This window comes from Mytilus edulis, chromosome 4 (genome assembly GCF_963676685.1).
Source record: "Mytilus edulis chromosome 4, xbMytEdul2.2, whole genome shotgun sequence".
Taxonomy (NCBI): Eukaryota; Metazoa; Mollusca; class Bivalvia; order Mytilida; family Mytilidae; genus Mytilus; species Mytilus edulis.
In genome coordinates this window covers 21,874,482-21,935,429 of record NC_092347.1, presented here as the reverse complement: position 1 = coordinate 21,935,429, position 60,948 = coordinate 21,874,482, and the positions used below count along the sequence as shown (strand labels likewise).

The window sequence follows — 60,948 nt, the reverse complement described above, 5'->3', positions numbered from 1 at the left end:
TACTATCAAATTGGGCAGCTCAAGGAGCACGCCATCATAGTATATGCCAGTGTTTCAACGAAAAGAAATTCGAAACTATGCGGAGATCCACAAATCATATAAAATCGAAGGGTTATACAATTTAACGAAAAAGGAAAGATGAAAAACCCATAACGGTTCGGAAAAGTGAATCATATACACCAAAAATAGAATATCATACACCAAACGATGTGTATTGGAAGGAAAAAGTTTCCACTGCATGAGATCACATTTTTAATTACACGTAAAATCAAGTGACATCTTGTTTTCGGAGATTAGTCATGGTGGGGACAGAATTATTACGACCACATGTAACATATCTTAGTCATAGGTGAAACAGAATTTCCGTAACGTACAAGAAGTCATTTGGACGACCGTACACGTACAATGTTCGACAGTTACATAGTCGCAAACGACAATACAAATTTAGAAGACTAGGTTAGTCTATCGCTGATTTTAAATATGACTAAGTCTTGAATCGAGCATATTCAGTATAGTTGGTAATCTACAATATCCGTTATTGGGTTTGGGTAATTTAATGAGAAGTTTCGTCCCCGAGGGTATCACCAGCTCAATAGTCAACACTTCGGTGTTGACATGAATATCAACAATGTGGTCATTTTTATAATTTTCCTGTTTACAAAACTTTGAATTTTTCGAAAAACTAAGGATTTTCTTATCCCAGGCATAGATTACCTTAGCCGTATTTGGCACAACTTTTTGGAACTTTGGATCCTCAATGCTCTTCAACTTTGTACTTGTTTGGCTTTATAAATATGTTGATATGAGCGTCACTGAAGAATCATATGTAGACGAAATGCGCGTCTGGCGTACTAGATTATAATCCTGGTACCTTTGATAACTTTTTAAATAGACCAGATAGTTGTTTCCTTCCCTTTATGGTCATCGTCCGGTTCTGATTGATGTCAAGTATTCTGTTTACGGTAGGTATGAAAAGACCAAAGTTAGCAAAATATTCAAACAAGAACGCACCATGGTATTTTGACAGTTTACTTATAATGTCTGTTTGTTTTGCTCAAAGATGTTGCCAATATAATGGAATTCAGTGCGAAAGTCATATATGTCATTTAATTACAAACCCATTGATGAGGTCACATTCAAGGAAAAGAGAACGTTATTTTTTTGGTTTAAACAATTCGAACATATCCATTACAGATATTTTATAACGTCCTACCAACTCGAAATGGTGTCAGGTTAGTCATGATAGGTAATAAAAGATCTAGATTATCGTATCAAATAGAAGATATGAATTTCATATGCAGGCGCTGCTGGAATGTTGCTATATAGAAATAGTAAGTTCACATTTGGAAACTGAATCAACTCTTGTTGTCAATTTCTAGACATGAGTCTTGATATGAGGTAGAATTATCTGTAATTGTTGTATCCTTTATTTCAATTTCGATGGTATAGATAAAATCAACATAGATACCAGAATTTCTTTTTTTTTTTAATTACGCCACACGCGCGTTTCGTCTACAAAAGACTCATCAGTGACAATAAGTTAAAAAGGCCAAATATAAAGTACATATTTTAAGAGCATTGAGGATCAAACATTCTTAAATATTTTGCCATATATAGCTAAGGTAATCTTTTCCTAGGGTAGAAAAGCCATACTATTTCTAAAAAGTTTTGTAAACAGTTGATTCATTGTTTCTGAGATAGAAAATCGGTATGCTTCTGATGCCTAAAAATCCATTGCTCCTTTTTACACTTGCTCATAAATTATAAATATAAGTTATTCTGAAATGAGGTATGCCTTCTTTTAAGCATCTACCCATTTAGTGGAATTTATGAACCAATTAATGTAGCTTAAACACAGAACACATTTTGATGCAACCTTACAACTATTGGAAGACCTATCCAAATTGATGATATATAAACATCCAAATCAAGCATCTGCTTAACAATTGTCGAATATAACCTGATAACTGTGATCACAACTATGTTCTCTGTAAATAAACTAAAATGTCGATTGGCTGTTCTCCATTTAATCTTTTTATTGTCATTTATGGGTTTAGCACTGATTGCATATCTATGATAGTTAAAACTATTCACAACTTCTAGACTCAGATCAAATAACATCTAAACATATTGTCTATTATGAAAGACGATATAATTGGCCTCTAAAACATGTTTCCAATGCTATTTTAATGTTCATTGTATGATGAGTACATTTCGTATTTATCTTTTGGATATCTGAACAGTTTCATAATCAACCATTGATGACGTCCGGACTTAAAACAACAACTTCTAGTTAAGAAATTGAGAAATCATTATTAAAAAACTGAGGTTTTAACTCAGACTCTGTCTCTCTTAGAAAAAGTTGACATTAGAAGAATTCGCTGTTCTTTTAAGTTCTCTGTTAGTTGATTTGGTTATAATTATAAATTTTCTGTTTACATACTTTAATTTTTAGATATACAGGTATTTCCTTTCCCAGGAAAAGGCAATACCAAGAAAATACTAACCTCTGAGGAAAATTCAAAACGGATTTCCCAAACAAATGGCAAAATCAAAAGTTCAAACACATCAAACGGATGGATGACAACTACATAGATTACTTAAGCTTTATCTGACAAAAAAATCAGAATATTTGGTTCTTAATACTCTTTACAATCGTTCTTTTTTTAAGCGTTACTGATGAGTCTTTTGTAGTCAAATCACGCGTCTGGCGGATAAATTTATTAGCCGTTTTTTGTTTGTTTGTCATACATCTCCTAAAGTTTCTATACAATTATAAATCCCTGGCTTTTAATTGTTTAAGGTTAAGGCATTCCTGATACAGGACATTTAAAAAAAAGTTCCACGAAATTTATTAGGTATTATTTTCATTTTATACTTTACCAAGTATCGTATCTTTCTCGCATGCATATCTGTTATTTTATTTCTGAGTTTTTGCCTAGTAAACGGGAGATAACCCAGTTGAATCTTATTCCTGTACATCTTGTATCATGTACATAGGTGATGTATGCTTATTTTCCGTTGAAAGTAATAGGAATAAAATATATCCACAATTTGTTCGACTATTATGCATATTTGCACTAGTATAATTTGGATACAAACTTTAACAATTGTCATTGTAAAAGGTATTCTGTTTATGATCATGTATTGCAATTCTCACACGTTGACATATATATATATACATAGGGTGGTGAAGTGTTTTTTTGTTCTGTTGAATGGATGACAAAACAATATGGATTCAGATATGGTGATATGGTATATTTTAGTTAATAGTTATTAAAGGTGCCAGGATTATAATTTAGTACGCCAGACGCGTGTTTCGTCTACTTTTGTGACATATTTTCACTTGGTAATATAACATGATATAACCTGTTGCAGAAAACTAAATGTAGAAACCTCTGATAATGTTAGTTAAGTCAGCAGCTTATGGGGAATATTTTAGCCCACAATGAAAAAAACTTGCCTGCTAAACTGATCATGATTAAGGTTATGTCAAATGTCTTGAAAATAAAGGTTTTATACAAAAAATCTATTCTAAAAACCCGTTGTTGGCATGTTGGTTATGTTCTTCTCATATACTTTATGATGGTATGATACTTAACTATAGGAGGGCTTTCATATGATGAAGGCATAATATTTCAATACTTCAATACTTTTGATTGAGGTCTGATGCCGGCATGTCAGTATATGCTAGTAGTCCTTTGTTAATTTATGTATGCTTAGTTTCTTTTGTTACCTATTTTCAAACGGAGTTTTACTGTGCAAAAAGCTATGTGTTTGTTTATTTCATATTGACTAGAGGTATAGGGGAAGGGTTGATATCTCACAAAACATGTTCAACTCAGCCGTATTTTAGCGCCTGTCTCAAGTTAGGAGCCTCTGACCTTTGACAGTCTTGTGTGTTGTTAATTCTAGTTCGTGTATATGTTTCTGAGATAAGTGTGACGTCCACTTTCATTGAACTGGTACACATTTTGTTAAGGGGTCAACTGAAGGCAGCATCTGGGTGCGGGATTTGTTCACTGTGTAGAAGACTCATTGGTCGCCTTCGGTTGCTTTTTGCCCTTTGGTCGGATTGTTCTCTCTTTGACACATTATCCATTTCCATTCTCAATTTTATTTTAACTATAATATAATTTTGATATTTTGAAAGATCTGTACAAGTGAGAGAAAAATCATATGAACCCTGCAAGAAGGACACGTTACACTAATTCAAAACTAAATACTAGTTTAGTTTACCATTGCTTCTAGTATTGGTGAAAGGTACCAATATAGTAGATCAGAAAAGGACAACACTAAACATTGACCAATGAACCATTGAAATAGGGTAAAGTTCAGGTGAACCCTGTACAATGCATGCATACCTTACAACCAATAAATTCAATAAATATAGTCGACTTATGGCCATTATCTGTGAAAATAATATGAACACGAAATTGTAACTTATCTATCCAATCAAACTTAAACCAGGATACTACATATATAGAAGTCTGCCTCATAACTGACATTAATTAACGTTCATTGCCTTAGTCGTATTTTCAATTTTTGGGGGGTTTTTGGTTTTTAAAATGCACTTCTACTTTGAATTTGATCAGGTCTGCCACTTACTTGCAGTATTTTGATTGTAGCTCCACTGGTGAGTCTAGAGTAGAAGAAATGTGTCTGACCAACCAAATTTTAATCCTGGTATCTTTGATGATTGGTGATCGCATCAAGATCCAACCAGCAGAACTTTCAATTTCCATTGTCATACTTTTAAAAAGTGAGATTTAATGCAACTTTTATGAAAGAACTACAACATGTTCAAAATTACTTCAAAATAATCTAAGTGCAAAGGGCAACAACTCAGAAAATACAAATGATTTTCACATCACCACAGACAAAGCTGTACACATATAGGGTTTCAATTCTCGAATGTTGATGCCAAAAATACATGGGAAATTGAAATCAAGTGAATGGCATACAAATGGTAGGTTTGGTATGCTGTAAAACATGGCCCAATACACCATACTTAACCAAATCAATTAAAACCAATTGTTCCTTTGAGGACCTATGAGATTTTACCTAAATGGAGGCAGTATATATGGACATTAAAAAAGAAAGTAAATATGTGCCCATTTCCTCTCAAATAGTTGTTCATGTTCATTTGACACTCTTGAAACCTTTTATTTATGTTTTAAAAGTGCAGAGGTTAGACTTATTATTTACATTTTAAAAATTAGACAACACATTTGTTCATCATTTAATGTCTTTCGACTAATTTAATATTCACAAAACAACATTTTAACAAAATACAATTATATATATTAGCAAAATAACAAAGTTCCCTTAATTTGTGAAAAATATACTTCTTAATATCTAAAGATGAAATATAAATATGCACATATGCAGGTAATTTAAACTACTATCAAAGAGCTTTTTAAAAGAGCAATGATTTAAAAATTATATAGAAACATCAAGCTAGCCAAAAGTATTCACCAATGGATCAGACACTAGAAGTAATCTATTTAACATTTTCCTGTAATGTTAATGGTTTGATAAATTAGTTAATCTTAATTTTAGTTCATCTAAGACAGTCACTAAATGTCAACCAAACAGGAATTGCAATTGTTAAAAGATGTCATAATACATAGAATATCAGAGACTTTAAATAACCTTCAGTTAAATCCTGTGTGTGAATGTAATACAGAGAAAGAGTCATCTTGTATACACTTGTTATGTAAATGATCAGCAACTCTTGATGGTGATTATTAAAATGAGTAAAAGTTCTTATTCCTTCCTGAGTAAGAATTAAAAATATGATGATAATATAAGCAAGAAAATCAAGGAAAACATTGAAATTACCAGATAAATACAAAATTATATTGCACATTAGTTATTTTCCTATCATTATTATACACTGAATTCTTAAAAAATAATGTTGTAACAACTACCATCAGGTCTGTTAATTATGAAACTGCTCATAGCCATTTGTATATAGAAAAAGATGTATATGTGCCTGTTTACAGACAGATAATGATGATGAAATATTTTACTTGTCACTTTCAACCTCATTTTTAAAATAAATTCAGAAACTTAAGAAATAAAATATAACAGTCCTCAAGGAACCACATAAGATTGAACAGAATTCAAAAGGGCATACAATTTTAATGAACATAACTTACAACAAATATGTTTTATCAACTGACTGAGATTATTTTTATGTCTCCTTAATTTGTATTTTATAGAAAATAAAAAACGTCATGAGAAAAGAGACATACAAATTTGTTGTTTTCCCTCTGTAAATTAAATGATATGAACATACCTTTGATCATGAAGTTTGCAGGCCACTGCATGCCTTTCGCAATTAAATAAATTATTTTTATTTGCACTATTAACAAAACTCATACATTTAAATCATCTGATCCATCTCCAATCACTAAATACAATGAAGCTAAAACCAACTTTCAAACCAATCTTTCTAAAAATACTTACTTCATTAGCACTTTGATTTGCCAGTAATTTTTTACTACTTTTTTTCTCTTTTATTTTTTCAATGTGACCAATCTTTATCACTCAAAGTGACATAACTCTATTCAACAACTATACAAAAAATAATACCTATTTTTGAGGATCATCAAATTCTGATTCTAATGAAATTATATGCATCAACCACACTACACTTTATGTTCATTGATAACAATGTGATCTTTACAATCAAATATTCTTCGCTGGACACATGAGACATTGGAACTGTAGAGACAGAAATGATTGGGATATATATGCTGATTGAAATGATTTCTTGATAATTGTTCTGTTCTATCTGACAGTTTGTGCCATATGTAGAGGATTCAACATTAATTCAAATGCAGCTCCCTTTAGATTGGCCCCTCGTAAGTTGGCTTCTTGTAAATCACACCCTGACAGATCACAGTTCTAAAAAAAAAACCAAATAAACACATTTAGTTAAAATGTATATTAATATGATCAGGGTTTCCCCTGGGTCAATTATTTTTTTCGCCACCTCTTTCGCCAAAACAATATATTTTTCGCCACTTTATTATTTTTTTCGCCAAGTAACATAACTATATTTTTCGTTTAAAATTTACCTTTTTTTCTTACCCCCACCCCTTTCCCTTAAATCAGGTGATTATGCCCCATTGTGTCTATGATTATTCTGTCAAACTTATTTAAGAGTCTACATTTAATGAATAAACTTTAAAACAACAAATTTTGTTTTTAACATAAAAGGGAAAAATATTCATTGTATTTTAAACAACTTTTCTAAACATGCTAACTGAGGGGGCCACTATACTTTTAATAATAAAGAAGATATAAGTCCTGGAATTCAACAAAATTAATGGACATGTTTTGATTATATAATACCAGTTCGTAGGGAAAGTTTCTTTAAAAGAAAAATATTTGATGTGCCCTTTTGTACTAAGAAGTTTTTTTTACAACAAAATAAAAGCTTTTATCACATGATATTTTGATCCCTCATTTCATGTGTAGCCATAACATTGAAGGGCTACTCTCATTCGAGGGGTTGTTCCCATCCTTTTGGATAGATTTCTTCATAACGACAGTTTTCTTTTCTTGACCATCGTAAATGAAAAAGTTGATACGTAAAACTATGCTTGAAACACACGTGTCACTCAAACGACTTTAAAGTAGTCTCCCTAATCAATTATATACCTACAGTATATTTAAGTCAAAGGATAATTAAAGTTTTAAATCGGAAATTTTTCTTGCTTTTGAAAATTTTTCGTCACAACAACAGCTTTCTTTTTAAACTATCGTTAAAAGGAGAGGAGACGTTTGCTTCAAACACGTGCGTCGCAAAGTGGTAAATAAATCATGTATGTGACATTTAGCGGAAGCCATTTAACCATATCATTTTGTCAATTTAACAATTCAATCAACACCTTTATTAATTAGTCCTTTGTTGTTGATAGCTATAAAATGCAATCAGCTGATTATTGATTTTCTGTCCAAATCGTTATGAGGTCAAGGTGAATTCCGAGTATTGTCTGATCGGGTAAAGTCCGAGAAACTCGAAAAGAAGTAAATAAACAAGATGGAGGAAAATAAATCGTTCTATATATTTCTTTCGCCAAATTCTTTCGCAAATGACGAATTTTTATTGCCACAATTATTATTTTTTCACAAATTGCGAAAATGGCGACCGCCAGCGGAAACCCTGAATATGATAATATTTAATAGTTATATGAATTTATCATTAAGTAAATCCACTTTTTTATCAATATTAATTAATGGTTTTGGCATGCTTTTAGATGATAAAGTAATTGGAGTCTAAAATATTATTTCAAGTAACTCAGTAAAGTTTATTCCATTGGATAAACCAATCACTATAGTATCTGTAGGTCATACATATAACATTACAAACCTCTAAATCAGACCCTGCTAACACTGCTCCTCTTAAATCACAGTTTTGCAGATTAGCATTCTTCAAAGTAGCAACCCGTAAATTAACACCTGCCATATGACTTCCTTCTAAATCTACGTTCTTCATCAGTGCACCTGGGGAAAAAAGAGATTGATCAAAGATCTTGACAAAGTTATAAATCAATGCTTAACAGATCAATTAAGGAGTTGTGATATAGGTGAATAAGAATACTACCTGCTTAAGACAGAACGGCAATGATGTAAATAACTACTTGTCAACCTACAGACTTCAACAATGAAAAAACACATACTGAATAGATGGAGTATTCTATATAAAAAAAAAAAATCATTGATATACTGGTACCCTAATTCCATCATAGAACATCTGAGTAAAACTTCCTTTTAATCATCTGCCATTTTAGCCATATTCACAGTTAGTACCTCTAAAAAGAGCTCTTAGTCCTCCCTTAACATACCTTCCATATTTGCTCTACTCCCAGCAGGATCTTCAAAATTACAACCTCTTAGTGATGCTCCTTCTAAATTGGCACATAACATTTTGGCACCTAATAAATTGGCAGACTGTAAGATAAGAATAGCTATAAAAGTATTGTTCCTTCACATTTCAAATCCTTTATATATGCTTTTTTCAATTGGTTTTAGATATTATTGTTAGATATCAGTTTTTCTATTTGAACATTTTTTCTTTCATTATGTCATGAAAATAACAAACAAAAATTAAATGTGAATCTTTTTTGGTTGTTAATTCTTACCTCCTAAAGATACACTAACATGATAAATTTCATGACAAATGTTCTCTACAGTATTTCAAAATTTCTACATACAGATGACAAAATGAAAGAATTATTAATTATCTCAATTCCTTGAACTACACTTGTTTTTTTCTGTTTACTTCAAGCACATGTGTTTGGTAAATTCTTATGTGTTTGGCTAATGGAAGGATTATCAAGCATACTAAATTTGATATAATATAACATATAACAACTTGTTTTGTTTTTAATCAAAATACTATAATTTGCTTACAAGTTCATAAGTATCTTTTTAATTTCAAAAGAACAATTAAGATTGAAGATGACATCAATTTTTCTGTGACTTTAGTGTTTATATCTTATAGACTAAGTTTGAAAACTTGGCGTAGTCACTATAATGTAATATTTCTGTTTTACAAAACTTACATCCATCTTTGTATGTGACAAATCTGCCCTTTCAAAATTACAATAAGATAGATTGGCTCCAGCTAGGTTAGAATTCTTCAAGATGGCATATTTGAAATTAATATATCTCAAATCTAGTTTGGACAAATTGGCTCCAGTGAAATCCATACCCTAAAATAGAAGAGCACATATATACACAGATACTGACATCACAAATCTATATTGTTTAGAACACTTTGTGTAACATAAAATATTAAGTGAATGAATGATATCTCTGATTCTTGAATTTCCATATGCAAATATAACATGTTCAACTGTACAGTACTCCCAGAGATTTTGTAATTCTAAACTCCATACACCGAAATTATTCCTGGTGTGACACCTGGAAACTCCAACATCCCTCCCTAAATTCTCGGAGAAATTTGAGAGTATTCCCTCCGACTTCCTTGTAAATTCGCTACCTTTTGTTTATTGTATTAGCGACATCTCTCCCAGTCCAGTGTGATGCATGCGGTGTCACACCAGGTAATCAATTGCCCTAATCCTTCTGATCTATGCCGGCAAGCGACAGTCAAGGTATGTGAGATTTCTAATGTAATTAAACAATTGTATTTCCTGTCTATTGATAATTAGGTTATATATCTGATTGCTTGAAACAAATAAAGGATTAAAAAGCAAAACGTTATTGTTAATTTTTTCAATTACACTGTACATTTAAAATTAGTTTTATTAAAAACAACTATATTTGATTTTGACTTCGTTTTTTTTTTTTGTCAGTAAATAAATATTTAATTTACAAAAGAGATATATTTGTGTAAAAATAAATGAAGACTAATGCTGAATAAATTTGGGCAGTTTAAAGAAAATTACACGTCTCAAAGTTTAGTATACAAGTAAAAAAGTCTATGCCATGATTTTCATTTTACGATTACATAATTGCTTGAAACAAATAAAAGATTTAAAAGCAATATGTTGTTGTTAATTCTTTCAATTGCATTAACGTTTTATAAAAAAAAAAACTTTACTTGATATTGACCTCGTTTTTTTTATCGGCAAATTATATTACTTACGAAGAGACATACTTGAGTAAAAATAAATGGAAACTAACACTGAATTTAAAATGTGAGCAGTTTTGAGAAAATTATGTGTCTCAAAACTTGTATATGCAAGTAAAAAAGAAAATACTATTCACCATTCTTTATGCTTAATAAGTCTACAGCATTTTCTCTTTACGATTTGTTAGCATTACTTTAGGATAAATAATACATTTAACTATAACAGGAATACTTCTATAGCTGCATCCAATCGTCGTTGCATAATATTCATTTACGCACAACGAATGTAAACTTATGTGTTGTATTTAGGACAGTGATCTTAAAATATTTTTAAAGCAATTTATAGCAGCCTTTTATTTTTATGTTTCTCAGTGAACAGAGAATGTAAACGTGGACATTATTTATACGTCCATGGTCAACAATATACATTAATGGTAGATGAACACGATGCATGACGTTCAGTTCCTGTTGGCTGTTGGTAGAGATCCTCTGTGAAAATGTACAGATTGTTAAAATCTGATCCACATTTTTTTCATGTATTCTTCAATTACAGATCATAACAGAGATGAACAACACATGATTTTTTTTTTTGTTCATATAATTAATTATGTTGTGATTATTGTGTTGTGTCTGGAAGGGGAATGTGTTTTTTATGAATATAGGGCACATTGCATACAAAACGTTTTCCCTTTGTTCAACATAGTTGTCACTTTACAGTTTCTTTTCAGAATTCAAATAACTCAAGTCGGTAATGTACCAGAGGTAGTGAAACAATATTTTACATCGCAAATTAAACTGAAAGTAACAGAGTTCACTTGTTGATCCGATAAATTAACTCTTGGGTTAAGATTGGACAAATTATCGTTAAAACAACATTTTGCTTTAAGCCAGTTGATTTTTTATATGTTGAACAACAAATGAACCGGATATTGCTCACTGAGTAGGTCATAAAAGAAATTAATTGTGGTAAAATAGTCTTTGTTGAAAAACACAAATTATGATCTGACCGGACTATAATAACTAGAGGCTCTAAAGAGCCTGTGTCGCTCACCTTGGTCTTATAATGTGCATATTAAACAAAGGACACAAATGGATTCATGACAAAATTGTATTTTGGTGATGGTGATGTGTTTGAAGTTCTTTCTTTACTGAACGATTTTGCTTCTTACAATTATATCTATAATGAACTTTGCCCATTAGTAACAGAGAACTATATTTGGTAAAAATTTACATAAATTTACCAAATTAATGAAAATTGTTAAAAATTGACTATAAAGGGCAATAACTCCTTAAGGGGTCAACTGACCATTTTGGTCATGTTGACTTATTTGTAGATCTTACTTTGCTGAACATTATTGCTGTTTACAATTTATCTCTATCTATAATAATATTCAAGATAATAACCAAAAACAGCAAAATTTCCTCAAAATTACCAACTCAGGGGCAGCAACCCAACAACCGATTGACCGATTCATCTGAAAATTTCAGGGCAGATAGATCTTGACCTGATAAACATTTTTATTCCATGTCAGATTTCCTCAAAATGCTTTGGTTTTTGAGTTATAAGCCAAAAACTGCATTTTACCCCTATGTTCTATTTTTAGCTGTGGCGGCCATCTTGGTTGGTTGACCAGGTCATGCCACACATTTTTTAAACTAGATACCCCAAAGATGATTGTGGCCAAGTTTGGATTAATTTGGCCCAGTAGTTTCAGAGGAGAAGATTTTTGTAAAAGATTACTTTAATTTACGAAAAATGGTTAAAAATTGACTATAAAGGGCAATAACTCCTAAACGGGTCACCTGACCATTTTGGTCATGTTGACTTATTTGTAGATCTTACTTTGCTGAACATTATTGCTGTTTACAGTTTATCTCTATCTATAATAATATTCAAGATAATAACCAAAAACAGCAAAATTTCCTCAAAATTACCAATTCAGGGGCAGCAACCCAACAACCGATTGACCGATTCATCTGAAAATTTCAGGGCAGATAGATCTTGACCTGATAAACATTTTTATCCCATGTCAGATTTCCTCAAAATGCTTTGGTTTTTGAGTTATAAGCCAAAAACTGCATTTTACCCCTTTGTTCTATTTTTAGCCGTGGCGGCCATCTTGGTTGGTTGACCAATTCATGCCACACATTTTTTAAACTAGATACCCCAAAGATGATTGTGGCCAAGTTTGGATTAATTTGGCCCAGTAGTTTCAGAGGAGAAGATTTTTGTAAAAGATTACTTTAATTAACGAAAAATGGTTAAAAATTGACTATAAAGGGCAATAACTCCTAAACGGGTCAACTGACCATTTTGGTCATGTTGACTTATTTGTAGATCTTACTTTGCTGAACATTATTGCTGTTTACAGTTTACCTCTATCTATAATAATATTCAAGATAATAACCAAAAACAGCAAAATTTCCTCAAAATTACCAATTCAGGGGCAGCAACCCAACAACCGATTGACCGATTCATCTGAAAATTTCAGGGCAGATAGATCTTGACCTGATAAACATTTTTACCCCATGTCAGATTTGCTCTAAATGCTTTGGTTTTTGAGTTATAAGCCAAAAACTGCATTTTACCCCTATGTTCTATTTTTAGCTGTGGCGGCCATCTTGGTTGGTTGACCGGGTCACGCCACACATTTTTTAAACTAGATACCCCAATGATGATTGTGGCCAAGTTTGGTTTGATTTGGCCCAGTAGTTTCAGAGGAGAAGATTTTTGTAAAAGTTAACGACGACGGACGCAGGACGACGACGGACGCAGGACGACGGACGCCGGACGCAAAGTGATGGGAAAAGCTCACTTGGCCCTTCGGGCCAGGTGAGCTAAAAATACAAAATAAGTGTTTTATTCATATTTTTATTTGTTGGTACATTTTATTTCAAATGACAATGACAAGGGATAAAAACATATCCTACCGTAGTCTAAAATCGTTCATCTTGTCAGTTCGTTAGGTATTTGTGTTTGAACTTAACACACGGGGAAACTCCGCACTGACGTCACTACGCTACTTCCGGCGTAGAAAAACAGAGGAGAATACGTTTTTTCTGCACTTTTGAATAAAAAAACATTTCTGAAGGTAAGTTTTCATTGTTGTTCTCAATTATTGCTAAAAAATTCCAATTTTCTAATGCCCGTTTATTTTGAAGCAATATCCCACAAAGAAATAACGTAATTGCCGTAGACTGAAAAATCCCCTAATTGACAGTAGAGAAATTTGATTGGGTAGAACGAATTGTCATCACGTGATTTTGACGCCATTGAAATTTAAATGTAAACAAACAAGGTCAGAAGGTTCAGTATGGGACAGCATCGTACATTTAGTTACTGACAAATAATTATGAGTTACCAAGCTTGACAATGCATGGTAATAAAAAAGGAAAGCTAAGTCTACAGAAAAAATAAGAAAAAAATAGCCTTAGGATAACGACTTATCAACACACCTGGATACAAGAATAATTATCTTATTTGCTCATGCGGCGTAAAGCAACCAACAATCAATCAATCAATCTTATTTTGAATGATAACGTCACATTTTATCTGTCAAAGAAAGGACATTTTAAAGGGATAATTCGCGATTTTTCACTTTTCATCTTATTATGTTCATAATACCATAAAAAACATATTCACCAAGTTTTATTTTGATATGAAATCTAATAAAGAAGAAAATTGGGAATTATTAATTTTATTTCTTGAAGCTTCCTGACTTATGTGACGTAGTTTAAGTCTTTGATGCATGCCGGGAGTGAAAATATCTCATTTAAGTCTTGTTCGTTAACAATCTAATTACGCGATTTAAAGCGCATCGACGACTTTTGGTGTAGCTATTAACCAACGAAAAATAAGTGATAGCCATGCAACTTTTAAAATTAGATCGTGTGGATATTTTAAAACGAATTTTAATAATAAAATTAATTCATACATAGAACATTTTTATGATTTGTTTTGTACAAATACTTTAAACAAACATATGAAATTGACATGATCAATAGTGTATTAAAAATACATGTTTGTATTCTGACGTTTTTGCTTCATTACAGCAAACATTTTCACTTGCTTGTACGTTGGAAATAAAATGTGTATTGTTTTGTTACACCTAAAGAATGTTGAATGCGTAGGTTAACTCAAGGTAATTAAAAGATTAGCATTATGTAATTCTAATCCTTTGATCCTCATTTAGTGAAATCTAGGCGTCACGGTTCACTGGCATTCAGGTGTGAACAACATAATTGTAAACGGGACTCCGACAAAATTTCAGACACATGAATGTAAAAAAAAAAATTAAAATTAATTAACAGGAATAATAAGATCGCACAATAACTGGATAGCTGTTGTATATTTTTATATTTTGCATAAGATCACTTTTTAATGAATTATGACTTTTGATTACTTTAGTAACGATAAAACACTGAATTATTTTAATTGAAGAATTTATAAATAAAAATAGCCTTCTAAACACGAGTTTATGAACTAAAAATTGTACTATTTCAAATAAGGATCGGCAGCCTTAAATATTTCAAACAGATCATTAACAATTGCAATTATATATTTTAGTCCATCCAAAGTGATCTTTAATTACCTATTTAGAAATTAATAAGCTCATCAAAATATTTGAAATCTGACAACACATGAAGACTTCAGATATTTAAAAAGAAAAATGTTTAAAAAAATTGACAGGAAATTAAAGGATCAAATTACGAACAGATATGCTTTTCAAGCGTGAAAAACATTAACAAAATTTATACATAATCGGGAATATGTCCATCTTAAAATACTCTTCGTCTCACACCGTAACTATATATAATACTTTAGCTATTTGACCAACGATGTATAAAAAAAGACAACGAATTTAATGTCATCCTTCCCTATTTTTTAATGTAATTATATAAGTCTGTTTCAACTGGCAAGAATACCATTAAAGCGGACAAGCAGTTTCTTTAAATTGCTGTCATTGAATATCTAGAGAGAAAATAAATCCCGAAATTGATTTGAAACTTTGATACTCTATAGTTTTCCCGGAAAATATTCACATCCCTCGGTATAAGTGTACTTCCAGTGGCGTATATATTACATGCATTTTGGAACAATTGTGACGAAGACGAATTTCGTCCTTTTTTCGAGAACAATCTAATTGAATTATAAATGTCCATAACTTCGATGAGCCAAATAAAGTTATATATCGACCTGTTCTGGTATGTTCCAATCTGTCCTTCACCATTGACAACGAGTATATATTACATTTTACCAAATTTACTCTTGGATTTTTTTTTTTAATTTCATCAGATCTGTTGTTTTTTTGGTATTATTTATATTTTTATAAATAATTTTCTTTTAACCAGAAATGTTATTCATAAACAAGCGTATATGTTTAGTAATGACTATATATTATATCACTTTCTGACACGCAAGATAGAGATGTATATTATACACCTAATAGTTCAAAATGGAAAGTTATAAGTTATTGGCCGTGTACACTTATCAATACACTAAGAAGTGAAACGATGCATGAATTTGCAAACTCGACAGGAAATCGCTTGAATACCTGGACGTGTCACCTCACACCCCCTACAATACCTTTGGGAGTAATACCTTTAGCCATGCAGGTGATCAGTGGAGCGAAGATCCTAATTTATTTGAATAAAGTTTATTACATAAAAGAATTATGAACTAATTAGATTGCCGAAAATAATTCAAGTTTCACGGAAGACTTATTTATGATTTGAAATTTTGACTTTTTCACTAATTCCTATATTAACAGTCTTAAAATAACAGATCATGGTTATTAAAAAAAAAAAGAAAATTTTCCGTATCAAGTTAACTAGTCGGATAAAACAACCGCACGATTGACGAGATATCGACACGCAATTACGACTACATCGGGTTACTGTAGTTCTGGTCCTTAGACATATCGCGACTGCAAATCGGACAAGGTGACAAAATGGCCGACCGGAGAGAATTGATACCCTAAATTTAAAATCGATGGTGATCTCTTATCTAGCAGAATAAAACTTTAATACCTATGAATTTGAGCATTTTTATACAGAATAAACATAATATCAATTTTTTATTTTTTTGCGAAGTTTCCCTTTAATACATGTACCATTTTTTAAACCACACAGGTGCAATCAAGATCGATTAAATGTACAAAGGTAATAAATCTAACTAATCCGATTATGTTGTCACGCGTCATTAATTTTCAGTACATCTGATGGGGAATAAACCAATTCCCAGCCACGTGGTGTTGGGTGAGAATCTTTGGAGGAAAGTGGGAGTATAATCTGTGATTCGTGTTGTCACACTGCTACACTCCGAAATCGGTGATTAGAGTTTGTGATTACAAACTCTCTGGGCATACTGTACCTATTGATATTTAAAAGGACATATCCAACATATGTATTTAGATTTTACAGAGATATAAAGGATTAATAATGAATGAAAAAGAAGTGTGTATACATAAAATTAATGTTAAACTACCTAAAAAAAACCCACAAATTCCAATGATAACTTGAGATTTTAAAAGAATAAATAGGGCCAATCATATGATTTGGACCATTACCTGACATCTGAGTTCTTTATCTGTAGGTGTGGCCAATAGACGTAGAACTAGCTCTCTCCTTGTTATAGGTGTATTATCATCAGCTTTCTGATTTTTCTGTAATAAAAATATTACAATTTCATGACCAAAATCAATGCCATCGATTGATGCATCTGTCAGTATTTTTTTATCAAGCAATGTCTTAACAAGATATCAATTGAATAAATGTTTGAATAATCTAGTATTCTTTAGTAAAATAATCCATTTTATCTTGCAAAAAGTCAATTATTGTACAAATACATGTAACATGTACACAAGTAAACATTTCTATTAGTACAGATACCAATCTTTCAAGTTGAAAAATTATTCTATATTTTAAAACAATTATTTTTTGCCAATAAAGGCCCTTAATGTAAAATGTCCCTTGTTCTTGTATGTACTTGCATGTGTACTAAATTCACTGTTGACTTAACCCATACCTCAATATATTCTTCAAGGTGATCGATCATTGATCTGAATCCATAAAATTTGGCTTCTTCTAACACACCTAAAAATAGAATGAAAATAATGATATAAAACTTATTTTTTTGTAATATATTAAGAAATAATATGGCAAAAGACAGATAAAGTTTAATCCTGCTGAATAGTATTGGTATAGAAATCTAGATCATGAAACACACATGATAACTTCTGAAATTACAGAAAAAAGTTGAAGTTAAACTGTGTCACTCACCTGTATTTACTAATGCTTTGAAAATCATGTAAAATAAGGTTATTATCATAATTTTTAGTATAAGATATCATTAGATACTGTAACAAAATGGGGGTTCTTTGAAATGGAACTTATTTTCCCTAAAATTGTGTGATGATGTTGTTAAAACCTTACCGTTTATTGACTGTTTTTATTTTATATTTCTTGTACAACTTTGTGTAAACATTGTTAACTTTTTATTATTCTTAACGTCCATGTTTTGAATTTATATTCGGAACTCCCCTCGATTGTTCATGTCAAATGAAGTACATAAACGTTTACCAATCGTTCCGAACATTATTTTGGTAATTACCAATTCCGGTTTTGGTAGTTTAGGTATTTTTCACCACTGGTAAATGGTAAAAATGGTAAGCCGAAATGGTAGATGGTAAACCATTTTGATAATGGTTTACCGAAGTATAAATACGGTGGAGAAAACCGATAAGACTTCAGTACGACTTTACCCTGGGCAAGTGACACACGCTAATTCCAAGCGATTGAATAATCAGAAATAACCAGACTATTTCCGTATAATGTTGGCTTGTTAGTTCCATAACAAGTTGTATAATTTAGAGAATTACTTCTCGAGAGAAACGTTATCAGTTTTGACATTGAATTTCCGTTACCATTTGCCGATTACCAAACTATCTTGTTCGTAAACTTTCTAGGTATTTATGTATTATAGTTCCGCTATCCATTTTCTTTACGATATTCTAATAAAGTAAGGTATTTATTTGTTAAACTAGAATCCTGTTACTTAAGTTATTTATTATGTCTACGAATTGCTGATATTTATTGCACGTATAAAATACAAGTTGATTTTTATTCGACGAGTCTGTTATTCTTACAAAAACCTAAACGGAACCAAACTAAGATCTATCAGAATACCACAACGTACCACAAAACCTATACAGAACCAACTGTAGATCTACCCGAATACCACGATACCAGAGAACCACGTTACCAAAGAAGAGTCGCCAGTTATAACTTTAGTTCATATATTCCAGTCTTATAGCAACACACTAAGCACACTAAGGGTTCCAATATTTATAGTTAACACCAAAGCCTGACCGCTCGGTTATCGTTACAGTGGTGGCAGCGGAGGCACGTACCTACATTTTTTATATTCTTACAATAAGTTGAATAAAATTTTAAGATAAGGCATAAATAAAATAAGTAAAATGGATAGCGCGGAAAATAGATTTGAAACACCTAGGTTAACTGCCCAGGGTAGACCAGTACTCCCCCGATCTCGGTCCTGTGAAACTTTCCATGATCTGACGCCGACCGGAGAGATAAGCATAAGAGTGAACCAAGATCAATGGCTCTCACAAGAGAATACAGATAGATACGAAAAGGATGGTATACACCATACTGACAAAAGGCCATTGCCAGGAGGTCTATCACCATCAACGAAAGTGGCCATTGACCAAGCGAAAAATAAGGAAGTTTCAAATAGGGCAACGGTTGTGCATTTAGAACCAAATGCGACGTGGCCGGTAAAACAGAATCTTGGTGAAGAGTCAAGCACTCTTTATAACCATGCTGCCAGGTCTAGGTATGGGTTTTGGAGTCAGAAAGCAGAGGGTTCTACTATAGCAGTGGGTACTGCTATAGCAGAGGGTTATGCCGGGGCAGAGTTTACTGCAGAGGCAAAGGGTTCTGCTGAGGGAGACTCCGGGAATACAAGACGAGTCGCGACGTCTTGTGAATCCAGATGGGATTCGGGAGATTTACCTAGGACTTTGGACCGGGGCGTACTCCATAATATGGGGGCAACGTACCAAGCATTACCTTTGACGTCCCGCGGACGATTCAGAGTTGGGGTTAACAGGACCGACCATGAACACCGTACTGATGAAATGACCAGTAATTTAAATTATTCTGGCATTAACAATAAACCAATTTTTGACCATGATTATGATATAAACTTACAAAATACAAACTATTACAAAAAGAAACCAGTGCTTTATGATGGAGAGACTAATTGGGAAGACTATTTAGTTCAGTTTGAATTAATTGCAGCAATTAATAAATGGTCTGACCTAGAGAAAGCTTTAGAATTAGCTACTAGCTTAAGAGGTTCCGCCCAAAGTATTTTAACCAATTTAAAACCAGAGATGCGGACCAATTTTGTACAACTGACTGCAGCTTTAGCGTCACGTTTTCAACCAGAAAACCAAGCAGAAATGTACCGGGCGCAAATGAAAAGTAAAATACGCGGTCGCACGGAACAAATACCTGTATTAGGCCAAGACATAAAACGCCTTGTAAGATTAGCGTATCCATCAGCTCCAATGGAAGTTAGGGATTATTTAGCACGTGATTGTTTTATTGATTCTCTAAGTGATGCTGACATGGAATGGGCTATTTTCCAGGCCAAAGCAAAAAATATTGATAACGCCATTCAAGTAGCTCTGGAGTACGAAGCCTTCCAAAACAATAGACGTAAATTACGACACTAAGCCAGTCCGTGCTGTAAATAAATATATAATAATTTTGATTTAGATAGGGATTTGTCTGAACAATTTGATGACATTTCAGGTCGTCTTTCAAAAATTTAATATAACAGAAATAACAATTTTTAATTCCAAGAAATAAAAGTGGTAGACCAAATGACTGGTCGGGGAAACTATTAGTAACTGAAACTGAGTACCAAGTTTTAGCTGAGACTAATTATGATTTATAGGAGAGTCCAATAATTTTGAGAAATTCAGTCAGATAAATATATTCTGATAGTTTATATGTAATTGTCAATGTTTTTGACATCGAATTAAATTGTTTGATTGATACCAGGTCCATTGTATGTGGGTAGGTTTTTTTTATTATTTGTTATTCATCCATGAATAATACCATGTCCAAGATTGTGAAGACAGTGTTAACCAATACACGTAGTGGGATACCCCTGCATTACTAATGGAAGCGTAGTTATGCCGATGGGGACTGCTGTATTACCAACACCGTCTAATAAATACTCGGTATCGTGTCTCATTATTGCTGACATAGATATACTTGTATCAATGATTATTGAGTTTGATTTTTTAAAAATAAAAGTCCATGTGTATATTGGATAAGGGAAAGAGTTTTTTTTAAGTGTAATTTTATTTCAGATTTTTATTGATATTGTGTACATTTGATGATTGTTGTGTAATATGTAATTTGTTTTCAGGAAAATTATTTGTAAATAGCGCAATAGGATCATTCGTCCCGCAGAGAATATTTGATGGTGCTCTATAAACATTTGTCAGAATACACAGAATCATCATAGTATTTCTGATGCGAGAACATGCATAACGAGAAGAAGAGGTGTTGCTGCTTAATGAACATTCGTCTAGAACGTCAAGTGAAGAAGATTTGTCAGTACTCTATATAAACATTTGTTAAAAATAAGCAGAACTCGTATTTTATGAACTTTCGTAATGAGAAGAAGATGTGTTGTTGTTTTATGAACATTTGTCAAGTGAAGAAGATATGTCTGTGCTCTATAAACATATTCGTTAAAATAATTAGAACTCGTGTGTTATGAACAATCGTCATGTGAAGAAGAGATGTTGGTGCTATATGAACATTTACAAAATTAAAAGATCATAAAGAACTGTGCGGAAGCCTTAAACTTTGCGGGAAGACGAAAATGAACAATGTACACTCAGAAGATTGTATTTATATTTGATCAAATATTGTTTTATAATTTTGAATATGTATGCTATAGAATATTTTAATGAAAAATCTTGGAGAACTTGTTTTAAATTTTAGGGAATGGCTATTCATGTTTGAGGGCAAACATTATTTTTCAAAGGTGGGGAGAGTGTAACAAAATGGGGGTTCTTTGAAATGGAACTTATTTTCCCTAAAATTGTGTGATGATGTTGTTAAAACCTTACCGTTTATTGACTGTTTTTATTTTATATTTCTTGTACAACTTTGTGTAAACATTGTTAACTTTTTATTATTCTTAACGTCCATGTTTTGAATTTATATTCGGAACTCCCCTCGATTGTTCATGTCAAATGAAGTACATAAACGTTTACCAATCGTTCCGAACATTATTTTGGTAATTACCAATTCCGGTTTTGGTAGTTTAGGTATTTTTCACCACTGGTAAATGGTAAAAATGGTAAGCCGAAATGGTAGATGGTAAACCATTTTGGTAATGGTTTACCGAAGTATAAATACGGTGGAGAAAACCGATAAGACTTCAGTACGACTTTACCCTGGGCAAGTGACACACGCTAATTCCAAGCGATTGAATAATCAGAAATAACCAGACTATTTCCGTATAATGTTGGCTTGTTAGTTCCATAACAAGTTGTATAATTTAGAGAATTACTTCTCGAGAGAAACGTTATCAGTTTTGACATTGAATTTCCGTTACCATTTGCCGATTACCAAACTATCTTGTTCGTAAACTTTCTAGGTATTTATGTATTATAGTTCCGCTATCCATTTTCTTTACGATATTCTAATAAAGTAAGGTATTTATTTGTTAAACTAGAATCCTGTTACTTAAGTTATTTATTATGTCTACGAATTGCTGATATTTATTGCACGTATAAAATACAAGTTGATTTTTATTCGACGAGTCTGTTATTCTTACAAAAACCTAAACGGAACCAAACTAAGATCTATCAGAATACCACAACGTACCACAAAACCTATACAGAACCAACTGTAGATCTACCCGAATACCACGATACCAGAGAACCACGTTACCAAAGAAGAGTCGCCAGTTATAACTTTAGTTCATATATTCCAGTCTTATAGCAACACACTAAGCACACTAAGGGTTCCAATATTTATAGTTAACACCAAAGCCTGACCGCTCGGTTATCGTTACAATACTATAACAATATCTAAGATAATAGCAAAAAACTAAAAAAAAATCCATAAAATTACTAACTCAGGAGCAGCAACCAAACAACTGGTTGTCTGATTTGTCTGAAAATTTCAGGGCAGATATATTTAAATCTGATGAACAGTCAGATTTGCTTCAGTTTCAGAGATACATGTATTAACCAAAAACTGCATTTTACTATATGTACTATTTTTAGCCATGTCTGCCATCTTGGTTCGCGGGCAGGGTCATTGGACATATTTTTTAAACTAGATACTCTTATAATGATTGTGTAAAAGTTTGGTTACATTTTGTCTTAAAGACAAAATGTAACCAAACATAGTAGTTTCAGAGAAGAAGATTTCTGTAAAAGATTACAAAAATTTTACGAAAAATTGTTAAAAATTGACTATAAAGGGTCAATTGACCATTTTGATCATGCTGACTTATTTGTAGATCTTACTTTGTTGAACATTATTGCTGTTCACAATTTTCCTTTATCTATAATAATATTCAAGATAATAACCAAAATCGGCAAAATTTTCTTAAAATTATCAATTTAGAGGCAGCAACCCAACAACTGGTTGTCCGATTCATATGAAAATTTCAGAACAGATAGATCTTGACCTGATAAACAAGTTTACCTCATGTTAGATTTGCTCTAAATGCTTTGGTTTCAGATATATAAGCCAAAATCTACATTTTACCCCTATGTTCTATTTTTAGCCATGGCGGCCATCTTGGTTGGTTAGCCACGTCACCGGACACATTTTTTAAACTAAATACCCCAATGATGATTATGGCCTAGTTTGGTTTAATTTGGCACAGTAGTTTCAGAGGAGAAGATTTTTGTAAAAGTTAATGATGACGGAGACGGACGACGCTGGACGCCGGACGCAAGTTGAGACTTCGTGAATTATTGAAAACATTCTTGTTTCAGAATGCTTCAGTAAGATATGGTATAGAATCAGTTTTACCTTCAGCACTCATTCCTTTATCTAACACTATCCGGCCATGTCTGAGATAATTTATGATTGGTTCAAAATAATGTGGACTACGATCAATGAGATAGGCTCCTGTTTCATCAACACTGCTCTGCCAAGACACACCTACAAACAAAGATAGGTTCTGTTATTTTGAGTCTTAAAGGTCCATGTATCTGGGTAACTCGAATGGTTCAGCACCCTATATTGGTCAGTGTCCTCGTTAATGTAGCAATCAAAATGAGTCGGAATATAGAGACTGGATTAGTCGTGTTAGTACTGGGAACAACCTTATGGGCTAACAAGTTTAAACATCTAAGCTATACAGTATCCACAAACAGATTAATAAAGACTTGTCCTTTTTATTGTTAGTTTGTTTTGTCTCTTTACTGTTTGAAATACTGACAATAACACAATAAATTTATTTTTCTTTGTATTATCATTCTGTGAAATTCAACAAATTGTTCAATTCATACTTGTTCTGAAATACCTAAAAGATTGAAAACACCTTGGGTCCATTTCCTTCTAAAAAAAACAAACTAATCAATATTTGAAAATGTACAATCCACTGGAACATATATATATATATATATATATACATGATATAAGAGGATGTTAATTAGAATTTTTCCAGAAAATGATTATCACAAGTTGTTTTCTTACATACTTTTGTATTTGTATAACAAAGATTTCTACTTTTAAGCAGACCAACAAATTAAACAGTGTCAAGTACCAGTACTGAATCATAACGTCCTCAGACATGTAAGAATTGTAATGTCCCCTGTATCAACCGTGCATCATTACACCATAAAATGCAATTTTATAATGTCAAACCTTTCTTAACAGAGATGCCCAAGAACAAATTAAAATCACATTACCCTCTTTTGGTATGTATAGTGCGCATTTGTGTATAGTGCGCACCCCCTTTGTGGTCCAAGAAACGAGAGAAAAAAAGTTTATTGGTCATATTATACTCCTAGACATTTTCGGAAAAGTTACAGCTCCAAAATCGGCAAACAGGAAGTTTATCGGTAAACAGGAAGTTTTTTAAATGAACACCAATGTCGGAGAATTCTGTACGGAATACGTAATTAATATGAAATTGAAAGTATTCTAACAAATGAATAAGAATTTTATTAGATTGAGATAAATATTTTAATCCAAATCTAATAAATTGTTTGAGTATCAAGGACAAGATTAAATGTCCAAATTATTGTCCTGATTCAAACAATAAAATAATTATGAATCAGTCTAATAATTATAATTATAATTAATGTCATTAGTGCTGTAATAAAATTGTTAAAATCTTATTGTTTTTATTTTTTGTTTGATGATTCTAGCTGTTAATCCGGATTATCACACCTCTATCAACGGGTCTAATCGATGTCAAAACAAATCAGTGACAGGTTGACCATGTTCCTAATTAAATTCGTTCAGGTTACAATTATGGGATTATCATGTTTTCAAACATAATTTCTTGAATGGTTTTAAACAGTTGTTTAAAAGTTTAAAAGTTTAAAAGTTACAAAGTAAAAACGTATTTTTCCTTATAAAGTTTTCATAAAGTAAATCATCACTTTACAATATTAAGTCACATGACTGACCCACATGACTTGCGATCACCTGATCAAAACATTAGAAAAAATGGCGGTTTATCTTTTCAAAACGAGCGTGGTTTATTCAATTTTAATACACTTTTCTTCAAATCTCTATGATGAACACATACAAAAACAGTAAGTTATGACAACAAGGAACACAGAGGCTAATTTAACCAACAACAAAAGCTTTATTGTGTCTATATTAAGACTTGGCAAATTACCCGATTGCAAAACAGATGGACAAATTTACACAATAAACGTTACAACAAAGATATCAAATGTATTTTATTTGAATAAACCATGACAAATCAAGAACAATACGATACATATTACAATTATAACATGTAAAACATAAAAACAATCGAGGTTTTAGCAAAAATATTCCGTACTCTTCACTTCACTTGGAAATTTCTTTGTCGGAGTTTGGACCTGAAAAAAAGACTAAGAAATTGTTTGTAGTAATGTATAACACGCACCCCTCTTACAAGAAACATGACCTAGGGTATAAATGTGCGCGTTATACATACCAAAAGACGGTATTTTTTAAAGAGAACATGAACTTATTCCTTTTCAATGTTGTATTGTGTGGCCTCTTTCTGTCTAACCTTTCATGTGAAATGACCATACTTACATTTTTCCCCAGAGAACATTCTAGCCAACATACTGTCTGGATCTTGTTGAGTTAATGTACTCCTGTAACACAAATGTAATGAGAAAGTAGCTTATTAACTGTCAGAGAAGGTTCATCCTAAAATAGTAAATATCAATCTTATAAGGTAATGTTTCTATTTAATTAAATATTAAATTAGAATCATGAATCATATAATTACTTCACAAATCTCTTAAAAGGTATCTTTAAAAATATTTGAATATGTTATAAGGAACCCTTGCCAGAATCTTTACGGGTGGATGCAATATTTCAAATGGTAAATTTATCTTTAATTCTTAGCAATATAGTTTGACATGTGTCCCCCTCTGATTTTTTTAAATAAATGTTGAATGGATGTACCTTTAGATAACATTGCAGTATTGGTTTAAAAATCCTTTCTATGAATTATTCATATACAAAATGGCAGTAAATTTTAAAAATAAATGGTGAAATTGCACAAAATATTCAATTTTAGATTTCAAACCATAGAAGCAATGTTTTCACAGTCAGTAAGTGTAATTTGAGTTTAACTAAGGTTGATTACTTGTAAAAAAAATCATTATTTCAGAAGCTCATGGTTTATGTTAATTTAGTAAAATTATTCCCATATACATGTAAGCCTTCTTTCCAAAGAAATCAGAAAAATATATCTAATGACAAAGTCAAACTGTAGGATAGATTTATATAAGAATTAAAATACAGAAAAATATTCAATGTGTGAGTGTGACTGAACAACACATTAATTCAATGTAGAGCAAGAGTTAATAATCAGTGTTATTTGGTCACGAGTTTGATATTTTTTGATATTTGAATTCTTTGATTAGTTATTCTTTTTATTACATATCATTAGCAAATGGCTTTTTGAGTGAAATCAAAGTAGATAATGAAAGGACTATATCTTTTTCTACGCATTCACAATTTGTTTTGATCTGACAATATGGGCGTCTTAATAACGCCTATTGTTGTATGAGTATATGACAAATGTATGATGTCAGAGGAGTGAAATAACCACATTTATTTCACATGTGAAATTATTAGTTTATATTTCACTGGGAAATCTCTGTAAGTCATTGCAACCAATGTAATAAAATATATAAACACATGGCAATCATTCACATTTTCTAAAAGTCTTTCTTCTGATAATACATAACCCTTAAATAAATTATATCTTTTCAGCATGGTCAATATCAAGGATTTCCAAGACTTAAGAGTTGTATTAAGATGATTTAGCACCATTCAGTAAATGCTGACTTTGATTACAATTATGACCTTAAACTCCGACATTATTTACCTTGTAGTTGTAAAAACTTTTCCTCCAACATTAAGTGTTATCCATTCAGTACATGGTGTGGATCCAGAAGACACATTCCTAGTGTGACCTTTGACTGATGTTTTGTCATCATTGTCGTGAACAGGAGGTACTGCTGTGGGTTTCAATGGAGCTGTAAATACACAAACATTGACTAGTACATCTGTATACTACACAGTTGCAGATCCACGGGACCCTGCCCCCTCCCCCTCCATAAATCCGTCTCTGCTACATGTATGATCATATATGTAAAATAATTTCATATTAATTTCTGATCACATGATACAAATTTAATCATTTAAAAGAGATATAATTTTCAGAAATATGAATTTTAAATAGCTTTAAAAGTCTGTAGTCCCAACTAAAAGAAAGTAATATATACCATATGCAGAAATTTAACAGTAATTATAACATTTTACCTGATTAATTACTTATTGAATACATATTCCATACCCTGCTTTTGAAAGAGAGAAATTGAGACTTTCTGATTGATCATAAATTTTTCAGTGTTTGAAATTATCTCCAACAACATGTACAAGTTTGGTGGTGTAACATTTGAAATTTGCAAATTTCTTAGGAGTATGGAAACCCTTTCTCTCTACCTTTCCTGTAGTCTTTGTTAAAACGTATTTGAATTAAAATCAGCTTTTTTATCAACCTTCATTGCATAGACATTTTGTTTGAACCTGCCCTTTTCATAAAAGAGACAGGAATCAATTACATATTTCTTGGCATGACAAACTATATTTGAATAAGATGATACCTTAATTGTTAAATTACATATTGAATGTTAAATTTAAAAAAAAACTTACATCTAAATGGCTCTCCTTCAGATACATAATAGATATCATCATCCCTGAAATATATATAATTTATTTATATAATAATTTCATAACAGCATTTTAGTTTATATTGCATTTTTTTCACAAAATAGAATTAGAACATGTATATGTGCTTTTAGATGTTTATTTTTACCATTTTGAACTTTTCAATATTTAAATAATTGCTACAAAACATATATGTTTTTTAAGTTACATTTAGAAATTAAAGTTGTTCATGAAATGAGAATTTGCACCTTACATCAATTCGTATACATGTCTAATAAAAATCTTACAAAATTGAAGATTTAAATTAAACTGTTGAAGATATCATATAATCAAATTGCTTGAAAGCACTGAATGGTAAAGATTTCTTCAATTTATCACTGTGAAATCGAAGTTAAATTAAATATTGCATTGGTTTCTGTTGATTTAACAGCTATTCTAGACAAAGGAAGATACATGTAACTCCAATTTTTAAAGATGAGATTAACAATTCACATGTTTTTTTTTTAGAAGAGATATTAGATTCCTACACCTTGCAAAAGTTATGTAATTTTCTTGACAAGTGAAACATAATTTTCGTGCCTTGAATATCTGAGCATATACATTGTATTACATTGAAAAAATTCTGGAAATGTTCATGGATAGTATGTTTAGAATGTTATGATCAATGCACTATATTGTATGTATCAAAAAAGGTAGTGATAAGCCTTGGAACATTTAGATATCAAGTCAGTCCCATATGGTTTTGATTGCATTTCATGCAATCTTTACCTAAAAATTAAGCTACCTACATTTTACATTAAAAAAAATACATAGTTGAACTACACACAAAGGCAGTTGGATCCTACCACATATTTTCAAAATGATTTAGTCCATATTTGGTTGCTCCTATTTGGTCCTGTAGTTGAAAGGAGAAGATTTTAGAAAAGATATAAATGGTCGCAAAATGGTGATCAGAATACATATAGTTCAAAAAGTCATGGACCTGTCAGACAATAGAACTCAAAAGAGGATTTTAATAGACAATTTAATAAGGGACTTACAGATTACAATTTTTTGGAGTGGAGTATTTATCAATTTGTGGTTTTACATTTTTCGTATCATCTTTAATTGGACCAGTTGTTTTCTATAATATCTTGTTACCTAGAAGTAATTTTAGTGTTATTTATAACATTACCGGTACCTTATTAATGAAGCATCATCTAAAACAGCTCCTAAAGGATTGTACAAAACTTTTGCATTGATATCTAGCTTCTTAACAGCATCTGCAAGTACACTGTCCAACTTTCCAGCATCAGAAACAGAAACTATCTAAAAAAAGACCAAAATTGGGACATCTACATCTTCATTCCAATGATGTTACAATTCAATGATCTTCATACAAGTACAACATTAATAAACTGCCTAAATTTAGAATGTAAAACACAAAATATTACCATCATTTTGACCATTGTGCAACAACGTGTCTGAATATCTTTTTAAATAAATTTAGTACAAAGAACTTGCAAACAAGACCCACAATTTAAATTATAACATGTATGGGCTTTGTTCATTGTTGAAGGCTGTACAGTGACCTATAGTTGTTAATGTCTGTGTCATTTTAGTCTTTTGTGGATAGTTGTCTCATTGGCAATCATACCACATCTTCTTTTTTTATATAAGTGTTAAATCAGGTAAATTGTACTTTTATTGAGTGAAAACAACATGTATAGATCTCCAATTTATAGTCTTTAGCAGTAATATATTTCATGAATATTGAGAAGTTGAGTTTTCAGGTAATAATCTAACAGTTCATAACTTCTTTTTATTTTATTTGATTTTTTGGAAACTAGTGTATCCCTTTTGGTGGGCCTAGAAACCTATCAACAAGTTGAAGCAATTTTTGTTGAATATTCTAACAAGACTTTTACCAAGGATCAATTCTGGAAAAAAATGCATAACAAACATTTCAAAAATTTACTGACCACAATTCAAACATAGTTTTACTTTCAATATAAAAATAAAAAGATGTGGTATGATGGCCAATAAGACATATCAGATCAACTGAAATATTCTTGCTCCAAAACAAGCCATAAAATTTAAAACCTTTATATATATATTCATGAATTTCAAGAATTTATAAAATATAAATATCTGAACAAGTTTATTAACATGATTAATAAATAAAAGTAGGCAGAACTAATTCAGGGCTTATGGACTCGGGCCTAGGTATAACATGTAATCAGGGAAAACCTATCCTACAAATGTATACCCACAAATTTAGTGCTTTCAAAGATTTTATGCCAAAATTGGGTCTCAAACTTTCGACAAAAAATCTCTCTTAAAGTGTTTAGACAGATAAAAGGGCTCCAGACTTATAAAGTGATAGGAAGGGGTCATTGATTTTTTTTTTATCATAGACGTCTTATTTGGAAGTTAGATGAAGTCAAGGATCATTTTCTCAACTGTTTTTTGTTCGTTTTTGTTCTAATTGAGATTGTGACATGGTGATGACTGCTGTACCCATATTTTGACAATTTTAACTTATTGTCTGTTTTGTTCGCTCATCGTTGTAAATATAATTGCAATTTGATAAGACTGTTTTATCCAGCTATGTTGATAATAAGTCACCTAAGGACATTTTTTTCTTATTTTTTCTGTAGACTTAGCTTTAATTTTTTATTAACATGTATTGTCAAGCTTGGTAACTCATAATTGTTTCTCAGGAACTCAGTGTACGATGCTGTCCCATACTGAACCTACATGTATAGCTACTGACCTTGTTTTTTTACATTCAAATTCCAATGGCATCAAAATCATGTGATGTATTAAATTGTTCTACCCAATCAAATTGCTCTATTTGTCAAGTATTAGCCGCTGTACATTTACTAAGTAACTAACGTCACTAACGTTACCTATTGTTTACGTTGCCTATTGTTTACGTAACGTTGCCTTGAACATAACTTGAATACAATTTGATATGAACACAACGCCTTTCATTACTAACCCTAAAGCGAAGTACTAACCACAAGAAACACGATACACGATATTGGTGCCGTGACCCATGGAGAAATTAAAAGCAATTCGTGGTGGTCACCGTAGTGCAGTTACAAGATTAATTAATAGAACGAAGGAAAGAATTTCGCAAGAAGATATTGGACATGAAGAACTTTCGGCTGCCGCAGACAACCTTACAAAGAAGAGGAACCTGCTTGAATCTTTAGACTCACAGATCTTAGATGGAACTGAATTAGAAGACATGGAACAAGAAATTCTTGACGCGGACGATTATGCAATGAATATGGAAGTCGCCATTCGCCGATTCAAGGACATAGTTTCTTGAAACAAATTTTTTGAAAACAACCCCATTTCAGCAAACGGTGAGTGAAACAACTTATGTTCCAATAGCCAATACACTTGATTCATCAAATTTTCCGTCAACAAATATTGCTAATCATAATTCAAACCATTCAGAAAATGTATTTTCCGTAGATAACAACTCGGTTTATACGAATGCAAACCCAACAACAGCAACAAACTTCTATCACAAGCTACCGAAGCTTGATCTACCAAACTTTACGGGAGACATATTAACATGGCAGACATTTTGGGAATCGTTTGAGACAACCATTCATCACAATCCCTCTTTGACAAATATACAAAAGTTCAGCTATCTCAAATCTCAGGTACACAGTGAAGCCGCACAATGCATATCCGGTTTATCTCTATCAAACGCCAACTATGAACACGCAACTATATTGTTAAAGGAGAGGTATGGACAGACACAAACCATTATAAACGCATACATGCAGAATCTACTTGAACTTACGCATCCGTCACTTACGCCGCACAGCATAAGAGTATTTTACGATAAAATGGAATCGTGCATAAGGGGATTAGAGTCGCTCGGACAATCGCAAAACACATTCGGATCACTTTTAGTACCAATCATATTTGGAAAGTTGCCCGACGAAATGAAAAAACTCATGACCAGAGAACACGGAAAACGGAATTGGGATATAAGGTCCCTTAGAGAAGCAATCGGCAAAGAGATGTACGTACAATAAATTGGTAATTCAGATAAATTAGACAGTTTCACACCCACAGCGTCATTTCACACAACAGTTGAACCCAAAATCACTGCAAGACCTCAATATGTAATAAATCAGTTCAAACCCAAAACCTGTATTTATTGCAAACAATCGCATTCGTCAGTCGAATGTACCAGTGTTGTAGACAGAGAGAGCCGCTTAGCTATCATTGAACAGAAAAAAGTATGTTACAGTTGCTTTGGAAGTCATAAAGTTTCAGAATGCCGCTCGCGTTTTAGATGTAGAAAATGTGATAACAAGCACCACACTAGTCTTTGTGACAGTAATAAGAATCAAGAAAAGGAAAGCGTAAGTACAGCAAAATCTTTACCGCAAAATAACATAGTGAGTACAGTAGAGAGCGAAAATGATGCATTAACATGTTACACGTCAACATTGAACATTAAACCAAGGACAGACGTTTTATTAAAGACAGCCATTTCACCAGTTTGGGTAGATGACAGGTCAGCTACCGCTAATATTCTTTTAGATGAAGGATCTCAGAAGTCGTTTATTAGCATGGAATTAGCCGCTGAATTGCAATTAAAACCGAATGGAACCTCGACAGTTAGCCTAGCAGCATTTGGAAATGAAAACAGAAATATACGCAATTTGGACATTGCCGTAATAGATTTACAAACTCAGAATGGGAAGAAAATACCAATGGAAGTATTTATTGTCCCTAATATCGCAGCCCCGTTACACAATCGCATGCCATACAATGCTGCTAAACTGCCTTACCGCAGTGGACTTACATTAGCGCACCCTGTTAGCGACATGGATAAATTCAGGATTTCATTTTTAATAGGTTCGGATTACTACTGGGATATCGTAGAAGACACAGTTATCCGAGGACCAGGCCCGACCGTAGTAGAATCAAAACTCGGATACCTACTTTCTGGACCAATGAAAGACTCAGCTGGACCCATATCCTCATCTTTCATGTTACAACACAAGACAGAAGAAGTCTATTTGAAACGTTTTGGGAAAATCGAATCAATGGGAGAAGTATCTGACAATTCAATGAAATTTAACAAAGACTATTTTGAGACGTATCATTCAAAAAGCAACACAATGAAGAACAATGGTAGGATTCACACATTTAGCAGGGAACCAGGAATGATGAAAATCCACGGAGACAGAGCACCGAGTAAAACTGAAGCCAAGCTAAAGATTCAAACATGGACTTAATACTTTCATGACAATATACTTACTGGTATCAAGTGCGCCGAAATTTTGTTAATGATCATAGTGAATAGACAGTTTAAGTTAAAATTAACAATTTCTATTTATTTACATGGACTTTAAATAGTTAATTATCATTTCACACTTTGTATGTTAATTTCTTTTTCATAATTTTAGATTAATTTTCACTTTTCGGCGCCCCCAGTAACAAGTATTAGCCGCTGTACATTTACTAAGTAATTAACGTCACTAACGTTACCTATTGTTTACGTTGCCTATTGTTTACGTAACGTTGCCTTGAACATAACTTGAATACAATTTGATATGAACACAACGCCTTTCATTACTAACCCTAAAGCGAAGTACTAACCACAAGAAACACGATACACGATACTATTGTCAATTAGGTGATTTTTAAGTCTACAGCAATTATATTTTTTGTTTGTGGGATATTGCTTTAAAATAGTTTGCAATAATTTGGGGTTTTATTCAACAGGAAACCTCATTTTTTGCCATCCCTTAGAACAATCAATGAAATTTTGTATGAATATTTACCTACAGTCATGATGGTCAGAATATCGATCTTTTAATAATTTATTTTTTTTCTATGAAAATAAATGTAAATTGTGAATTATTAACCTACTCTATCATGTCTATATTCCTGCACAAAAAAATGGCATGGACATTGTTTTTTTCAAATAGTTTTCCTTTCATTTTGGATGGTCTTTTTTCACGGGAAAATCATGAAAGAGGTAAGGAGCTTGTCATTTTGAACTTCATAAAAATACGATTTGCTTGACCTGTATTGCCTGCCAAAAGATTGATGACGCTGAATGGAATGTATACAAAGCAATGGAGGCCAGAAGTGGGATTTTGAAAAGTTCTTGAATGTTTTCAGACATTCGGAAGTCGGGATTGAAACGGCCGTTAGAAAATTGGCATGTTTGAGCAATAATTGAGAATAACCATGAAAACTTACCTTTGGACATGTTTTTTTATTCTACATTATTAAAAGAGTAGAAAAAACGTATCCTGCACTAATTTTCTATGCTGGAAGTAGTGTAGTTTCCCCGTGTCTTAAATTCAAACACAAATATCGAACAAATAAACAAGATGACCAATTTTAGACTACGGTAGGATACAAGTGAGCAGGTGAGAGGTTTCAATCCACCATTTTCTACATTTGAAAATGCCTGTACCAAGTCAGGAATATGAACTTTTATCATTTGGTTTTGACATTTGATTAAGGACTTTCCGTTTTGGATTTTCCTCGGAGTTCAGTATAATTTTTTTGTGATTTTACTTTTTTAACAGCAAAAAATTAAAAACAGGCGTTTGTCGGCTATTTTAAGCTTCGAATAAAAGTATACCTTTCCATCTGTAGAACTTCCGTTGCGAAATATAAGAAATCTTTTCATTTCACCGTTTCAGAAGTGGATATTCATTTTATAAAACCAAACACTTTCGACTGTCAACTTTATTTATAGATTCAATCGCATGTGTAATTGAAAAATACTATCGACTGGGATCCTGATTCGTAAAAACATAAGCATACCCAAGCCCAAACAGATAAAAAGATAAGAAACCAGTTCACAAATGTTCACAAATGTATGTCGCTTAAATCATGTAAAAAATCAAATTATTTCTTGTTGCCCCGATCTCAAAAGTATATATAATGAGTAAACACCTGATTATTGAGATTGAAATAACAGTTATTATACGAGACCTTTTTTTTTAATCGTAATAGTGCGAATTCATAAGAACATTTAAAACTGGTTATGATATACAGTACTGGAATTTGATGCGTCTGTCATACAAGTGAGAGGTTTAGCTAGCTATAAAATCAGCCATTTTCTACATAAAGAAAAGCCTGTACCAAGTCATGAATATGACTAACATTATCCATTCGTTTGAGCCATTGATTTTGCCATTGGATTAGGGACTTTCCGTTTTGAATTTTCCTCGGAGATCAGTATTTTTTGTCAAGAACACACGGAGTCGAAATTAGAAAGCCAAGGATCAGACGAAATTTATATCATTGTCAGTTTCTTGGTAAAACTGTTTACTGATGTATACTCCACATGTTTTTACTATTGAATAATGATTTTAAAAAACCTTACAGATTTATAATTTACATAAAGTTTTGCCGCAGTGTAGGTATTTGTATACCATTAAAACAGAAAGCGCTGATACTAATAGATTATCGTTGGTTATCTCAACGAGATTGATTTTCACGCTTGAGCCGGTCACGGCGAAATCGAGAAAAGCAATCGAGTTGAGGTAGCAAAACACAGTTAGGAGTTTAGTTTCGCATTTTAGCCATGGTGGATTTTTCAAATAAAGTTATTGTGTAATAAAATTCATTTTTAGACATTTTCTAATGGGTTTATCAAATTTGCATACTTCATAAACATCCGTTAGATTGACCATTACCATTAATTAACAAAACAAAAATCTACCTGACAAACCTCAACCATCTACACCGAATCACGAAAACAATTGCATGACCTTATGCATTGTAACGCTTCTTTTATGATGTTTTCCGTTGAAATTTCACCCAGTGCCTATCACTTAATTGGCACTCAACGGTAGTTTACAAAAACAAAAACAAAAAAACACAAAAAAACACAAAAAAACGTGACGCTCTAAGGGTTAAACTTATGGACCAAATGACAGAATAAAGTCGATAAAATGGAATTGCCGTTATAATTCCTTACAAGTGTTTATAAACCTTACGTAACGAAAAGACAAAATCCGGCATACACAAAACACTACATAAGAAAAAAAATAAAGACCAAGTAACTCAAACTCCATTAAATAATATGATTTTCTGCCATGATGAGCAGATACAGACTTTTATCTATACAGATTAATAGAATGTCACCTGACGCATTTTGATTTATTTGAAAATTTACATGTTAAAAGTTGAATTTGGATAATAAATTATATATTAATAATTTAATTTTGGATGTAAGCTTTGCGTCTTCTGATTGGCTGACGTTGTTTTGTTTATCAGCTCATAGACATGATTTTGTCATGTACCGTACAAATGGAACACATATACATTGACAGTGTGACGTCATTAACGTTTTTTCATGGTTTACGCTGGATTAGAATTGAATTTTAGAATTAAATTATAAGAAATGACTGTAATATTCGTTCTGTCTATTTGAAATAACATAAAAAAAAATGTGTTGCACACTTTAAAACAACCCGCGTAGCACCAGTGTGCACCACATTTTTATGTTATTTCTTCATAGACAGAAAACATATTACAGTCATTCCTTAATTACCGTCAGTGTTTATTTCATTTTCATTTTACCACTTTTAAGTTTTAACTTTATTACATTTGGCATCCATCACCAATTGGTTATTATGCTAATATAGCTGTGATACGCATCCATGAATCCCCAGCAGCATTGTACCGGCTAAACTTGCAATGAAAATTTGGATAAACTTAAAAAGGAAATTTAAAAAATGTCAAAATCGATAACAAAAAGTAAAATCATAAAAATCGAACTGAATACTGAGGAAAATTTAAAACGGAAAGTTCCTAATCAAATGGCAAAATCAAAATCTAAAACACATCAAACGAATGGATAACAACTGTCATACTCCTGACTAGGTACAGGGATTTTCTTATGTAGAAAACCTGATTTTATAGCTAGATAAACCTCTCACTTGTATGACAGTCGCATCAAATTCCATTATATTGACAACGATGTCGATGTGTGAACAAAACAAACAGACATAATATTTATAGGTAAAAACGTCAAAAATATGGATGCACTCAACATTGTTTTATAATCTTAATCACTTTAAAAACAAACAAATATGTAAGAAAGAAGCACAAACAGGCACAAAGCACATTAGCAAAAAAGAAAGACAAGAATACAAAAAATTAAAATAGCACAATTACACAATGACGGGATGTACAAGTAAAAAGCCAAGTATAAAAAAAACAAAAAAACAAAAAACACAAAAGTCATATAGACAGAGCACATTAGCAAAAATGAAAGACAAGAATACAAAAATTATCATATAATAATAATACATTGACGGGATATATAAGTACACAGTCACGTCGAATGACTACCACCAAAACAGACTAAACAGTAAAAGTAAGTCTAGAATACAATTTAGATTATAATAAGAGAAGTGCGACTTCAATCATATAGTCCCGAAGACACCAAAAGGATTGATGCCCGCGACACTTGGGTCTTGCCAAAAATCACCTTACTTCCAATGAGCACGGACAAATTTAATTTCGAAAATATATGTATTCAAAAGACCAGAACAAGATAAAGTTCTTGATATTTTTCATTTAATTGTTTTCCCCATAAAAAGAGGAAACAAATGTTTAAGTTTTACAAATATGTATTTCTTACTTACAAAACTAGTATATTTACGATTGGCGAATTTATTTTTCTTATTAATTTTTCATACGTCGTTGAAATTATGATTTTTTTTATTCATAAAGGACAAGGTACGATAAGGCCCAATTTTGCCCCCCCCCCCCTATTTTCTCATTTTGTACATTTCGTTTTGAAAATCTACTTATCACGTTTAAATATTCCCTTAGAATTGAAGTTTGTTTGAATGAACTTCAAAACCATTAATTTCAGAAATGGGGAAGGTTAGGGGGTAAAAGGACATCAAAAACGTTAAAAGAAGGGAAAATAACGAGTTTTGGCCATTGCTTCTTAAAATCGAATAGCGTGCGTCTACGTGACCCGGAAAAAATTATGGCGATTTAGACAGCAAAAACAGTTCTCATGACATTGTAATGAAAAAAATCTGGGTCACGTTGGTGCAGGCACTCAAAAATAAAAAAATGTTATAAAATCACCTACAGAAAGGATAATAATTACAATATTTAAATAATAACAGAAAGTCAACCCCCTCACCTCACCCAGTTGCGAAGATTAGTGGTTTTGAAGTTCATCCAAACAAACATCAAACATCAGGGATGGTTTTAACATAAAAAGTAGCTTTCCAAAACAGAATTCGAAAAATGAGAAAACAGGGGGGCAAAAACAGGCTTATCGTACCTTGTCCTTTGCTGATTATTCGTTTCTAATTTGATATAGAGGCATCGGAGACGGGTAAGAAATCAATTTCTCCAGGTCCATCTCAACACGATTTCAAAAGTGAGTGGTCATTTTTGTTTTGATAACGACCACATCACCATATGATTGTGTCATTTTTTTTAATTATTTTTTTTATTTCGACAATTGTCATGATAGAGGGATTACCCATGTTCTAGACTATGAGTATATTTTATATAGTTTTTGTTTGCTTGTCACTTTAAGCAGCAAACTATAAATTGTAAGATATACTGTTTCCAGCTTCAAGACACTGATACAGTTAAAAATAATAAAGGAATGCTAAGGTGAACGCAAATTACCTACTTTATTGTAGAGTAAGTTTAAAAACCGGTATGGATATTTTTGTGTGTTAAATCTTTTTATTTATGCAATCGTATTACGTCTTACGATGTCGTACAAGTCTGCTACTAAAACAAATAAGAAAAGAAAAGGACTGGTAGCAAGCAACCAATCCTTATATGTTATACTTTTTAAACGTCAGTTCTCTTTAATGACGAATTTATTGGATGGATTACACAAAACCCATTAAAAATGTTATTGTTGTGCAATTCATCTTCGCTGTCCCGACTTCCTGATAAGAAAATCAGTGTGAACATAAAATTAGAAAAAAAAGTGTTTCGCTTCGCTCCACTTGATGGTGGTTTTACAATTTCCTAAAATAACGCACAGTTGTTTGTTGTTGTTTTTGGGCAAATGATTGTAATGAAATTTATTTCATGGTTATCACTTAAAACTAAACAGTACACGAAACAATATAAACAAATAAAGACAGAGCAAAGCATCAAGGCAATATTTAACTGCAGAACATGGTGATGTATTTCGTGCTAGTAATTAAAATATCGTTGAATGCTGTATTCCAAAGCAAAATTGTAACTGTTTGAAGATGGCTAAAAGGATGGGTTTTTTGAAGATGGCTAAAAGGATTGGTTTTGAATGGGTTTTATAGATTTGTATGTGTATTTCTCTGTACTGAATGTTCTTGCCTTCATTTGTACTGTTGTAGTCCTGTCATGTAATATTGTCATTTAAGTGTTATATTTAACATTGCCACAAATGCGCGAGGTTTTGGTTAGTTGATGTGCTTCCCTCGGTTTTAGTCTGTAACCCGGATTTGTTTTCTCTTAATCGATTTATGAATTTCGAACAGCGGTATACTACTGTTGCCTTTATTTGGCAATATCCGAGTACAAAAACCTTTTAATAAACAACCAAACATCTTTCAAAAGAAAGCTATATACTAATTTTCTGATACAAACTTATGCATTTGTGTTCTAGACACTCTTTGTTGCGAAATTAAAAAAAATTTCTACATTTTCATTTAAAAAGGTACAATTTGATGTAAACACACAAAGTATGGGAGACGGCTTGAATTAAGTAAACTCAATTAATTGTCTTTTGCTTTTCATATAACTATTATCTTTGAGACCCAACTGGTGTTTATCTTGTATTTTGGTTATTATTCCATGTTAAAGTTAGAATAAATTCAAAATTGTGAATACAAATTGTTACATCATCGTAGGCCTTCAAGCTTCTGTAATAGATTGTATGAGCTTTTGACTTTTTAAATTATTTGTAATTTATAAGAAACTTTATCACATCAGCCATCAGACTCCCTGGAGTGGTACAGTAACTATAAAAGTATATGTTACACTAGAATCTATTCAAAATAGACATTCAACTGAAACAATTTTGAGAATGTGAGTATTTTCTGTATATTGTATCTGCTGCATACATTTTATGTTATTTACGAAATAGAACAAACGATTAAGGACGCATTTAACATGTTAAAAACAACTGAACATATACCTTGTACTTGTGTCTCAGTTTCTGAACATATCAGACAATTATTGTCTTCTGAGTTTTATTTTACTAGAGCAATATTTCCTATAGTATTTCTTCCGAGTCAAAAAACGGGTTTCAGTGTGAAGCAGAAAATGATCCCTGGTTCTCTTTCATTTTTATTTATTCATAAAAAGAGCAATCATCTACACAGACACGTAAGGGTGAGTACAATCACTATTGTAGTGTCAGTTGTCAATCAACCATTCCATTTGTTTTCAGATCTAAACTGAATTAGGAATAACAGATATGAGGATCCTTTTGGTTTGCTTCTTGTTCGATAAGTTTAATGAAAATACGGCATAAACGTAAATTAAACAGCTTATTGATAGAAGAGGTCAAATGTTGTGAGTATTTCGATCTATGGAATATAACTAATGTTGTCAACACAATTACCTCAAGTACTGATTGAAACTATTAAAATGGTTATAACCAAATTTTGATAAGATCATGTATGCTCTTCAACTTGGTAAAGTATTTGGTCTTTTTAGCTGTCTGATTCGAGCGATACTGATGTGTATCGATTATATAATCAAAAACGTTAACTCTTCTTTAGCTTTACTAAAAAGAATAAAGAAATATTTAAATTACAAAGCTAGACAAATGTACTATAACGCTTACGTTTTACCTCACTTAGATTATTGTTGTTCAATATGGGGAAACTGTAATAACTTTCTATTAGATAATTTACTAAAACTACAAAAAAGGGCAGCAAAAATAATTTTAGACGCACATGATTACACCAAACCTTCAAGAGAATTATTTCACGAATGTAACATGGTCACAAATCATTACTCATGTATAAGACAAAACATGGCTTAGCTCCAGAATATATGTCCAGTCTTATTGTATCAGCTTCTTCAAACTAAAAATATAATACGAGATTTTCATCCTCAGATAATTTTATAATTCCAAAACCAAATACAGAGTTGTATAAGTCTAGCTTCTCGTACACTGGACCAAAAGTGTGGAATGCTCTTCCTAATGCAATCAAAAAATCAAATACAGTATCAGAATTTACACACAAATACACATCTATGTACTTTTAACATTACCATCATATTTGTACTGTAATACCATATCAGAATTGTTTATTGCATTTTAAATTGTATTTAATCTTTATTTATCATTATTATTGATGCATTGCATATTTTTAATGTAATTTTTATTGTATTAAGAGAGCCTTATTGAAAATTGGTGTAATCCAAATGAGTTACTCTCTCTAAATAAATATATTATTATTATTACAAGTGTGGACACAGATGAGTGTGGATAGTATGTATGGATGTTTGACAGTGTCTTCTGACAAAAGGAGTTCTATGTTTTTCCTATATGGTGTTATTTATTAAATTTTTTATGCCCCCACCTACAATAGTAGATAGGCATTATGTTTTCTGGTCTGTGGGTCCGTTCGTTCGTTTGTCCCGCTTTAGGTGAAAGTTTTTGGTCAAGGTAGTTTTTGATGAAGCTGAAGTCCAATCAACTCGAAACTTAGTACATATGTTCATTATGATATGATCTTTCTAATTTTAAAGCCAAATTAGACTTTTGACCCCAATTTCACGGTCCATTGAACATAGAAAATGGAAGTGGGAGTTTCAGGTTAAAGTTTTTGGTCAAAGTAGTTTTTGATGAAGCTGAATTCCAATCAACTTGAAACTTACTACACTTGTTGCATATGATATGATCTTTCTAATTTCAAAACTCATAACTGCTCCAAAAGTAATCTGATAGAATTTCAAGCATTTTAAGCCAATATTATCAACATCTACTAATGAGTCTTAATATGTCTACATATCTAAAAAGTCATAGTATTCAAAAGGTAATGCAAAATTATTCCTTTTCATTTTTTTTTGTTATATGGATACACATTTGAGTGATACAATATTTGTTGTGGTATGAAAGTGCAGTAATTAGCATTTACTGTAACTATGTTAATTCACACAAATTGAAAAATAAACAAATGAATGGACCAGATGCTCCGCAGAGCCCAGCTTTATACGACTGCAGAGGTCAAAGCCTGAACAGTTGGGGCTAGTATTGACACAACATTCAAGCTGGAAACAGCTCTGAGTTTGAATTGTGATTAAATAGATGACACAGCTTAGGTTTCTGACACAGAATGAATGTGGTCTAATGAACTTAAATATTTGTTTTGCTTTTGTGTTAGGAGCAATTCACTATGCTGCTGAATATTAATCCTTTCAAACAAAAATATCTAAAGAAATTTTCTTTTTAATTTCTGAAATGAGAAACATTTAGAGGAGACAAACTTCAGTTAAGAGATCAGAAACTAAAAAAATGTATAATTTTTCCATTTGTAAAAGGGCATACCCTAGAAAGTGCTTGCAATCACTGAATGGTTATTAATGACTGCTTTAATTTATCAGTTGGTAATAAAGTGAATATTGCATTGTATATTGTATAATTGATTTAAGTTGACTGAACAAAGAAAGATAACTCCAATTTTCAAAGAAGATTTCATAAAGCATTGGTATTAGGTAATTCAAGAACCATTCTGGACAAACTCCAATTAAGGGTCTTGAATTTACAAAAATGTTTGTTTTTGGTCCGTAATTATTAGACTGTTTGTCCATAACCCACACAATATATCCGAACCTTCTACTTATGGTATTAAACATTGTGGTACAATTTCAGAACAATTGAAATACTTATACACAACTTTTTAAACCGACACTAGATTAAAGCTTGTTTTGGGCACCTTTATACCCCTTATTCCTAAACCTTAGGGACCATAACCCCCAAAATCAATCCCAAGCTTCCTTTTGTGGTTATAAACGTTGTGTTATAATTTTGTTGATTTCTGTTGACTTATAATAAAGTTATTATCCAGAAACCATCTTTCGGACAGGATACCAATTTACGACCCCAAATTTTTTGTGGTTGTATAAAAATGTTGAACATGTGCAATGAAGTATAGTTTTAGAAATCGATTAGGGAGCTACCATTTGATTTTTATGGGGGGGGGGGGGGGGGGGGGGCTAGGATGAAAAATTTTGTCCTGCCTTTTTTTTTAGTTGTAATCTCTGTCCTGCCTTTTTATTTTTCAGTCTATTCGGTCCTGCCTCTTTTTTTCTTAGCTTATCCTGACTTTTTTACAACAATTGTCATCCTGCCTTTTTTTTTTGCCAAGTTACTCATCCTGCCTTTTTTTTTTACTCAAAATCCTGTCCTGCCTTTTTTTTCAAATTTCATCCTAGCTCCCCCCATAAAAATCAAATGGTAGCTCCCTTAGACTGGATAGGCCTTATAATTTTTTTCCCTCCTAATTGAAGGACCGTTTACACTCAGGGCCGAGTCATCAGCAGGCAATACAGATGTATTAAAACAACCTAGCATCATATTGCTAGTAGTGGGAGTAGCATTGTCCGGTAAATTTGTTCCCACTTTTTTTTATAAAATGTATGGTTCAAATCAAAATAGAATGCTTTTATCTCCTGAATACTTACATTGTACATAGAGATGATACTACTTTGACAAATCCTTGTCCATTAGAGTTGTCTGTCAAATCTTAATTTCACAAAGAATGAATTGCATAACAATGAACTGAGCTCAAAGCAAAGTACTTTAATAATACACTTAGACAAAGAGCTAAATCCAGTGATATACTTTGTACTACAGGTCCTTCATGACCATCCATCCACCCAAACCATATCTCAATAACATTCCATACTACATGATTGGATTCAGAAGTCCTGAAAAAGACATGACTTTTTTTATCTTGTTTTAAGTATATATGCACAGGTTAAACCTTTATTGTGGATATAATCATTCAGTATCTAGCAACTATCAATTTGCTTCATGCACATATTGATATAGGTTGATTGCTCCTCTGTTGGAAATTAGAACACACCTCCATCTAATTTTAGTCAACTGACGAAGAAAAATTCAAAACTATATAAAATGTTATCTAAGACTTGTCAGTGTCTATTTCCTTTGCCACTGAATAAGATTCCATATTTACAACCAATGAAAATCAAATATCCCTCTAATAGACTTAGCATTGAAATCGTTTTCTAAAATGGTAGTTATGTGGAACCTAGAACTAAAAAAATTGAAACAATATATCTTAAATATTTCAAATGCATGTACATTTAATAATTCTCCAAAATTCACTTTATTTTTCCTTTTTTGGTTTTCTGTTGGAGACTGTATATTGACCTCTATGTAGCCTTTTCAACTTATAAAAGGGGGGATACATTTCCATAGAATTAAACTTTTCTGAAAGAATTGATTCCATTTATTTTCAATAAACAATAAATATTGAAGTCTATAACAGGCATCTAGGAACAGGCTCAACATTATTTCTAAACATGTATTAATATATACCAAAATGTGGACAAACCTACATTAAATATTCTACTTCAACGACTTTAATTAGTGGAGTAGATAAAATTAAAAAGTTACAATGGTTAAAAACTCCAATGGCAGTCTTTCCTGCTAAAATCTTGATGTGTAGAATGTGATATACCATTTTTGGGTCTATATACTGTCCTTTAAATTTAGGTCATTTTGACACGGCAAAATATGAAAAAAAATGTAAACTATGGTCTGGAAAGCACACAGTTTGTGATATTTTAAGGTATCTTTACTAAGAAAACCTGCAAATCTCAGTGGCAGATCCAGAACTTTTCAAAAAGGTGTGGGGGCTCTGATGGACCAGAGGGTTGCCCACTCCCATCAAGCTTCAATGATTTCTTACATATATGTCATAAGCTAAATTTCCCCCACCCCCTTGGTCTGTCTATGCATCTGTTTATCGTTCTGCGAAATAGTACTAATACTAATTTTTCCCCTCCCTTACCTGGCCCTAGACAGTTGCTTACCTTTGTAAACATTTTATAATTATAGTCAGGTATATATTGATTGAGAGTAACTTACATAGTAGTTAATGGGACTCTTTTTCACACGGTTCTGTGAAATATAATACGGCAAATATATACCCGTACATACTATCCGCATAACACAGAAATCTGATAGATTTTCACTCCTCTGGGAAAAATCAACCTGTGAAATGAAATACCATGCCTGGAAAAAAATTACCGGGACAAATTATCCTCAGGATAAAATATCACAGAGGACGAAATAAACCGTTACATTACATGAGAAGCCGGTTTGGTTACAAATAATTATGTCACGTGAAGGCGCACTGACGTCACAATTTGCATTAATTTTGCAATACACTACAGTTCACTCATACAGAACCCATTATCATGCAAACATGCAACGTGAATGTGATTGGTTATCAAATAATACAGAATTTATGCACGTACAGTTAATATAGAAGAAATTAGTTCATCAAATGTGAGTTCGTGATCTTGTGGTTAAGACCGATGGCTACAGTGCTGAAAGTCCTGAGTTAGATTCTCACTTGGGGTGCTAAAAATATCAGTACATCAGAAGGGTAATTTTCACCCTCTCACACACATCTTTGTTGATGTTCCGGGATTGTTGAAAACTTGCATATTCATCAATATTTGATTTTGTGGTTTTAACAATCCAGACAGACAAATAGCAATAAGGTGTTTAGGAAAACATGACCTAAAACCTCCTTCATATATGACAAAAATACATGGGAACTCATATTGAATGGTCAAATGTGTTCAATATGAAAATTGAAATTAAGATGGTAAAATCAAATATTAGCCGTTACTGTAAATGGACTTAAAGTATGACTTTTCAGCAAATTTAAAGGGAAATGACACGGAAGGGGCCAAATAGTGTTCAAGGGGAGCAAATGCTATTTAAATTAGTATGCAGGTTTTAAATATAGAGGGAAGTTGAGTCATCTTTTTGGGTGAAGTTAAATACTGACTAGTGTTTGGTTCTCATTGGGTCTAAGCGTGACCAATATTGACAATTTTTCGCAAGCGTGAAACGTGAAAGTCAAATTATTGTGTCATGAAAAACGGGAAATGAGGTCTGTCGTGAAAACGGGAAATGGGGTTCTGCAGGACCCCGGAAATGACAAAAAAATGAAAATTGCTCATGTACATAGTGTAAGCGGGATATGGGAATCTGACAAAACAGTAAGTGGGATCTGGGATCAGAACACCCCCCCCCCCCAATGAGACCCCCTTATGTAGATTTACCTTCTAATTCTATATAAAAAAAACACAACTAAGAACTACGTTTAATTCACTTTGACTACTGATATGCAAACCTAGAAATATTTCATAAAATAGTGATTGAAAGATTCATAACACTTTGAAAGGATAATTCAGACACGTGTTACGCGGGGAGCATGTTTTAAATTTGTTTACAAATAATAATGTCACGTGATCGCGCACTGACCTCAAATTGCATCGCCCTTACAATTCACTAATACATGACCATTTTCATGCAAACATGCAACGTGAATGTGATTGGTTATCATATAATACAGAAATAATGCATGCACAGTTTAAGAAGAAATTAGTTCAATAAATCGATGCGATTTTCACTTTTGACACGAATAGGTCGGGTTGACATTACTGTCATCGGAGATAATATTGAGATAAATGGGATAAAACAGACCGTCAAAAAGGTCTAGAGGAGCACATCAGTAGAACCTTAACATTAATAAGTAATACTTGCCAAAATTTATTTACAACCAATGAAAATCAAATATCCCTCTAATAGACTTAGCATTGAAATCGTTTTCTAAAATGGTAGTTATGTGGAACCTAGAACTAAAAAAATTGAAACAATATATCTTAAATATTTCAAATGCATGTACATTTAATAATTCTCCAAAATTCACTTTATTTTTCCTTTTTTGGTTTTCTGTTGGAGACTGTATATTGACCTCTATGTAGCCTTTTCAACTTATAAAAGGGGGGATACATTTCCATAGAATTAAACTTTTCTGAAAGAATTGATTCCATTTATTTTCAATAAACAATAAATATTGAAGTCTATAACAGGCATCTAGGAACAGGCTCAACATTATTTCTAAACATGTATTAATATATACCAAAATGTGGACAAACCTACATTAAATATTCTACTTCAACGACTTTAATTAGTGGAGTAGATAAAATTAAAAAGTTACAATGGTTAAAAACTCCAATGGCAGTCTTTCCTGCTAAAATCTTGATGTGTAGAATGTGATATACCATTTTTGGGTCTATATACTGTCCTTTAAATTTAGGTCATTTTGACACGGCAAAATATGAAAAAAAATGTAAACTATGGTCTGGAAAGCACACAGTTTGTGATATTTTAAGGTATCTTTACTAAGAAAACCTGCAAATCTCAGTGGCAGATCCAGAACTTTTCAAAAAGGTGTGGGGGCTCTGATGGACCAGAGGGTTGCCCACTCCCATCAAGCTTCAATGATTTCTTACATATATGTCATAAGCTAAATTTCCCCCACCCCCTTGGTCTGTCTATGCATCTGTTTATCGTTCTGCGAAATAGTACTAATACTAATTTTTCCCCTCCCTTACCTGGCCCTAGACAGTTGCTTACCTTTGTAAACATTTTATAATTATAGTCAGGTATATATTGATTGAGAGTAACTTACATAGTAGTTAATGGGACTCTTTTTCACACGGTTCTGTGAAATATAATACGGCAAATATATACCCGTACATACTATCCGCATAACACAGAAATCTGATAGATTTTCACTCCTCTGGGAAAAATCAACCTGTGAAATGAAATACCATGCCTGGAAAAAAATTACCGGGACAAATTATCCTCAGGATAAAATATCACAGAGGACGAAATAAACCGTTACATTACATGAGAAGCCGGTTTGGTTACAAATAATTATGTCACGTGAAGGCGCACTGACGTCACAATTTGCATTAATTTTGCAATACACTACAGTTCACTCATACAGAACCCATTATCATGCAAACATGCAACGTGAATGTGATTGGTTATCAAATAATACAGAATTTATGCACGTACAGTTAATATAGAAGAAATTAGTTCATCAAATGTGAGTTCGTGATCTTGTGGTTAAGACCGATGGCTACAGTGCTGAAAGTCCTGAGTTAGATTCTCACTTGGGGTGCTAAAAATATCAGTACATCAGAAGGGTAATTTTCACCCTCTCACACACATCTTTGTTAATGTTCCGGGATTGTTGAAAACTTGCATATTCATCAATATTTGATTTTGTGGTTTTAACAATCCAGACAGACAAATAGCAATAAGGTGTTTAGGAAAACATGACCTAAAACCTCCTTCATATATGACAAAAATACATGGGAACTCATATTGAATGGTCAAATGTGTTCAATATGAAAATTGAAATTAAGATGGTAAAATCAAATATTAGCCGTTACTGTAAATGGACTTAAAGTATGACTTTTCAGCAAATTTAAAGGGAAATGACACGGAAGGGGCCAAATAGTGTTCAAGGGGAGCAAATGCTATTTAAATTAGTATGCAGGTTTTAAATATAGAGGGAAGTTGAGTCATCTTTTTGGGTGAAGTTAAATACTGACTAGTGTGTGGTTCTCATTGGGTCTAAGCGTGACCAATATTGACAATTTTTCGCAAGCGTGAAACGTGAAAGTCAAATTATTGTGTCATGAAAACGGGAAATGAGGTCTGTCGTGAAAACGGGAAATGGGGTTCTGCAGGACCCCGGAAATGACAAAAAAATGAAAATTGCTCATGAACATAGTGTAAGCGGGATATGGGAATCTGACAAAACAGTAAGTGGGATCTGGGATCAGAACGTGAATGTGATTGGTTATCATATAATACAGAAATAATGCATGCACAGTTTAAGAAGAAATTAGTTCAATAAATCGATGCGATTTTCACTTTTGACACGAATAGGTCGGGTTGACATTACTGTCATCGGAGATAATATTGAGATAAATGGGATAAAACGGACCGTCAAAAAGGTCTAGAGGAGCACATCAGTAGAACCTTAACATTAATAAGTAATACTTGCCAAAATTTCTCTAATTAAAGAACTATATAACTGAAATTTCACAAAGATAACGGTAAACATTTTGTTGATGGTGATGATGCTATTATCGATCCGTTGAATTCAGGGTCAACGGAATTCTAGGAATTTTTTGCGTTGCGTTTAAATCATTGAGGCCATCTACTGATCTATTTTTATTGCGGGTTCCACATATATAAATCGGAATTAAAGAAAAAATGGAATGTTGTTAGCAGAATCAAAACAGAAATGATGAACATTGCAACATTTTCAGCAAAATATAAATAGGATGGAGGATCTGTTATTCATGTGAAGCGTGTGGTTTACATCGAGGCTTGCTATGCTTATCATTGACGCCACAGTACTTCAACCAATCAGACAATGTTTATTTTGGGCATTTGACTTTTTTTAACTCAGATTTTGGAATATTTTAATCGAAATTATAGAAAAATGGAATGTTGTTAGTACATATAAAATAGAAAATGATGAATACTTTTAGCTAAAGATAATTTGGATGGGGGTTCTGTGTATTCACATTATTTGCACAACTCTCCTTACTGATGCCATATTTTGGAATTTCCGTGACCTAAATGGTTCGCGAAAATTAATATTTTTATATATATAGTATAGTAATTATTATTATTATTATTATTATTATTATTATTATTATTATTATTATTATTATTATTATTATTATTATTATTATTATTATTTTTATTATTATTATTATTATTATTATTATTATTATTATTATTATTATTATTATTATTATTATGTGTCTTTTGTAGACGAAACGCGCGTCTTGCGCAAATACAACATGTCAATCCTAATATATATGATGAATTTGTTATTTGAGGACAAGTTCGGTAATTTCCTGGTGATAAAGTAAGAAAGTATTCATAAAACTAATGTTTCGACTCCCTCAAACAAACTTGATCTCAGATTCTTTTTATGTCCCTACACCTCTTAACTTTTCTGCGTACTTATATATCATGACTTTCAAATGTTTTGGTTTAAGCGTTCCTGATGACAGTAAACCCAGAAAAGCGATTTTGACTGACGTAATGTATTAAGAGTAATTTTTCGAAAAAGAAGATAACCTTAATAAATGTAGATGACAATATTTCACTGCGGCTGAATTATTGTCACTTAACCAAAGAGAAGTAAATTTTTACGATGAAATTTCATATTTTTAAAATTGACAGAACTGACCACAAAAGCAGGTTCAACCCTGCTTTTTTTTTCTTAAAATGTCATGTTCCAAGTCGGGAAAATGGCAATTGTTATCTTATACTTCATTTTTGTATGTGTTGCATTGTTATTTGTTTTATTTTGCACAATTTGAATTTTTGAAATACTAAAGCTTTTCTACCTCAAGAATAAATTTACTTAGCTGTATTTGGCAAAACTTTTAGGAATGTTTAGTCATCAATGCTCTTCAGCTTCGTATTTTATTTGACCTTGTTGACATTTTTTGATACGAGCGTCACTGATGAGTCTTTTGTAGACGAAACGCCCGTCTGGCGTAAATAAAAAATTCCAACCCTGGTATCTATGATGAGTTTATTTAGTATTTCTGTTGTTTCGTCGTTTTCCTCTCAATCGATTTATGACTTTTGAATAGTGGTATACTACTGTTGCCTTTATTTACCCATATTAGATATAAACAAAAGTAGATTATACATACATTAAAAATAATGTGTTACTTAACAATTGAAAAATGTTATAATCCGATTAAATTATGCACAGTTTTTATTAAGGTAATTATAGTTACTGGTCGATATTAATCCTTATTTTGAAGTTGTCAGAACTAACCGATATTAGATATAAACAAAGGAGAATCTACATACATTGATCGTATTATGTTACTAAAGTTATAATCAGATTGATTTATGCACAGTTTAAAAAAAGCAAAATCACAAAAATACTGAAATCCGAGGAAAATTTAAAACGGAAAGTCCCTAATCAAATGGCAAAATCAATAGCTCAAACACATCAAACGAATGGATAACATCTGTCATATTCCTGACTTGATACAGGGTTAAAGGTTATAGTTACTGTTATAACTGATCGATATTAATCCTTATTTTGAAGTTGACAGAAGTAACCTTATTAATTATAAACAAAAGAAGAATTAACATGATGATGCATTGAAAATAATTTGTTACCTAAGTTAAAATCATATTGAATCATGCACAGTTTAGAAAGGGTAATAATAGTGATTGTTATAACTGATCAATCTTGGTACTTATTTGAACAAAAATCGACACTTTCATAATGTACAACAACATAAACTATTTACTGACAATTTCAAAGGGGCAAACAGATAGATGCATAAAAACCAAAATCAAATGAAAATAAAAGTAATCTTTTAGAAGCATAGCACATTCCGAAAGGAATAAGTAGTGGAAAACAATTAAAAAGATAGAAAAAAATATTCGAGATGAAAACAATTTGATGAGATATATTGTTTTAAATACAAAATTGTTTTCATAGGATTATCATCTATTCTAGGTGACAAATGCATTGTTTACAAAGGAGATAAGAAAATACCAAGTCTTCTTAGTGGCGCAAGATATGGCAGAACATGTCATAATGTTGTGAGAGACAGAAACATATACTGTGTTGAATGGGATTGTCCCAAAACAGACTGTTCTGATCCAATTGTTCCAGAAACTGGTTGTCCTCGGTGCAATGGTGTGTAGAGAGTGAAATACAATTGTTAGATAAATTACCTAAATGCCCGTAAAAATATATAAATTCTAACATTTGCATTTTGCATATGGCATTTCTTCGTTGTTATAGTTTATAAAGTTCATAAGTTTTTCATTGTCTCTATGGAAATAAACTCATCATAGATACCAGGACTAAATTTTGTATATACGCTAGACGAGCGTTTCGTGAAACTATAGTTCTCGTGTTTTTTCTTTTAATTTGTCTTTTATGATCTGTCATTTAAAACCAAGCTAATAAGTATCATCACGGATTATCTTAAAACTTCTGGTAACTGTTCGGAAATCAAATAAAATACGGAAATTATACACTTATTAAGACAGACCATGGCATTTTGTTGAATTGTTCGCTTATTTTTCGCATTTTTAAACATGTTCGAACATGATATGCAGCTAACAACATTCGATCATATCAGAATTCGTTTTGATTTCAAATTTACAAATTGATTATATCTGTTGTGGATCGTTGGACATAATTTACCGCAGTGGTCAATAATTATTACTACATAAGAAAAACATAGTTATGTGTATTTTTCTTGTTTCAGGGCGGTAGAGTGTTCAGAGAAAACGAGCATTTTACATGTGCTGATGGATGTAATACATGTATATGCTCCTTTTCCACATGGGTGATGTGCTTCAAAGGTGAACCACCTGAAATATGCAAAAGCCATGAGAAAGAATAAATACTTTGAGATCTTTTTTGTGCTTTTATCGTTATTGCTAAGGCTTTTGATGCAGTTTAGAGAAATGGTATGCTGCAATAATTACTATTAAAAAATATATAAAACCTTTGATAACTTTTTGTGCTTTTACCGTTATTGCTAAGGCTTTTGATACAGTTTGGAAAAACGACCTGCTGCAATTATTACTTTTAAATTATATAAACCGTTTGAGAACTTTTTGTGCTTTTATCGTTTTTGCTAAAGCTTTTGGTACAGTTTTGAGAAATGGACTGCTGCAATAATTACTATTAAATGATATGTTACATATTTGTTTATTTTTAGTGATTAAGATTATTACACAATGTTGACTGCTGTATCCCATTTTTTATGGGTTTTTTCCCCTATTATGTCTGTCTGTTTTGTTCAGACATCGTTGTGAATATAATGGATTATGTAAATAAAATACAAGTGGGAGGTTTAATTCAAAATAGAAAAATGCCTATACTAAATCAGATATATCACACTTGTTTTAATGTGTTTGAGCTTTTGAATTTGCCATGTGATAAGGGACTTTTCAAATTTCCTCCGTGTTCGGTATTTTTGTGATTTTACTTTTTTCCTCTTTAGGAACGGATATGGGTTAGTCTACATAATAAAATATCATTATTACAGAGAAATAACTAAGTATTACAGAATCAGTTTGGTTTCGAGAACATGATATGCAGCTAACCATATAACTTTATATTGAAATGCATTCTGATTTGAAATTTGCAATTTGATTATTATGATCTGTTGTGGATAGTTGGACACATTGTCTGCAGTGTTGTTTTATTGTTATTACATGAGATATAGAAATAATTACTCGAAGAAGAAAAATATGATCAATCCTGTAATTATCTGTTCTTTTTAAATTTTATTTAAATATAGCTACTTGGGTTGCTCATATAAAATGTAAAATTATATGAGGATTGAGGGAATGAAAGAAATAGGAGGGGGTTACTGGCGCTTTAAAGTCTAACATAAATGCACCATCTGTAGAAATAAAAAGTGAACGAAACGTATCTTCTTGATTACCACATAGTTTCCTAATGCAATTTTTTTTTCGACTTGATTTTTAAAATCTGTTTAAATTCTGCAAAAGAATAAATATTTTCCATCATAATTATTAACCACGATTGAGACCGAATTTCTTTTACAGCTGAAATTCATTTTTAATGCCATCAAAATCGAATTCCAAGTGTAAAAATTCAGAAGGAAATATATATGTGTGATTAAAAATCTACAATTATGGTCTTTCAATTTAGATTTCTCTTAACTTAGTTGCGAAAATTCACATTTAATTGTTCTTAAAGTGATGTGTACAGAGTTTACCACTAACACCATCCTGATATCCATTAGTTCAACATGAAAAACATTTAGATAGAAACTATGTATGCATGTCATGACTGACAGCTTCAAAAATTAGTTTAGAAATAAATTTAAGGCATTCTGAACACAACTTATGAAGATATAAAAGATTTAGATCATCAAGAAAATTGAGTGCTGAAATGTATATCGTAATTGGTCAATGTTATTTGCTTTTGGTTTCCGGTTTGCAGAAACTGGGAATTGCAATTTTAAATATTGAACTGCATGTTAACTTTAAAAAAAAAAAACAGTCCCAAGTAATAACAAAAAATCATTAAAATGTTTTCAATGGTAGCTGGATGCAACAAGTCTATTTTTATTTACAACTAAAATCCAACATTATTTTTTTTGGCGTGTGCAAGAATCTAGTACACCCAATAAAAGCTGTTTTAACATCATCATTACTTTATTCACTGTCAATTATTTCAAATCAAATCCAAAAAAGTTGAAGCAAGATGTTTTTGGTGATCAGTTAGCGGTCTCAGGATCACGTGAAAGAAAGCACCTTGTGTATATTTTTGTTCACGATCACGAGTGAACCTGATTTAATGAATTGCAAAAACAAGAACTATATCCAAGGAAATCAGAATCACACGTGTTTGTTTTATTAACCACAGTGTTTGAAGATTTTTTTAATATGACCTTGGTGTGAATTAAGTAGGATAAATTATTCATAGCTTAATTATTTATAGTATTCAAACATTCCACATCACATGTTGAAATTTTATATTGGTTTTCATTCTGACAAATAACGGAAAGTAATTTACAGAAAATATGGACATTATATTTGAGCTTTGTTATATAAGGACAGTTATTATATGGCTTAGTTAGTAATTATCAATGTATATTAATAAGGTTCTGCTCCATCATACAATAAGACTATTGAATAAGATTAAATGGTTACCCTGTTGAAGGCTCGTCTGTAGTCAAAAAGAGAGGGACGAAAGATACCAGAGGGACAGTCAAACTCATAAATCAAAAATAAACTGACAACGCCATGGCTAAAAATGAAAAAAGACAAACAGACAAACAATAGTACACATGACACAACATAGAAAACTAACGAATAAGCAACACGAACACCACAAAAAACTAGGGGTGATCTCAGGTGCTCCGGAAGAGTAAGCAGATCCTGTTCAGCCTGTTCGAACTTTCACGGTTGTTTGAATTTATTCTGATAAAGTAGTGGGTTCACAAAGGTCAATTTTGGTCCTTTATCCAATATCTAAAACACTTTATTAGTATTTACTTTAAACGATAGTGGCTCCCTGCAAGGACAGCCAGGATATTTCTGAAGGATGTTTTCCGATCAAAATACATCTTTGTATGACAAATTTATTTTGGTCTAAGGGTGTCTCCACGTTTTTGGAAAGCAGTTTACATTCATATGCATTTAAACAGACAATCTGGCTAAAATCCATAAAATATCATACTTTTAAACCTGTCAAAATGGTTGAAATAAACAACAGACAGAAATAGGGTAGAGTATCAATTTGCATATTCAAGTTCATAGATCTATAGGTTTTTGCATATGATATCATAAATTTATATTTGTTGGGTCAAATGCAGGCTGCCCTAATTCCTTCAACAAATGTCCTTAGGTAGTTTTTTTGTTCCATATTTTTATATAATGTATATGATATTTGACTCAGTTGAATCATTTGATTTCAACTAGGATATAATACATTGTACAATATAATAATAGTCCCAGATTTCAATATCTGTATTTCGATCGTTTACTGACATCTGTACAAAATTCTTCATGTGCATTTTGTCCTAAAATTTGACATTATAACAAAATTTAAAACTAAGATTTATGATCAAGAATAAAGTAAGTGGTCATTTATTCAAATTGCATTGCTACTATCCTGCTTCAAAATAATCTTTTCTAATTTAGTGAATGAAATAAACAAACAATAGACTTTTCCACCTTCTACACAATTAAACTCATCATAGATACCAGGATTAAAATTTATATTTACGCCAGACGCGTGTTCCGTCTACAAAAGACTCATTAGTGACGCTCGAATCCAAAAAGTTAAAAAGGCCAAATAAAGTACGAAGTTGAGGAGCATTAAAGACCAAAATTCCTAAACGTTTGCCAAATACATCTAAGGTAATATATTCCTGAAAAAGAAAAACATTGGTATTTCAAAAATTTAAAAAATTCAAAAGTTTTATAAATTAACATTTAATTTATAAATAATTATGACGCTGGAATCAAAAACATTAGCTTAGAGACCTTTTCAAGGACACGTTGGAATTTAAATGGCTAAATAACCCAGTCTGGCTGAGGTTTTCTTCTTTAAAATGGCCATTCACTTTTATAAACATCTAGTCGACTACGGAAGTGATCATAAAATGTGATATTTCTGCATCCTGCAAATTCTTTAAAAACATGATTACATTTCCGCGTTGAAGTAACTTCAATTGATGTCAATGAACTTGTGTTGTTTTAATATTTGCTTCCTGTTATAATGGTACACAATAGTGACCTTCATAGGTCTATCAAACGAATAAAATGTAAATTATAGTTTGCCTTTTAATCAGTTTTAGATAGTTTAAGTTAGTTTACCTACTAGTTTATATTGCTGTGTGTTTCTTTTTTTTACATTGGGTCGAGGTATAGGGGGAAGGGGGGGGGGAGATCTCACCAAACAAGTTGAACTCCGCTATATTTTTGCGCCTGTCCAATGTTAGGAGCCTTAGTTACTCTTGTAGCTTTTTAAATCTACTTCATTAATATATATATAGATACTTTGAAGTGCAGTATGACGTCCATTTTCACTGAACTAGTGCACATTTTTATTAAGGGGCTAGCTGAGGACCGGGTCCGGGATTTTCTCGCTGCATTGAAGACCCATTGTGGCCTTCGGCTGTTACCTGCCCTTTGCTTGGTTTTGTCTCTTTGACATATTCCCCATTTCCATTCTCAATTTGATTTAAGGGTTTTCTGGTCGTCAGTATACCTACTATATGGAATTATTTTCTTTCAGAATGATAGGTCTTTCTTTTGAAGAATCAACCCGGACGATACCAAGTTTCAATGAAATATGATTCAAAACATAAACTAATGTCCTGTGTAAACTATAGTTTGTATTTATTTTCAATGATTATGTTAAGACTTTTAATGTTCTAATGATATGTGCAATTGATCTATTATATATATTTTTATTATTATGTTACAAAAATGTTCTGAGGAAAATAACAAATCAGAGGCAATTGTATGGTCAAATACGGAAATAGACTGCAGCACCACACTTTTACTTGGATGCTGTTCTGCGTCAAGTCTTTAAATTCATAATAATGTTTTCGACAATTTTTCCTATATACATATCAGTATATTGTATAATAATGTAATTATTATTTGTTATTCGTTAAAGTTTCCTGTTAAGGTTAAAAAAAGAACATCATTTCCTTGTTTATCTATCTTATTCTATATATATATACCTTTATAAAGGTTATGAAACTGAAACTTTACTTTTGGATTTATAACTCTTCGGGAATATCATATTTCGTAGTTTGAGAACAATTGTATTTTCGTGGATATTCGATATCGTGGTTCTGCAAAAGTGTACTTACAAGCCCATAGAAATGGGTACTTTGTTGAACATTAAAATTTATGGTTACTTATAACCACGAATGCCATGAAAATTGGTAACCCACAAAAAATAATAAATCCACAGTATATTAGGTTAGAAAATTACAAAATCGCACGTCCTCTTAAACAGTTTTGCTTATATGAGTAAGGCATAATAAACAATGGAAGTTTTAACCATTTCTTTTTACCGTTGCTTGTCTTGCTTTAGAAAGTGCTGTAGACCGCATGAATGAAATTAATTTTTCGAAAGGTATCTTAATACACTATTCTAGGTCGTGTCAACGAGAGAGTAAACTAACAACAAAAGTTATCATTTTAAAGAGGTCAGAATGGAAACGGGGAATGTTTTTCAAAGAGACAACAACCCGACTTACGAGCAGCCGAAGCCCAGCCCTCTCGTCCAAATGAATTTTTATCACAGCGAGAATAGCATGCACCCAAAAGCATGCTTCAGCTACCCCCTAAACAACAAAATGTGTACCAGTTCAGTGATAATGGACGTCATACTAAACTCCGAAATATATAAATAAACTAAAATTAACAATCATACAAGACTTACTGTCCCAGGTTAGGGGGAGGGTGTGGATCTCGCTAACATGTTTAACTCCGCCACTTTCGATATGTATGTGCCTTTCCCAAGTGAGGAGCCTGTAATTCAGTGGTTGTCGTTTGATTATGCGTTACATATTTCTTTTTCGTTCATTTTCTCGTTTGAATTGATTAACATTGTCATTTCTGGGCCTTTTATAGCTGACTTTGCGGTATGGGCTTTGCTCATTGTTGAAAGCCGTACGGTGACCTATAGTTGTTAATTTCTGTGTTATTTGGTTTCTTGCAGATAGTTGTCTCATTGGCAATCATACCACATCTTCTTTTTTATATTTACAAAAGCCACAGACTTGGCAGAGGCGCAAAAATGTGGCACTATTCGACCTTGAACTAGTAAAATAACATTTAAATCGTATAAGGGTCTAGTTCTTAATACCACACCTGAAGAAGCAACAAATGAAAAAAGAGCGCGGGAAAATGTTTGAAAGGTACACCATTACATAAATTAACCGAAGATAAAACCAAAAATCGTCCCCTTTGTGATAATTTACCGAAAGTTTACCTTCTTAATATATAAAATATAACATACCATTTAAATTAATTAACTATTATAAAGCTTTATTTTGAGATTAACAAATTATTTAAATACAAAATATATCCAGTATGTATAACAATAAAATAAATAATGAGTTTGGAAACGGCTATATAATGATAAAACTGCTCCTTTGAGTTTGGAAACTGCCATATGATAATAAAACTGCTCCTTTGAGTTTGGAAACTGCTATATAATGATAAAACTGCTCCTTTGAGTTTGGAAACTGCTATATAATGATAAAACTGCTTCTTGATCTCCGACTTTGTCTAGAATATCTCACCACATTTAGTTCTCTTCTGAATTTCTGACTCATGATCAAATACAACCAAAAGTTAAAGAAACACCCCAAAGAAACAATAAGATATAAGTACTGGAGGGCGTATGCTGTAAAGTGCTTTACGATCCTAAGCTCGAGGCAAATCGAAACTAGCACACTTGGAAATTCTGACAGGATAAAAATAACGGTAATATAGATTATAATGAATGTCGATCGACGGTTTCGACGTCTGACCATTTTGCTGTCTGTCCACAGAGTTTTTCTCAGACAAGTCAGTTTGGTTGTGATGTATAACGTTGTCATAATTTGTATCACTATAGAAATAAATAAAAGTCCGGATCTAAAATAATGCGAGAAATCAAAGAATCTTCTTACCGTTAACGGACGTATAACTAATACTTTACAACATTCCCCATTGGATGTTGGATTAAAAGAAAAGAAAAACGCATAAGGCATTTCTAAGCCCAAACAAAACGTCAAGACAATAATAGTTACAATAATTGCACATCTCTTGTTTAAGTTGCACTTACTGAACACAGGGAATAACATAACAAGTGTTTTCTGTATTCCCAGCAATGTTGTTATCACAATAGCGGTAGAGTGAAATCCAGAACTCAAGATATTCCTCGCCCAATACGCTAATGCGCAAAATGGATATTTCTCAAACGATGCTGATATCATGCTATATTCACCAAAAGCAGTTCCATTGTAATATTTAAAGATCGTCCCAATATGTTCCGGCACAAACCAGAAAAAGACAGAAAGTGTGTCACTTAGAGCCAATAAAGATAACAATATAGAAACCGGTGACAGTAGATGCCGCTGAAGAAATATTCGAATAATGATGATGTTTTGAATTACTAACACATAAGCTAGCCCTGCTCCAACATGTGGTAACCATGCCGATCTAGAAAACATGAACGGTAAAATGTTGTCTTCAAAATGACAAATACTATAATTCTCTGTGAATAAAGTCTCATTTTGACTGTTTCTTATATCGGTCAGATTCATAGCGATTTTATGAAAAATTTTCTAAAATCTTGTTCGTGGTTATCCAAGTACCATGATAAATCTTTCTGTCATTACACCGACTCCATAATAAACTTGAAAGACATGCATACAATGGTCAGTAATGACCATGTCAAAGTTATTCAAAGTCCTGTCAATACTAAGTATCCAATGAAGTTTTAACTGTTAATCTGTGTCAACTTATTGATCTTCATACAATCACCATATATATTACTAATTGTAAAATATAATGACCGTTCATGTCTCTTAACGCTGATTATATATTACAAGGAAATCCCCTATTGAGTCTTAATACATAGGACATTAGAAGTCAGTTACAGTTCACGTGTTTAAACGTAGTTAACTTAATGACATTAAAGTCACAGTTTGCTTTATGACGTATGCTGGAAATTGCTGCAAGCTTCAGTTTTAAAGGTAACAGTTGTCACTTACTAGTACTTTTTTCTTCAAATTGCTTGTATGGTGACTTTTGGTCTAAATTCGTTTTATAAATTAAAAAAAATCAACCTAAAAAACATACAGAAATAAAACACTCTCACATAATTAAAACAACAAGTTTTACCTTTCCGAAAAGCAGTGCTTCATCTGCAGTATCACAATTAAATCACTGCGTTTGTTTTGTGTTTAAATAGGCGAATTTTACAGAAAACCAATGTTACCTCTTCTGACATCAGACTCGGTTACATCTTCTGACATCAGATTCGGACTTCTCTTGAACTGAATTTTAATGTGTGTATTGTTATGCGTTTACTATTCTACATTGGTTAGAGGTATAGGGGGGGGGGGTTGAGATCTCACAAACATGTTTAACCCCGCCGCAATTTTGCGCCTGTCCCAAGTCAGGAGCCTCTGGCCTTTGTTAGTCTTGTATT

General features: G+C 32.1%; 1 protein-coding gene across 1 annotated transcript; it reads right to left on the bottom strand.

The window, feature by feature from the left end:
• Positions 1 to 5,230: 5,230 nt before the first annotated feature.
• LOC139519202 (BTB/POZ domain-containing protein KCTD9-like) lies at positions 5,231 to 34,893 on the bottom strand. The gene is made up of 12 exons (XM_071311102.1): positions 34,734 to 34,893; positions 29,292 to 29,419; positions 28,097 to 28,140; positions 27,267 to 27,417; positions 25,958 to 26,019; positions 23,723 to 23,854; positions 17,643 to 17,710; positions 17,185 to 17,280; positions 9,582 to 9,731; positions 8,862 to 8,967; positions 8,387 to 8,520; positions 5,231 to 6,915 (listed from the first exon to the last, which is right to left on the bottom strand). Exons 1-12 carry the CDS (start codon positions 34,779 to 34,781, stop codon positions 6,799 to 6,801), a joined length of 1,236 nt encoding a protein of 411 aa, XP_071167203.1. The 5' UTR covers positions 34,782 to 34,893; the 3' UTR covers positions 5,231 to 6,798.
• Between the last annotated feature and the right edge of the window lie 26,055 nt (positions 34,894 to 60,948).

What these genes read in the sequence shown, in the direction of transcription:
- LOC139519202 (XM_071311102.1), bottom strand. Translation starts at nt 34,781, where the DNA reads ATGAAAAGATTTCTTATATTTCGCAACGGAAGTTCTACAGATGGAAAG. An exon ending in GATGATGCTTCATTAATAAG is followed by an intron (nt 28,141 to 29,291) that starts GTACCGGTAATG and finishes TATATATTTCAG; the next exon opens with GGATGATGATATCTATTATG. An exon ending in ACCTTGAAGAATATATTGAG is followed by an intron (nt 17,281 to 17,642) that starts GTATGGGTTAAG and finishes TTTTTATTACAG; the next exon opens with AAAAATCAGAAAGCTGATGA.